The 72,089-nt window shown below is 39.2% G+C and overlaps 1 protein-coding gene across 1 annotated transcript; it reads right to left on the bottom strand.

The window, feature by feature from the left end:
* Window positions 1–13,466: 13,466 nt before the first annotated feature.
* LOC133568780 (ephrin type-A receptor 3-like) lies at window positions 13,467–50,534 on the bottom strand. The gene is made up of 6 exons (XM_061920914.1): window positions 50,443–50,534; window positions 39,622–39,831; window positions 22,370–22,519; window positions 22,114–22,307; window positions 19,245–19,382; window positions 13,467–15,697 (listed from the first exon to the last, which is right to left on the bottom strand). The coding sequence occupies exons 1-6, from the start codon at window positions 50,491–50,493 to the stop codon at window positions 15,598–15,600; spliced, it is 843 nt and encodes a 280-aa protein (XP_061776898.1). The 5' UTR covers window positions 50,494–50,534; the 3' UTR covers window positions 13,467–15,597.
* Window positions 50,535–72,089: the final 21,555 nt, after the last annotated feature.

The raw sequence follows: 72,089 nt of genomic DNA, 5'->3' as shown, positions 1-72,089 counted from the left end.
ATTCATATTCCATGCCCACTCCTCTCACATTCCAGCACCGGCAGAGGGAATGTGCGCCCGTAAAAGGTTTGGTCCACAAGAGAAGTGTGAAGATTTGTACTGAAGGTGATGTTTTATTTAGGATCAGACACTTTCTGTTTGGTCATGTATCAGACACTCTCACTCTCACAACAACATGACAGCCCTGGGAAATGGATATTGATTAGAGAGCTTGATGCAATACCCCAACACACACACACACACACACACACACACACACACACACACACACCCCTGTGTGATCAGCTCGCTATAAAGCATGATTGATGCCAGGGGCTGATTTGAAGACCCCCAGCTCTTAGGGCCCCCCTGGTAATGTCCCCGGCCGGCATGTACAAAATGTGTTAGTGTGGATCTACTGTACATCCAGCATGCATCAAGCGTGTCCGCGGAAGCAGAGAAAAGAGGGGAATTTTCCACGGAAAGAGCATGAAGATGAAAGGCTTGTCAAGTGAGACTAAGGCCCCGCCTCGCAATGATTTCTTGTATCATCCTGCTATTGTTCCGCTGGAAATGTGCTAAAAGCCTGAATCAAATCAATGACCAGCCTGTTGGAAATACTTCATCTTGCTGTCTGTTTGCATTCAAACACAGTAAGCAGCTTTGTTCAATACGTAGCCATGCATGACTAGCATCACAAAACAGTTCTGCGGTAACACGACATTTCTGTACACTGACATACCGTGGAATTACCGTATTTCCTTGAATTGCCGCCAGGTATATAGTATGCACCTGTCTAGAATTACTGCCGGGTCAAACTCCTTTCGCAAAATATTATTTTAATTAGCGCATGTCTAGAATTCCCACCGGATCAAACTCGTTTCGCCAAATAATTAGCATATGCCTGGAATTTCCACCGGGTCAAACTCGTCACGTCACGAGTGACACTTCACCTGTCATCATTTTCAAAATGGAGGAGGCTGATTTTAATCATCTGAAATCGCATAAAGGGAAGAAGATTAAGAGCTATTCAGTAGGATTTAAGGTCCAAGCTATTGAATATGCTAAAAAGAACAGTAAGCAGCTATGTTTTATTAATATACCGTAGCTGCGTGTGTCAAATATGAGTCATTATATGACTCCCGCCTCCTGGTGGTAGAGGGCGCTAGTGATCCTTCTTGCGACTACTCGGCTGCAGAAGAAGTGACAACAAGCAGCAAGAGTGTTTATTTTTTCCTCCCGCTTGCACTTTTAACATGGAGGATTACATATCTAAAATAAAACAGTTTTCTAAACTCGACTTTCAATCGAAGCAGGAGGTAATAAAGGAAGATCTCCAGAGAGACTTTTAAAACTGAAGAAAGATAAGGAAGACTTCTATAAACAATATCGATGCTTTTGATCAGAAGGAGCTGCGCATGGACTTCATTTATAAGTAAAGGTAAGACCATAATAACGTATTTTTGTTTATTGAATGTGATTTTCATGATGGTATCCTTACATCACACTCAAATGTATAAGCGCAGACCTAAATTTACCACATGCATTTATAAGCGCCGGAGTGAGAAGAGGTAATTCAAGGAAATACGATAAATGGTATAGCACTTTTCTACCTTCAAGGTACTCAAAGTGCTTTGACACTATTTCCACATTCACCCAATCACACACACATTCACACACTGATGGAGGGAGCTGCCATGCAAGGCGCTAACCAGCACCCATCGGGAGCAAGGGTGAAGTGTCTTTGTCAGGTTCAAACACCGACGACATCTATTAGACAAGACGAGAAGCAAAGGAAATCAAACAATTTAGTGTCACCACACCACTCTGACAAGAGAGTTCCATACATAGCATTACATTACATTACGGAGCTGCTCCTAAGGGAAGGTGGTCATAAACAGCTATTGCACTCCGTCATAATCAGTTTAAATAAAAGGAGCCTGGAGCTGCGTCAGATCTGCTCCCTCCCAACTTTGTAGATCTCAGGTCAGGACAAGGTCTCCCTGTGGCTGTCAATAGATCAAAGAAACCGACACTTCCATGTCGCATCCCATCGCACTAAGTGCAGTTTTACCAGCCGTTTGCTTGATAAGATGAAAGACAGCTTTTGTCTTCTCGCATGGGAACACAAAGTTGTGTGATAACTTAGATACAATTATTCTGACAGTCTTGCTCAAGGACACCACAGATGCAAAAATGTTTAGGAAACTTTTGTTTTGAAGGGGTTTTTGCCAACTTCCTGTTGATTTTCGCTGAAGGAGCTCAATGTATGAAATCTAGGTCTAAGTCAGACCTACATAGGAGTTTTTGTTTCATTTCTCTACGACATTCCTAACGGAAGTTACACACAGCTTTGTCTGTGTTTTTTCCTAGGGGGCGCTAGAACGCAATTTTGAGTTTTGTTTTTTTGATTAGATCACAATTTTTTTCGCCACCCCTGATGTGTGTGTCAAATTAGGTGAGTTTTGAAGCATGTTAAAGGGGTCAAATTACAGCTCGGTAGAACAATAATAACAATAAAGAATAATAAAACCTTAGAAATACAATAGGGTCCTCTGTCCCAGAGGGACATTCGGTCCCTAAATATGACTACTTGTTTATCATACAGACGGCTTATGTGCAGTTCCTCCTGAATACTTTTAATTGAAGGTACAATGCGATGATTGACAGGCGGAACCTTTCAATTGGCGACGGTCTACGGCCTGCACGCAAAGTCACAACACCGGATGTTACTTCAGATAAATTAATACAACTAAAACTGTCTTGTCAGCCAATTAGAATTCATGTCCAGCTTGAATTCCAAAGCTTACGATTGTGTGTAAACATAGGATTGTAAGCTTTTGACTGTTCATCACATCCATGTTGGGTCAGGCTAGGGCATCACATTATTTTTAAGTGGCAATAAAAAAATGGCATTAAAAAGCATTAAATTAGATTTGCTGAAAGCCGTAAAGGTCATGCATGTTAAATGTTTTATTCTGCACCACAAAACTTAGAAAAAAGCCTGCTTGTGGGACACTTAAAACCTCGCCTGGAGTTTATTACGTGACAAAAGTCACATTTATTTATTTTTTGCACAGGGTAAAATAATTGTGAAAAAAGGACAAGTTGGAATTCGACCATTGTTAAGGATGTATTTTGATACTTTTCTAAATAAAGGGGACCACAAAACATGTCATTATTGTCTTTATTTGAATAAAAAAATCTAAATGAAACATATGTTTATTATTGTCATTTAGTCCTTCAATAAAATGTTGAACATACTAGACAACTTGTCTTTTAGTAGTAAGTAAACAAACAAAGACTCCTAATTAGTCTGCACTAACATATTGTCTCATTTAGACACATTATACACCCCTGCTAACACCAAACCCCGCCCCCGCCCCTCCCTCCATGCGTCAGTTGAGGTGGGTGGGGTTGAGGGCGCAGGGGTGTATAATATAGTCTGGAAGGGTCATGGATGCACAGGATTGTGGGTAATTGCTATGTTGTGTTTATAATGTGTTCTCCCGAAATGTCTTTGTCATTTTGTTTGGTGTGGGTTCACAGTGCGGCGCATATTAGTAAGATTGTTAAAGTTGTTTACATCACAACCGTCAGTGTAACCTGTATCACCCAGTACGCCTTGCAATCTCGTACGTGTGACGATACAAGTAGCGAAATGCATGCTTCCGGCCGGCACGTTGATAGCATAGCATAGCATAGCATAGCATGGTGTAAAGGCGGGCGCGATGGCATGTTGTAGAGGACGTTACAAATATATCCATTATAAGTAAATCCATCATGAGACACCCTTAATATTGTAGTTCGAGTGAAAATCGGAGAATGTTGACCCCGGGTGATGTCCGGTAGAGGCAGGGAAATCGGGAATCCCCCCGTAACAATCGGGGGGTCGGCGATTATGCGGCTGAGCCACATCAGAGTGGCCAAAGGTTGCCGACCTCTGATATATAAATTGGAGGTCTCAAGGTTGGCAAGGATGCATCATGACAACTGGAATGTGATGGGAAATGAGTGTTTTCATGGTCATACACTCAACCACCTGTTTTAAATATGCACCACTTTTGCACTTGTTATCAATTCTTGGTAGATCACACACGCACACTTTTATAGTAGGCACACTCTGATTAGTGCCGGTTATTTGGATGTGCATAGCGATCAATATCATTGATTAGGTGTGGAAGAGGAAAGGTCAAACGTTCTGATGATATCTTAATATCACGCACGATCATGTCCTCTTATTACCGTGGAGGCGTCTTCAAGAAACCACCAACACACCTCACACACCACATGAGAGCACGTTGGCTGTCAAAATAAGAGTTTACCAACAGGAAGACTGTGGAGAGGCGCAGCCGACGGGCCGACGGCGGGGCAGGACACGCTGCAGCCCTGCCCAAGATGGCGGCAAGGAGGCGGAGAATGCGGCGCAGGAAATCTTTGCATGATTAAAAAGCACAGTTGAAGCTCTCTTCTAGTGGCTCCTCCAGACCAGCAAGCATTGTCATGCGAGTCCTTTTCAGGGGTACAATTGACTTTTTTTTTTTCAATATTGTTTTTCAGATTGCTTTTCAGCAGTAGTCTGTTGGTCTCTTGCTCTCGCTCGCCCTCTTGCTCCAGCTCCAACCACTCTCTCTCCTCCCGGCTGCTGCCTTTTAACAGAGCGACAGGTGATTAGATAACAAGGCCCAGCTGGGCCATCTACACACCTGTCGCTGATTTCGAAGCCAGTCCTGACACACTCTGCTTTGCTTTCCACGCCCGCAGGCCACTCCCCCCTCCACAAGCACCAATAATTACTATTTTGTTGTTTAGCATCGTAACACAGAAGTAGCCACCCTCTGTCAACTAATCAATACCCAGCATGCATTTGTGCAAATAAACTATAAGGCGCACTTCCTTTTTTTATTTTATTCCCCCCCCCCCCCAGTGTGATGGATGGTGGTGGGCCGAAATTAAAAAAACGGGGGGGAGAAGATAGGAGGCAAGTCAAGGTCAGAAAAAAAGTGTGTGTGTGTGTGTGTGTGTGTGTGTGTGTGTGTGTGTGTGCACAGGATGGATGGGAATGAGTTGGATGGAAATGCAGAAGGCCAGGGGACAGATTAAGGGAGGGAGTAGCAGGGCAGAGATATATGGAGGAAATAGAAAACAGTCCACGGAATTTGTGTGTGTGTGTGTGTGTGTGTGTGTGTGTGTGTGTGTGTGTGTGTGTGTGTGATAGGGGAATATGTAGCCTAAATGAGGTGTAATGGCAGGAAGATGGAGCCCCAGCCACTGAGAGTCTGCATGAAGGGTCAGAGAAGACCAGGAGTCAGTGACCTTCTCAGTCCCAGGAGACTGACCTTTCCTGGACCAGGTCAGCACGTGTTGGAATGGAGGTTTGTTACTCACTGAATATTAATTCATATTTAAATATTACAATGGAGGTTTGGTTTTCACTATATATTAGTTATCTCATATTCAAATATTATATTGGAGTTTTGGTACTCACTAAATATTAATTAATTCATATTTAAATATTACAATGGAGGTTTGCTACTCATTGAATTTTAATTAATTCATATTTGATAATTATATTGGAGATTTGGTGCTCACTAAATATGAAAAAATCCATATTTAAATATTAAAATGTAGGTTTGGTTTTCACAAAATATGAATTATTTCATATTTAAATATTAGAATTGAGGCTTGATACTCACTAAATATAAATTAATTCATATTTAAATATTAGAATGGAGGTTTGGTACTCACTAAATATAAAATATTTCTTATTTCAATATTATATTAAAGGTTTGGTACTCATTAAATATTAATTCATTCATATTTAAATATTAAAATGGAGGTTTGTTACTCACTGAATATGAAATATTTCATATTTAAGTATTAGAATGGAGGTTTGGTACTCACTAAATATTAATTAATTCATATTTAAATATTAGAATGGAGGTTTAGTACTCACTGAATATGAACTGATTAATATTTAAATATTATATTAGAGGCTTGGTACTCACTAAATGTTAATGAATTCATATTTAAATATTAGAATGGAGGTTTGGTACTCACTGTAATGTAATTAATTCATATTTAAATATCAGAATGGAAGTTTAGTACTCACTAAATAAATAGGGACGGCGTGGCGCAGTGGTGGAGTGGCCGTGTGCAACCCGAGGGTCCCTGGTTCAATCCCCACCTAGTACCAACCTCGTCACGTCCGTTGTGTCCTGAGCAAGACACTTCACCCTTGCTCCTGATGGGTGCTGGTTGGCGCCTTGCATGGCAGCTCCCTCCATCAGTGTGTGAATGTGTGTGTGAATGTGGAAGTAGTGTCAAAGCGCTTTGAGTACCTTGAAGGTAGAAAAGCGCTATACAAGTACAACCCATTTATCATTTATTTATTTATATATGAATTAATTCATACATAAATATTATATTCGAATATGAGTACTCACCAAATAAAAATTAATTCATATTCAAATATTAGAATGGAAGTTTAGTACTCACTGAATATGAACTGATTAATATTTAAATATTATATTAGAGGTTTGGTACTCACTAAATGTTATTTAATTTATATTCAAATATTAGAATGGAGGTTTGGTACTCACTGAAATTTAATTAATTCATATTTAAATATACAAATGGAAGTTTAGTACTCACTAAATATTTTTAATTCATATTTAAGTATAAGAATGGAAGTTTTGGTACTCACTAAATTTTAATTAATTCATATTTAATTATTATATTGAAGGTTTGGTACTCACTCAATATCAAATAATTCATATTTAAATAATAAAATGAAGGTTTTGTTTTCACTAAATATGAAATATTTCATATTTAAATATTAGAATTGAGGCTTGATACTCACTAAATATACATTTATTCATTTTTAAGTATTAGAATGGAGGTTTGTTACTCACTGAATATGAAATATTTTATATTTAAATATTAGAATATTAGAAAATATTAGAACGAATTAATTAATATTTAAATATTACAATGGAGGTTTAGTACTCACTGAATATGAACTAATTAATATTTAAATATTATATTAGAGGTTTGGTATTCACTAAATGTTATTTAATTCATACCTAATATTAAAATGGAGGTTTGGTACTCACGGAAATTTAATTAATTCATATTTAAATATCCGAATGGAAGTTTAGTACTCACTAAATATGAATTAATTCATACATAAATATTATATTCGAATTTTAATACTCACCAAATAAGAATTAATTCATATTTAAATATTAGAATGAAGGTTTGGTGCTCACTAAATATTGGATACTTCTTAGCAGCACAAATAAACCCAGCATTCATATTCAAGTCTTTTTTTTTGTTTTTGGGGAGGGGTTGGGGGGGCATGGGCACATTTCCAACGAGGAAATGGCCGAGAGGGCACACTTTTGCCTTCACTGCACCATAAAAAATAAGACAGAACTGGTACCGTTATTCATGTACAGTAATACACGTTGCATTCATTGAATAAATGATTGAACAGTTTCTTATTCCAAATGTACTGTTTTAGTGACAAACGCATATTTAGTGAAACCATTTATCAATAAAACATCAATTAAATATGCGTCAATAATCCATTTTTTTCCCAATCATGAGCGGCTCAAACATCCCCACCTGTGGTCTCTTCTCAAGCTTTCTTCACTTTGTAGTTTTTCTTTGGCTTGAGTGGGCTTAAGATCATTAGTGAAACCCTTTGAGGCTTTTATGATGAAGGACTATGTTGGAATAATTGTTTTTAAATGAGCACAAAAAACTTTGTATTACATTGTGTTCCAGACAAGAAGACAAAAGGCTGGAACCTTCCAAGGAGAATGCTGGTAAAACTCCACTCGGACTACAAAGCAGACAGATGGCAGGATCTGCACAACTTCCAGAAGAACTCTTTTTGAAGTATTTTATGGGACTCTCTTTGAAGTATGTGGAGAGACGGAGCCGACAGCGGGATAGGACAGACGGCGGTCCTACCCGAGATGGCGGCCAGGAGGCGGGGCATGCGGCGGGAAGGAGAGGCGGGGCGCACTCGGAGCGACGCTGCAGCCAGCCGAGTCAGGTGCGGAAGCGACACACCTGCTCTCAATCTTTACATCTTCTGCTGCAGTATAAAAGGGGAGAAGGAGGAACAATCGGGGCAGAAGTAGGCGAGGAAACCACGGCGAATGAAGACAATGCACAAGACGAGAGAGACCCAGATCAAGATGAGCCCCCCGTTAGTTTATTGAAAGAATAAACCAGAGTCAAACCTGTTACGATGCGTCCTGTATCGAGTGTCACTGCAACCCACACGAGGACGGCTGGAGACCTGTCACAAAGTATTTTATGGAACTCTTTTTGAACTATGTGACGAACTCTCTTCGAACTGTTCGGTAACCGAAGGCAACTCTGTTTACGACCCACTTCCCTGAAGAAGCGGTTGTGGGAAGGAGGGGGGTAAGTCAAATAAAGAAGGAGGAGTACGATCTTGGGGCAGAGCGTGGTGCAGGACTGTACAGACAGTACAGGGGCGGAATAGCTCGGTTGGTAGAGTGTCCGTGCCAGCAACTTGAGAGTTGCAGGTTCGATTCCCGCTTGTGCCATCCTAGTTACTGCCGTTGTGTCCTTGGGCAAGACACTTTACCCACCTGCTCCCAGTGCCACCCACACTGCTTAAAATGTAACTTAGATATTGGGTGTCACTATGTAAAGCGCTTTGAGTCACTTGAGAAAAGCGCTATATAAATATAATTCACTTCACTTCATGTCTCTCCTCAGATCTAAGTCCGAAATAAATTCTGTTTTTGTTTGATTCGTTGCCTTTTGTCTTGTTTAATAGACGTCATCAGTGTTTGAACCTGACAGACTATGTCAATAAAATGCCACTGATTTATTCTGTCAAAGGTAAAAAAATTAAAACATTCTTTTGTGTCGGGATCCCCCCCAGGAGGAGCTGGACTAAGTCAGGAAGACTGGACTTCTCTGCTTGGGCTGCTGCCCCCGCGACCTGATCCCGGATGGATGTTTTTAAAGATTTAATGCACAAAAAGAAGGTCAAAGGTGGAAGCACTCTGGTGTTGTTGGAACTCTGCTGCAGAAATGTGAATTCCTCCCCAGTTTTTGGACCTGGACCTGGACCTGGACCTGGACCAGCCCGGGGACAAGACCTGCTGAGCAGCCTGGAAACGATCAATCAATTTGGAATCAAGGGGGGAATAAAAGAGACCATGCAGGCTGCGGCTGAGAAATTAGAAATATTAGCATATTTATTTCAGCAAGATGAAAGACGTCTTTTTTTTTTTGTACAAGAAACAAAACAACTGGCGAGGCGTCAACTTTTTTTAGTGGTCACAAGAAAGAAAAAGTGGGAGCAAAGTCCCAGGAGTGGACGACGGAGGACCATGGAACACTTGAACTTTGTCACCTCACACTTCCAGCTGGTGAGGACATTTTTTTTTTTTGAGGCTTTCAGCAATATTTAACATTTTTGGAATTAGAAAAAGGTTTGATGTTTCATCTCATGACGTCTTTCTCATCTTCTCTTTGTCAAAGTCAGCTTCCCCTCGGAGGAGGAAACACCAGCTCCAGTTGCTGCTCTAAATACGAACTTCCTGGTCGGTCGCAGCTATCGATTATTTAGGGAATTGGGTCGATTAATCGGATAAAAGTCACTCCATATGATCAATGTGTGTTTTAGAGAAAAAAAATAGTTGACATTTTTCTGCTTCATTTGTCTTTTTTCATAATAAATACTCAGCATCAACATTATTATTGCATTTTTGTGCAATAAAACAAAGAACAAATCCACAACACCCACTTTTTTCTCTGTCCGCGCATTTAAAGTTAAATGTTTTAGCAATTTTTATTAATTGCACTGATTCAACGATTAATTGAAGCAACAGAATATAAATCATTGCTTTAAAAAATATATATATTGAATTAATCAATTTAGCAAATAAATCAATGCATTTTGCAACAAACTGTCATTTGTTTGGTAATAATTGGCCACATTTTGTATTAATATTCCTTAAATGCATTTTGTAAAAACTTGCTACATATTGAAATAAGTTATCGCAGCTATCGATTATTTTGGTAATTGGGTCGATTAATCGGATAAAAGTCACTCCATAGGATCAATGTGTGTTTTAGAGAAAATAGTTGACATCATTTTTCGGCTTCATTCGTTTTTTCCCACAATAAATACTCATCATCAACATTATTATTGTACTCTTGTGCAATAAAACAAAGAACAAATTCACAACACCCACTTTTTCTTTGTCCAGGCATTTAAAGTTAAATGTTTTATCAATTTTTATTAATTGCACTGATTAAACGATTATTTGAAGCAACAGAGTATAAATCATTGCTTTAAAAAATATAAAAAATTAATAAATAATCGAATTAATCAATTTAGCGAATAAATCAATGCATTATGTACCAAATATTCATTTCTTTGGTAATAAATGACCACATTTTGTATTAATATTCTTCAAATGTATTTTGTAGTAACTTGCTACATATTGAACTAAGTTATCGCAGCTATCGATTATTCTGTTAATTGGGTCGATTAATCGGATAAAAGTCACTCCATAGGATCAATGTGTGTTTTAGAGAAAATAATTGATATTATTTTTCTGCTTCATTCGTTTTTTTCCCACAATAAATACTCATCATCAACATTGAAATTGTACTTTTGTGCAATAAAAAAAGAACAAATTCACAACACCCACTTTTTTCTTTGTCCACGCATTTAAAGTTAAATGTTTTATCATTTTTTATGAATTGAACTGATTAAACGATTAATCGAAGCAACAGAATATAAATCAATGCTTTTTTATTTTTAAATAATCAATTCAGCAATTAAATCAATGCATTATGTGACATATTGTCATTTGTTTGGTAATAATTGACCACTTTTTGTATTTTTTTTCCCTTAAATGCATTTTGTAATAACTTGCTACATATTGAAATAAGTTATTACAAAATGGTGCTGAACTTTTATTTTGATAAAAATGTACATTATGTAAAAAAAAAAAATAACTCAAATTGATGCCTTAATTATTTAGAAAAACAAAATGTCAATTTTAATCAAATCCATCTCCATGACAACATGCAATAGAAATATTTGATATTTATGACCTGACAGGAAGCCATTTTTGGAAACAAACAGGAAGTCGGCCATGTTAGCTAGTGTCACAGGTGGTGCTTTAACTCCTCCTCCTCCTCGGGAGTGTGACCAGGTGCGCCGTCATGAAAAAGGACGGACACGAGACGGATGAGCGAAGGTAAATTGGTGAACGAACTCTACCTGTGCCATAGGGCCGTGGCCACAGTGCCAAAGTTAGAAGGAAAAAAACCTCAATATTGTACAACTGGGCTCCACAAACTCCTGATCTCAAACACAATTGGCTGGCAAGAAACCACGACCTGCAGTAGGACCTGTTGTCTTTGTTTTTTTGAAGCTGCCACGCCGCATGTGGTGTCCTCTGAGGGGAGGCCCGCCCCACACTCCAAAAAAGACGGCGCTTCCGGTTCAAATGTGAGTGAACATCCGAACAAAACCATCGTCACAAACAAGCAAACTTTCTGTTGCAAAATGTTCGCAAAGTGAGTTTGCGTTGATAAATACTTCCTGTAAATACACGTAACACCAAGAGTGGCCACTTGAGGGCGACAGACCAGCAGCATAAGGCATCCACAAGGCCAGCTACCGACGTAATTCTGCCTTGAAATCATAAAGTTTGTATGAGTAGAATGTGCTCACAAATTAGTCGGAGAGTATTGTACGTCTGTTTCCAAAGCTGGGAACTTCTGATATCCGGCTTCAGTCAAATTGCTTACCATTGCTTTTTTTGGGGAGAAAAAGAACACGATTCTTACTTTTCTGGCGACAGTTCACTGAGCTGCACGACCTTGCTGATCGTGTCATTTTGAAAAAAATACAAATGTCAATAAAAATTTAGTTTCGGTGGCAATTTTGTTGACTTTTGGTGGGAGTTGAAAGGTGTAATAGTCAACGGGTAGGAAAGTAGATATTTCTTAAAATGACACCCACAAATTGCTCAAGTAAGAGCAAAGGGTGGCTGGAAAAAAAAAAAAAAAAAAAAAAAAAAAAAAAAAAAAAATCCATCTATCTACGTATATACGTATATATATATGTATATATATATATATATATATATATATATATATATTTATATGTATGTGTATGTATGTACATACAATTATGTATTAAATTCAAATTAAATTAATGACACATTTATGTGTTGAATTAAAATTTTAATTAGTTACACATTTATGTACTGAATTCAAATTAAATTATTGACAAATTTATGTATTAAATTCACATAAACTTAATGACATATTTATGTATTAAATTCAAATTAAATTAATGACACATTTATGTATTAAATTCAAATTAAATTAAAGACACATTTATGTAATAAATTATAATTAGAATTAATGACACATTTATGTATTAAATTCAAATAAAATTAATGAGACATTTATGTATTAATTTAAAATTTGAAAAGTTACACACTAATTTACTGAATTCAAATTAAATTATTGACAAATTTATGTATTAAATTCACATAAACTTAATGACATATTTATGTATTAAATTCAAATTAAATTAATGACACATTTATGTATTCAATTCAAACTAAATTAAAGACACATTTATGTAATAAATTATAATTAGAATTAATGACACATTTATGTATTCAATTCAAATTAAATCAATGAGACATTTATGTATTAATTTAAAATTAGAAAGTTACACATTTATTTACTGAATTCAAATTAAATTATTGACAAACGTATGTATTAAATTGACATGAACTTAATGACATATTTATGTATTAAATTAAAATTAAACTAATGGCACATTTATGTATTAAATTCGAATCAAAATTAATGACACAGTTATGTATTAAATTCAAATTAAATTAACGAGACATTTATGTATTAAATTCAGATTAAATTAATGAGGCATTTATGTATTAAATACAAATTAAATTAATGAGGCATTTATGTATTAAATTCAGATTAAATTAATGACAAATGTATGCATTAAATTTAAATTAGAATTAATGACACACTCATATATTAAATTCAAATTAGAATTAATGACACATTTATATAATACATTCAAATAAGAATTAATGACACAATTATGTATTAAATAAAACTTTGAATTAATGACACCTAAATGAATTGAATTCAAATTAAATTAATGACACATTCATGTAAATTCAAAATTGAATTAATGACTCATTTATGTATTGAATAAAATTAAATTAATGACATCTTTGTGTATTAAATTAAAATAAAATCAATGAAACATTTATGTATTACATTCAAATTAGAATTAATGACATATTTATATATTAAATTCAAATTATATATATATATATATATATATATATATATATATATATATATATATATATATATATATATATATATATATATATATATATATATATAATATAATCCAATTTACTAGTAGTTTATGGAGGGTCGAATGGGAAAAATAAATCAATACATTACCATATAATAATTACTTAAATGTGCGACTACTTTATTTAGTTATTTATATCAATATTTTGCCGTTTAAATATTGATTGAATTAATTTCACAAATTATTCCATTACTTCGGGGTTGATTTCATTGTTGCATGAACCTGCAGAGTACGGCGAGCCAAATGGGACAACATTAATTGAATAAATAAATGACTTAAATGCGTCGTCATTTTATTTGAGGCAAAACTAATGCCAATTGTTTAACGATGCGTGGAGGAGCTGGCGGAAGTAGCTGGAAAGCAGGAAGTCTGGGCGGCTCTGCTTGGGCTGCTGCCCCCGCAGCTCCACCTTAGATAAGCGGAAGAAGATGGAAGGACGGAAAGTTTTCATGATTGCATTATTTTACAATTTAATTAATAATTTGTGTATTACATTCAAATGAAGCACGTGGTGTAAGAACTGCTTTGTGGAGGCTAAACAGCCGACAGAAATCTTGTCAACCAGCTGAAGCCCGTTCTACTCCTTCTGAGTTCAAAACTGCCATCTCCTATTTTCTTCTTCACACTCAAACTCTTTTCCTCCTCGCTGACTTTCTCCCAAATCTCTTTCCCATGATAATAAAAGTATTGTTACAAATCAACACTGTACATATTTGACACTATGATACAATCATTGAGACTTTACTTCAAGACATTCCCGCTACTTTTCACTTCAAAACCAATCGGTGACTTGGGACTTCAGCCCCGTCGAACCGACCCTTTGTTTCAAATAATAGCTTTAAATAAAGATTGTTTGGACAAACGTTCCGCTGTCCACCTACTTAAATACTAATAGGGGTGCAAGGATTGGTTCTAACAACGGTTCCATTCAGAATCTGCGATTCCGGGATGACAATTTTCCGAAGGACGCGATCCGAAATGATTCAGTGAGTCGAAATCAATTCAGTCACTTTTTGTGACTGTGTAATAAATACTCGATACGTCACTTTCTTCAATTGAAGCATGTTTAGCTATTCCTCATCCTGCAGTGATAATGCTACTTGGACAAAAAGGTACTTTATTTGCTAGCGTGTGTTAAAGCAGATCTTCCTGAGGCTGTTTCAGTGTAAGAACTTCTCCTTTATCCACATCCAGAATTGTCTGGCGGTCGTAAGTGATCCCGGAGTGACCACGCTGTAAGTCAGCCATGAAATTTGCAGAATTGTCCGGTATTTTTGCCAAATGTTCCATCTTTACCAAGAGCCCCTCCACGCCGAAGAACATCCGGGCGACGCCATTTTTACTTTTTACACCAAAAATGCGTCCGATCTCCCTTTTCTGTCTACAAACTGTGTCTGCTTGCAAGTACTCTGTGTGTTTGCGCTGCCATACATGCTCCTCTGCTCGTAAAACGCGCCGTCAAGCCCGTTAAAAAATAAATGCAGGGGAATCGGTACTTTTCAAACAGAGGATAGAACCATTTTTGATTCCTACTAGTACGAGTGGACCGTACAACCCTGGTATCGATCAATCTTTACACCCCTACTAAATAATATTGCTATCTTTAAGGAGGAAAGGCTTCTGTTATGGAAGAAAAATGACTTTCCTAAGTCAGGAAGAAACCCGTGTCCTTCACAATAAAAGCCGCCTTTAGGTCCAGTTCTCTCACACCCCAACATTCTTTCCAACTCTGGGCTGGGTCATCTGCGTCTCACGGAGAAAGCGCTGATACTGAAGGTAGAAACCCGGCCCAGAAAGCACCCGAGCAATACAAACATTAGGTCCGTCTCTCCGGCTTGGGGACACCGCCCCTATGAACATATATCTACACAGGTACCTCCCCCAAGGTGGACTCGGGAAACGAGAAGACAACACGGCCGAGCTCAGACCTCACAGACAGTCATGGAATTAGGGTTTGCTTTTGTCAGTCCTCCGGTCGTCTTTTGGTGGTTTTGCTGGCGGGACTCCGGAGCCGGTGGTGTCCGTCAGGGTGGGGAAGAGCGGTGCGAGGACGAGAAGGATTCTGGTGTCCTTGTTGTCCCCCGGGGAGGGTCCGAGCTCAGAGCATCCATCGGTCCATTTGTCGACACCACCGCCTTGGCCGGACTGTTGTACTCGGACCTGGACTGTTATACTTGGACCTGGGTGCCCTGGGTCTGCAGGCTCTGCACGCCCGACAAGATCTTCTTCTGGTGGCCCGCCAGTGTCACCCCCATTTTGGACAATTCACTGCAAGGAAGACAACAAGTCCACGTAAAAATAAAGACCTCTAAACTAGGGCGACTTCACCTTTTTGACCCCAGGGCCCAGTTTTTTCCACTACCGAGAGGCCCGGGGCCCCAATAATGACAACTAATCTGCTTACATTTCAACAGGATAAACCTTGTCAAGTGACATTAGCCACCAAGATTGTTATTAAGGCTTAGCTCAGGCTGATTACAAAAATAAATATTCATCATATATATTGCAACAGAAGGGACTCGTAAAAAATGATGAATTACTCTGAGCTAAAACAAATACATTCAATATTATTATATATAAATGTGTGTTAGTGTGTCTTAATTAAAAAATCCATACGATTAAATGCAAATAAACATAAAGTTAGTCTTAATTTTAATTTTTGCGCTTAAGATACATCTCTATGATTTTACCTCCAGACTCCTTCTGTTGGGTTTCATATTGTCATTACTGCCACTAGTGGTGGAAAAGTGCATTACAACTGCATATGTTGACCACAACTCAAAAAGAGATTTTTTTTGGGTGGCCCTCTAGGGCAGAGGTGGGTAAACCACGTCCCGATGGTCCCTTTAACTTGGCCCGCTCAAATATTAACACTGAATTAGCAATCATACACTTGATTTTAATCGTATTCAACAGTAACAACTAAACTGCTTACATTTCAACAGGATAAACCTTGTCAAGTGACATGAAACCACGTGTTTTTTATTTATTTTGGGGTTTGTTTTTTTCATTAGATTGCAATTTTTGCCAGTCCAGATGTGTTTGCCAAGTTTGGTGAGTTTTGAAGCATTTTAAAGGGGTCAAATTACAGCGCAAAGAGGCAAAAATTGCATTTTTTGCGAAAATTTTATTTTGAAGGGGTTTTTGCCAACTTCCTGTAGATTTTTGCTGAAAGAAGTGAGTGTATGAAAATTGGGTCTAAGTCAGACCTACATAGGAGTTTTTGTTTCATGTCGCTATGACATTCCTAACAGAAGTTACATGCAGTTTTGTCTGCAATTTTTTCCTAGGGGGCACTAGAGCGCAATTTTCATTTTGGGGAATTGGTTGCTTAATATGTTGGGAAGGTTTGCTATACCGACATGTGTGTCAAATTTGGTGAGTTTTGAAGCATGTTAAGGGGGTCAAATTACAGCGCGTAGCAAAAATCTACAGGAAGTTGGCAAAAACCCCTTCAAAATAAAATTTTCGCAAAAAATGCAATTTTTGCCTCTTTGCGCTGTAATTTGACCCCTTTAAAATGCTTCAAAAGTCACCAAACTTGGCGCACACATAAGGACTGGGGAATATTGCGATTTAATGAAAAAACCAAACCCCAAATCTCAAAATTGCACTATAGCGCTATTTTTGAATAAAACACTGAAAAAACTGCTCCTAGGAAGAAAACACGGACAAAATAGCTTGTAACTTCCGGTAAGAATGTCGGAGAGACATGAAACAAAAACCTCTATGTAGGTCTCGCTTAGACCTACATTTCATAGATTGACAACCCCCAACAAAAATCAACAGGAAGTTTGCAATCCCCCCTTCAAAACAAAAGTTTTGTAAAAAACGGTCACCTTTCTTCAAACATTATCTCCTCTGAGTGCGTTTGTTGTTTTGGCTTCAAACTCGCACAGGAGAGAGATTGAACCCGTCTGATTAAAAGTATAGAACAGAGTTTTGATAAGTTCTCAGGTTTTGATTTTACACGCCTTCAAAGAACCCCTGTGCAAAGTCTCCTAAAAAATGTCATTTTTGCCTCTTTGAGCTGTTATTTGACCCCCTTAAAATGCTTCTAAACTCACCAAACTTGACACACACATCAGGACTGGCAAAAATTGCGATCTGATGAAAAAACCTAACCTCAAAACTCAAAATTGTGCTCTAACGCCCCCTAGGAATACAACACGGACAAACTGCTCCTAGGAAGAAAACACAGACAAAACTGCTTGTAACTTCCGGTAAGAATGTCAGAGAGACATGAAACAAAAAACACTATGTAGGTCTCACTTAGACCTACATTTTAATAATTAACATACTTTAGCAAAAATTAACAGGAAGTTTGATATTTTCACTTCAATACAACAACTGCATTACTTTCACAATGCATTAGATTGTCAAAATAGTGGCTCCAAGGCGTCTTCTAACGCTTATCCGGCCGTGGGTCTCGGGGGCAGCAGCCAAAGGCGGATCCGACCAACGCTGCTTGCAGCTTCAATGTTTAATTTGATATTGCCTCAAGGGCCAAATGAAATTACACGGCGGGCCAAATTGGCCCGCGGGCCAGAGTTTGACACCCATGGTATATATAGATATAGATATAGATATAGATATGTACGTGTGTGTGTGTTAATCAAAGAGTCCATAAAATTAAAGTACAAATGAACATTTAGATTCACCACATCAGTCATGATTTTAATTTTTGCGCTTAAGAAACATCTCTATGACTTTACCTCCCGACTTCTTCTGTTTGTTGCATATTGTCATTACTACCTCTAGTGGTGGAACAGTGTATTACAACTGAGGACCGCAGTGACCCATACGGACCACCGCTGAAGATCTTTTTTTGGTGGCCCTCTCAGGCGGGGGTGGGCCAACTACGGCCCGCGGGCCACACGGATGGTATCTTGGTCCCTTTAACTCGGCCCGCTCAAATATTAAAACTGAATTGAAAATTAGTTTTGAGAATTGCCACAACAAAACTGATACCAGACTTCGAGGCGGTGGTAAAAAAAGGTGATTAACAATCCAGTCCACTAACAAGACTACTGCCACTAAACCACAATGTAAGCGTTGACACTTTAAATCAGGGGTCGGGAACCTTTTTTGGATGAGAGAGCCGAAAAGCCAAATATTTTAAAATGTATTTCCGTAAAAGCCTTAAAATATTTTTTTTAACACTGAAAACAACAAAACGCGTGCATTTTTAGGTAATAACAACATTTCTAGAGTATAATAGGTCTCTTATTCTTTGTAATAACATTGTTATTCTGAAGCTAACTGTGGAGGGGGCGTGGCCTGCGGGCCTGCAGCGACAGCTGCGTAGACGGCCCAGCTGGGCCTTGTTATCTATTCACCTGAGAGACTTATTGAAAAATAAAACAATAGTGCAGCCCTAAAAAGCCTCTCATGTCGGTGCTTGGGGGTCTGAAGAACCCCCAGGAGGACAAGCCCCACACTAACCAATAATAACTAAATAACTTCTTACCATTAACGCAACTTCTTGAATGGATGGATGGATTAAAAATGCATGAGAATGTCTTATATTTTGAACATTATTTTTAACACTGTGATTACAGTGAAATTATTCATTACTTATCGTTTTAAGCAACATCAGCTCAGATTTATCCGGATGCAGTCATCAAAAGAGCCACATCTGGCTCCCGAGCCATAGGTTCCCTACCCCTGCTTTAAATGTTTCTTCGACATGATATTGTTGAAAATAGGTGTATTGTGATTAAAGTAGCCCATGTTTGAGAAGTCTAGTCCTAGTCCCAACAGTTTTCGCACCCCTGCCCTATGGTTAAGCCACTCTGCTGAACATCACGTGTACCTGACACTGATGTAGAGGATGGAGTCCAAGCTGACGTATCCAGAAGTGGAAAAGTTCTCCTTATATTGTCCCATCTTGATGGCTTCCAACCACTCGTCCACTGTAGTCACGCTGAAGTCTGGAGAGGTGGGCTCCTCTCTGGGGGACACAAGACTCTGTGAGGGATGTGGACTATATGATCTGTCCAGCCCGGTCTTGTCCCGGTACCAAAATGTCTTTTGATACTTTTCTAAATAAAGGGCATTACACAAAAGTCATTATTGTAACAAAACATGTTAGTGTCTATGAAACATATGTTTATTATTGTCATTTAGTCCTTCAATAAAATGTTGAACATACTAGACAACTTGTCTTTTAGTAGTAAGTAAACAAACAAAGACTCTGAATTAGTCTGCACTAACATATTGTTTCATTTATACACCTATTATTTCATACACATTATGAGGAACAAACTGTAAAAATCGACTTGTTCATTTACTGTTAATATCTGCTTTTGTTCTGTTTTAACATGTTATATCTACACTTCTGTTCAAATGTAATAATCACTTATTCTTCTCTTCTTTGATACCACACATTAGTTTTGGATGATACCACACATTTAGGTATCAATGTGATACCAACAAGTAGTTGCAGGATCATACAATAAAAAATAATACGTAATAAAGCAATAAAAATAAGGTTAAAAATACCGATGTAAAGGGTAGGTGTCATCCTATTTTCTGTTTTAACATGTTCCATCTACACTTCTGTTCAAATGTAATAATCACTTATTCTTCTCTTCTTTGATACCACACATTAGTTTTGGATGATACCACACATTTAGGTATCATTCCGATACCAAGTAGTTACAGGATCATACATTGGTCATATTTAAAGTCCTCATTCGTCCAGAGAGATATTTACTGAATTTATATAGATTTTGTGATAGTAAAAAATATCGATGTAATCATGGTAAATGGTTTATACTTCTGTAGTGCTTTTCTACCTTTTTTTGAAGGAACTCAAAGCGCTTTGACACTATTACCACATTCACACATTCACACACTGATGGCAGGAGCTGTCATGCATGGCACTCACCATTACCCATCAGGAGCAAGGGTGAAGTGCCTTGCTCAAGGGCACAACGGCACATAGTAGTATCGACTACATACGCTATTATGGTTGGTATCATTACATTATTTCGGTACTTTTCTAAATAAAGGGGACCACAAAAAAAATGTCATTATTGTCATTATTGTAACAAAACATGTTAGTGTAGATGAAACATATGTTTATTATTGTCATTTAGTCCTTCAATAAAATGTTGAACATACAAGACAACTTGTCTTTTAGTAGTAAGTAAACAAACAATCGCTTTTAAAAGTGCTCCCCCTCTGGTCAAGATATGAAATAACAAGTGTGTGTGTAAGAAATTGGGTCAATGAAACATATGTGTATTATTGTCATTTAGTCCTTCAATAAAATGTTGAACATACTAGACAACTTGTCTTATAGTAGTAAGTAAACAAACAAAGACTCCTAATTAGTCTGCACTAACATATTGTCTCATTTATTTACTAGATTCTATTTTTTTTTTAGGTGGTCTGTCATAGCGTTTTTTTGCATTCTATGAAATATCATTGTGATTTTTTGTTCCTGGAAAAAAATGGAGCCAAACACACATACTGTATAGTCGTTTTTATAGATAAATATATCATTTATACCTCCAAGAAAAATAGTTTTCTCTCCATGAGTCAAAATGATGGCCCAGGTCTGTTCTATATGCTTGCTAGCGTCATTTTTTGAACAGGCGTCAACCTGCAGTCCGCACGTATCTCTTATGTGTGACTGCCCTCTAATGGTCACACCTGAAATCGCACCATGTACCACATAACATGGGTAAGCAAAACCCACATTAATACATGCATTAGGCCAGTGTTTTTCAACCTTTTTTTTGGCGTTGAAAAAATGCGGAGGTACACCACTAGCAGAAATCATTAAAAAATGAAACTCAGCTGACAATAAAAAGTCATTTTCGTAATTGTTGGATATGACTTTAAAGCATGAGCACGCATGCATGACTATAGCTGATTTATTTGCACTTTTTTGCTGTGTGTCGTGTTTTACTTTTTGTCTTGCGCTCCTATTTTGGTGGCTTTTTCTCTTTTTTATGTGTTTTTACGTCTTCCTTTGGGCATTATTTCCTGTATGTACTTAGTTTTAGCAATCGAGACTGTTTAATTATCCGTCTTTGTGGGGACATTGTTGATTGTCATGTCATGTTTCGGATGTACATTGTGGACGCCGTCTCTGCACCGCAGTAAGTCTTTGCTGTCGTCCAGCATTCTATTTTTGTTTACTTTGCAACCGGTTCAGTTTTAGTTTGGTTCTGCATAGCCTCCCCTAAGCTTCAACGCCCTTTCTTAGGGGCACTCACCTTTTGGTTTAAGCATTTGACACCTTTTTACCTGCACGCTGCCTCCCGCTGTTTCTGACATCTTTAACGCAAGTAGCTGGTGGCTGCCACCTACTGGTATGGCAGAGTATTACAGGCTTAATCTGCCGAGCTCTAGACAGCAGCGGCACTCAACAACAACACATCTTTTGCAGACTATGATTACTTGTTTGCAAATAATATTTTTAACCCCAATAGGTGAAACTAGATAATCTGGTGCATCGATTTTTGAGAAAATAAAAGGATTTTAAGTTTGCCTTATAGTACAAAAAATAGGGTAGTTTAGGGAGAGGTAGTGGAAAGTATAATGCATATTATTTTCTTGCTTAGAAAGTGTGATTGTGTCCTCAAAGCATGTTTCCTCGCCCTAAAGAGGCTCCAAGTGTCACGTGAATAAGTTAAGTTAAGTTAAGTTAAGTTAAGTGTGGCACTGACCCCGCCGGGCTGTTGGCCAGCTCTCGGAGGCTGGCAGGGTTCCTGATGAGCTTGTCCAGGATGGTGACGATCTGGCCGAACTTGGGCCTCTCGCTGCGTCCCTTCTCCCAGCAGTCCAGCATGAGCTGGTGCAGCACCACGGGACAGTCCATGGGCGCCGGCAGGCGGTAGCCCTCGTCTATGGCTTTGATCACCTGGCGGGGACAACATCAGGTTTTGGTTGCAGCTGATGCCCTGCGGCTCGCTTGCAACTCACATCCTGGTTGGACATCTCCCAGTAGGGCCTCTCGCCGTAGGAGATGACTTCCCACATGACGATGCCGTAGCTCCACACGTCGCTGGCGGAGGTGAACTTCCTGTAGGCGATGGCCTCCGGAGCCGTCCACCTGATTGGAATCTTTCCTCCCTGCAAACAGAGTCACTTGTTTTTAATCACTTGATGCTGTAAACTCTCTCCGTGTGAGACACGTCCCTTCTTTGGATACTTTGAACAACCTTCTTAAAGCCATTTTTACTTTCTGGCTTTTAACCCAACATTAGACTTTCAGCTGTTTAAACCAGGGGGGTGGGGGCCACACTTTGTCAGCAGGTGAGCTACTTTTTAAATATACCTCATATATGTGTGTGTGTGTGTGTGAGTGAGTGTGTGTCCTTGGCATGGAGGCCCCTCTAGGGGGTCTTGGGGCACTAAGAGGTTAACCCCTTTACAAGGCTTCGTACCTGACTGCCCCCTTACCTTAATAAGAAACATATTTAATGTATCGTACTATGTTCTGTTCAAATAGTACCATGTTTTGGGGTCACCTTTATGTAAAAAACTGTCAAAAAGTATACGAAATACATTTTGGTACCAGTACTAAAATATCGGTATCCCAATTGGTTTAATATGTAACTGAGGTTCAATATTTTGTTTACCTCAATCATAGTTTACTGTGACAGGTGTCACGATGACATTAGTGAATGAGCCAGACTACACTTACAAGAAGACTGCTGGTAGCTTAATGGTTAAGAATGCTGCCTCTCAGTAAATAAAAGTCGGTTCAAATCCATAACTTGGAACAACTACAATTTTGTTTTACCTCCATCCATCCATTTTCTACTGCTTATTCCCTTTCGGGGTCGCGGGGGGCGCTGGCGCCTATCTCAGCTACAATCGGGCGGAAGGCGGGGTACACCCTGGACAAGTCGCCACCTCATCGCAGGGCCAACACAGATAGACAGACAACATTCACACTCACATTCACACACTAGGGCCAATTTAGTGTTGCCAATCAAACTATCCCCAGGTGCGTGTCTTTGGAAGTGGGAGGAAGCCGGAGTACCCGGAGGGAACCCACGCATTCACGGGGAGAACATGCAAACTCCACACAGAAAGATCCCGAGCCTGGATTTGAACCCAGGACTGCAGGACCTTCGTATTGTGAGGCAGACGCACTAACCCCTCTGCCACCGTGAAGCCCTTTTGTTTTACCTATCATAGTTAAATGATTGCATTTCTATAAAAAGAAAAGTCTAGTCACAACAAGAGCCAGGATAGCTCAATGGTTAAGACTGCTGCCTCTCAAGCAGTACTACTACTAAGTGTGTTCAAATCCATAGAATTGTAAAATTACATTTTTGTGTCACCTAACATAGTTTAATGATTGCATTTGTATATGAAGAAAATCATGTCTTAATGGGATCTAGGATAGCTCAATGGTTAACACTGTGGGCTTCCAATACAGAGATACTGGGTTTGAATCCCAACTTGTCTGATATGTAACCTAGGTTCAAAGCGTTATTCCACTTCAATCGTAGTTTACTGTGACAGGTGTAATGATTACATTAGTGAATGAGCCAGACTACACTTTAGTCAAGACTGCCGGTAGATTAACGGTTAAGACGACTGCCTCTCAGTCAGTCAAACTGGTTTCAAATCCATGAATTGGAATAACCACATTTTTGTTTTAACTATCACAGTTACATTATTATTTTTGTATATCAAAAAAACCACTCTGAATCAGGACCTAGGATAGCTCAATGGTTAAGACTGCTACCTCACATTCTGGATTACTGGGTTCAAATCCTTACTTGGAAGGTCTTTTTTGTTTTGTTTTACCTCTTTGATTGTTAAATGATTGCATTTGTGTATGAGCGAACATCATGTCTTGATGGAACCCAGGATACCTCAATGGTGGGCTTCAAACACAGGGGTACTGGGTTTGAATCTCAATTGGTTTGATATGTAACTTAGGTTCAAAATTTAGCTCCACTTCAATCTTAGTTTACTGGGACAGATGTCACGATTCCATTATTGAATAAGCTAGAACACACTAACAAGTAGAACCAGGATAGCTCAATGGTTAAGACTGCTGCCTGTCACGCAGTACTACTGGGTTCCAATCCACAACTTGAAAGATCTTGTTCTTTGTTTTGCCTGATCATAGTTTACTGATAACACTTGTATATGAGCGAAAAACAAATCTTCACGGGACCCAGGATAGCTCAATGGTCAACACTGGGGGCTCCTAATAAAGGGGTAGTGAGTTCAAATCCCATACATGGAATCAGTAATTTGACTGTATGGCGTCAAGACGACATACATTGTGGGCTGTTTCTTCTCCCCCACACAGAGTAATGTTATGTGCTACTTGTTTGACTAACATATAGTTGAAAAATTAAGTCAACACTAAAGATAATAATAATCCAAAATAAATTGTCAAATAGTCAATGATGACACCTCAGGGGTTACCTGTGGGTGTGTTTGTGTGTGTGTGAGAATGTGTGTGTGCGAGTGAGTGTAACTCCTGAGGTGGGTGGGAATAGGAATATAAAGTTAATAAAAAAGAGCGTTGACCAATGAGCTCTCCTGGGTACGAATAAAATAAAAAAAGGTTAATTGTAATTGGATAAAAAAAAAGTTAATTATATAATTATTTTAACAATACATTGGAGAAGTGACACGTTCACAATATATGTCACCTTGAAGCCTCCAGCCAGTCTTGTAAATTACACATCAACCCAACCAGGATTCGAACCCAGCACCCTTCAGTATGAGTCAACAGTCTTAACCACTGGGCTATCCTGGGTGTTGAGAAGCAGGTATTTTTTTTTCATACAAAACTGTAATCGAGCACTCCTGGCTCAGTAAAGTATGATGAGGCACAACAAAATACCATCAAACAGAGTGGGATTTGAACCCAGTACTTTTTATTCCGAGTCAGCAGTCTTAACCCCTGATCTATCCTGGGTCTTGTGCAGAAGTAATTGTGTTCCATACATACATGTAATCGGGGACTCCTGGTTCAGTAAAGTATAATGAAGTAAAACAATATGCAGACAACTAGAGTGGGATTTGAACCCAGGACCGCTGATCCCAAACCAGCAGTCTTAACCACTGAGCTATCCTTGGTCTTGTGAAGAGAGGATTTATTGCCATACACAAATGTTATCTACGACCCCGGCTCACTGAAGTATGATGATGTGGAAAAAATACTATCAACCAGAGCTGGATTTGAACCCTGTACATTTCTTTGTCATGCAGCAGTCTTAAACACTGGGCTCCCTTTAGTCTTGTGATGACATGATTTTGGTCCATACACAAATGTAATCCAGGACTCCTGGCTCAGTGAAGTATGATTAGGTAGAACAAAATACCATCTACCAGAGCCGGGTTTGAACACAGTACTTTTAATTCCGAGTCAGCAGTCTTAACCGCTGGTCTATCCTGGTTCTTGTGCAGAAGTTATTGTGTTCCATACATGAATGTAATCGGGGACTCCTGGTTCAGTAAAGTATAATGAAGTAAAACAATATGCAGACAACTAAAGTGGGTTTTGAACCCAGGACCGCTGATCCCAAACCAGCAGTTTTAACCACTGAGCTATCCTTGGTCTTGTCAAGAGAGGATTTATTGCCATACACAAATGTTATCTACGACTCCGGCTCACTGAAGTATGATGATGTGGAAACAATTCTATCAACCAGAGCTGGGTTTGTGCCCTGTACATTTCTTTGTCATGCAGCAGTCTTAAACACTGGGCTACCTTTAGTGATGCGAGGTTATGATTTTGGTCCATACACAAATGTAATCCAGGACTCCTGGCTCAGTGAAGTATGATGAGGTAGAGCAAAATATCATCTACCAGAGCGGGGTTTGAACACAGTACTTTTCATTCCGAGTCAGCAGTCTTAACCGCTGGTCTATCCTGGGTCTCGTGAAGTCATAATTGTGTTCCATACATAAATGTAATCGAGGACTCCTGGTTCAGTAAAATATAATGAGGTCGAACAAAATACCACAATCTAGAGAGGGGTTTGAACCCAGCATCGTTTATTTCAAGTCAGCAGTCTTAACCACTGAGCTATCCTTGGTCTTGTGAAACAATCATTTATTTCCATACACAAATGTTATCTACAACCCCGGCTTACTAAGAAAATAGGTTAATTGTAATTGGATTAAAATGTTTATTAAATAAGTCATTTACCGTTACATGGGAGAGGTGACAGTCACAATATATGTCACCTTGAAGCCTCCAGGTGTCAGGTGCATGTCTTTGGAAGTGGGAGGAAGCCGGAGTGAACCCATGAATACACGGGGAGGACATGAAAACTCCACACAGAAAGATCCCGAGCCCGGGATTGAACCCAGGTCTACTCAGGTCCTTTGTGTCGTAAGGTAGACGCACTAACCCCTCTACCACCGTGCTGCCCCATATGCTCAAATCATCATGCTTAATTTATTACAGCATTTGGGAAGCCTGTAGTCAATTTTTATTATGTAAATGTTATATTTTTATCAACATGTGGTAGCAGGGACCCTGCCATTCAAAACTAGGCTGCTACATTACTAATGATTCATGTAACATTAAGGGTTGGAATTGGGGGTTAAATCACCAAAAATGAATCCCGGGTGTGGCCAACGTTGCTGCTCACTGCTCCGCTCACCTCCCAGGGGGTGATGAAGGGTGATGGGTCAAAGGGCTTTGCTTTCCGTAACAAACACACACACCGCAAGATGAGCTAGCGTTACGCTAAAAGCTAATTAGCTTTCACCTAAAAGACTGCGAGCGAGCTGAGCTGCCGCTTATGTTTGTAGAAGGTCAACGGGCCTCACTGCTGATTGGCTGTTACATGCGCTCTGAATACTCACTGCTGATTGGGTGTTACATGCGCTCTGAATACTCACTGCTGATTGGCTGTCACATGCGCTGTGAATACTCACTGCTGATTGCCTGTTACATGCGCTCTGAATACTTATTGCTGATTGGCTGTTACCGCTGTGCGTGCAACCAATCAGATGGTTGTGTGGGTGGGACAATGCTGGGTGCTGCAGAGACGTAGCGACAGAGGCAGAGGCAGAAGGAAGCTTAAAAGCTTGTTAGGACTTTAGATTATCACCAAATGATAAGACTTTAGTTTAGTTTGCCTTTGCACCTGTCAATGTTTACTTTTGTATGAACATAAAATCAACAAAAATATTCCTGACTTTGGAGCAATGTTCAAGTACTGTAGTATTTGCAGTGTAGTATACGATAGTCTTGTTTTATCATATATTGCTGCCTTTGCACCTGTCAATGTTTACTTTTGTATGAACATAAAATCAACCCAAAATCCTGACTTTGAAACAATAATCACGGACTCTAGTATTTGCAGTATAGTATTGTATATTCTTGTTTTATCATATATATATATATATATATATATATATATATATATATATATATATATATATATATATATATATATATATATATGTATATATATATATATATATATATATATATATATATATATATATATATATATATATATATATATATATATATATATATATGTGTGTGTGTGTTTGGCATGGAGGTCCCTCTATGGGGTCTTGGGGCACTAAGAGGTTAACCCCTTTACAAGGCCTCGTACCTGACTGTCTTCTAACCCTAGTAAGAAACATATTTAATGTATCGTACTATGTTCTGTTCAAATAGTACCATGTTTTGGGGTCCCCTTTATGTAAAAAACTGTCAAAAAGTATACGAAATATATTTTGGTACCAGTACCAATTGGTTTAATATGTAACTGAGGTTCAATATTTTGTTTACCTCAATCATAGTTTACTGTGACAGGTGTCACGATGACATTAGTGAATGAGCCAGAATACAGTCACAACAGGTCTGAGGGTAGCTTTATGGTTAAGACTGCTGCCTCTCAGTCAGTAAAAGTAGGTTCTAATCCATAACTTGGAACAAGTAGTTTTTTTGTTTTACCTATCATAGTTTAATGATTGCATTTGTATATTAAGAAAAATCTGGCTACAACAAGAGCAAGGATAGCTCAATGGTTAAGACTGCTGCATCGCAAGCAATACTACTATTAAGTGTGTTCAAATCCATAGAATTGTATAATTAGTTTTTTGTTTCATCTAACATAGTTTAATGATTGCATTTGTATATGAAGAAAATCACATTTAATGGGACCTAGGATAGCTCAATGGTCAACACTGGAGGCTTCCAATACAGGGGTACTGGGTTTGAATCCCAATTGGTCTGATATGTAACTTAGGTTCAAAGTTGTGTTCCACCTTAAGAGTAGTTTACTGTGACAGGTGTCATGATTACATTAGTGAATGAGCCAGACTACACTTCCATCAAGACTGCCACTAGATTAATGTTTATGACGAATGCCTCTCAGTCAGTCAAACTGGTTTTAAATCCATGAATTGGAATAACTAAGTTTCTGTTTTACCTATCACAGGTAAATTATTCATTTTGTATATCAAAAAAATCAAGTTTGATCTGAACTCAGGATAGCTCAATGGTTAAGACTGCTACCTCACACTCTGGATTACTGGGTTCAAATCCTTACTTGGAAGGTCTTATTTTTGTTTTACCTCTTTGATTGTTAAATGATTGCATTTGTATATGAGCGAACATCATGTCTTGATGGAACCCAGGATACCTCAATGGTGGGCTTCAAACACAGGGGTACTGGGTTTGATTCTCAATTGGTTTGATATGTAACTTAGGTTCAAAATTTAGGTCCACTTCAATTCTAGTTTACTGGAACAGATGTCACGATTCCATTATTGAATAAGCTAGAACACACTTACAAGAAGAACCAGGATAGCTCAATGGTTAAGACTGCTACCTGTCACGCAGTACTACTGGGTTCAAATCCACATCAGGGAAGTTCTTGTTTTGTGTTTTGCCTGATCATAGTTCACTGATTACATTTGTATATGAGCGAAAACCAAACCTCGATGGTACCCAGTATAGCTCAATGGTTAAGACTGCTGCCTGTCACGCAGTACTACTGGGTTCAAATCCACAATCTGGAACTTCATGTTCATTGTTTTGCCTGATCATAGTTCACTGATTACATTTGTATATGAGCGAAAACCAGGTCTTAACGGGACCCAGGATAGCTCAATGGTCAACACTGTGGGCTCCTAATACAGGAGTAGTGAGTTCAAATCCCATACCTGGAATCAGTAATTTGGCAGTATGGCGTCAAGACGACATACATTGTGGGCTGTTTCTTCTCCCCCACACAGAGTAACGTTATGTGCTACTTCTTTGACTAACATATAGTTGAAAAATTAAGTCAACACTAAAGATAATAATAATCCAAAATAAATCGTCAAATAGTCAATGATGACACCTCAGGGGTTACCTGTGGGTGTGTTTGTGTGTGTGTGTGAGTGTGTGCGTGTGTGTGTGAGAATGAGTGTGTGCGAGTGAGTGTAACTCCTGAGGTGGGTGGGAATAGGAGTATAAAGTTAATAAAAAAAGAGTGTTGACCAATGAGCTCTCCTGGGTACAAATAAAAGAAAATAGGTTAATTGTAATTGGATAAAAAAAAAGTTAATTAAATTATTATTTTAATATTATATGAGAGAGGTGAAACAGTCACAATATATGTCACCTTGAAGGCTCCAGCCGGTTTCGTAAATTACATATCAACCCAAGCAGGATTTGAACCCCACATCCTTGAACCTGAGTCAACAGTCTTAACCACTGGGCTATCCTGGGTCTTGTAAAGACATGATTTGTTTTAATATACAAATGTAATCGAGGACTCCTGGTTCAGTAAAGTATAATGAGTGGGATAAAACACCATCAACCAGGGCGGGATGTGAACCCAGAACCTTTCATTCCAAGTCAGCAGTCATAACCGCTGGTCTATCCTGGTTCCTGTGAACACCAGATTGTTTTCCATACACCAATGTAATCAAGGACTCCTGGTTCAGTAAAGTATGATGAGGTGGAACAAAAGGATATCAACAAGAGTGGGATTCGATCCATTACCTCTCACACCAAGTCAGTAGTCTTAACCACTGAGCCATCCTTGGTCTTATGACCAGTAGATTTCTTTCCATACACAAATGTTATCTATGACCCCTGACTCACTAAAGTATCATAAGGTGGAGAAAATACTGCTAACCAGAGTGGGATTCAAACCCTGTACCTTTTGTTTTCATTCAACAGTCTTAACCACTGGGCTAGCTTTAGTCTTGTGAAGAGTACATTTTGGTCCATGCACGAATGTAATCAAGGACACCTGGCTCAGTAAAGTATGACTCAGTAAAACTAAATACTTTCAACCAGACATGGGATTGAACCAAGTATGACCTCTCCTGGGTACAATTAAAATAAAAGTTTATCAAATAATTATTTTAATATTAAATGGGAGAAGTGACACTGTCACAATATGTCACCTTGAAGTTTTGTAAATTACATGTCAACCCAAATGGAATTCCAAACCAGCGCCCTTCAACCTGATACAACAGACTTAACTACTGGTGATGAAGGGTGATGGATCAAAGGGCTTTGCTTTCCGTAACACACACACACACACACACACACACACCGCAAAATGAGCTAACGCTACGCTAAAAGCTAATTAGCTTTCACCTAAAGGACTGCGAGCGAGCTGAGCTGCCGCTTATGTTTGTAGAAGGTCAACGGGCTCATAGTGATGTTACTAGTAGTTGACTGGGAGGTGTTTATTATCATTTGGGGAGAGTCCACTGCATTATGCTCACCTGCTGAACACCTTTCTGCTAACCCGCACCGTTCGTCCTCTGACTGACTCTCCCGTTAGCACTGACTCCATTCGCTCTGAATACACAATGCTGATTGGCAGTTACAAGTGCTCTGAATACTCACTGTTGATTGGCTGTTACCGCTCTGCGTGCAACCAATCAGATGGTTGTGTGGGTGGGACAATGCTGGGTGCTGCAGAGACGTAGCGACACAGTCAGAGGCAGTACGAAGCGTAGCAGCTTGTTAAGACTTTAGGTTAACACCAAATGATAAGACTTTAGTTTGGGCAGTGGCTCTTAGTTGTTAAGGCGGCCAACTTATCAACAAAGCGCTGCGGGAAACCCTGCTATGGGTTGTTTTACGTCAGCACCGGAAGTCATAAAATCAGCCGTTCACCTGGCTGTTTTCTTTGAGGGATGAATAGGCTAGTCCTTCTTTAGCTGCCGTCTTGTTTTATCCTATTGTGCTGCCTTTGCACCTGTTAATGTTTACTTTTGTATGAACATAAAATCAACAAAAAAAACATTCCTGACTTTGGAGCAATGTTCACGGACTGTAGTATTTGTAGTATAGTATAAGATAGTCTTGTTTTATCATATATTGCTGCCTTTGCACCTGTCAATGTTTACCTTTCTACGCACATTAAATCAACAAAAAATCCTGACTTTGGAGCAATGTTCACGGACTCTAGTATTTGCAGTTTAGTATAGTATAGTATCTAATAGAGATTAGATGCAAAGGTTTTCCGTATTGGGACCATGATTTATGTCCAAACATGTTCACACCTCCTCATATATCTCGAGAAGGGTGCAAACACACACACGCATGCACACACACACACACACACACACACACACACACACACACACACACACACACACACACACAGTATGTATAATACTGGCAGCAAGGATCCAGTCCACTTCTCAAACGGGAGGTTTGATTCAGTTCTGTTCTAATAAGGACACGGTCCCTCGTCTTATCAGCAGGTGCATCCCTCTCTGAAGGGGGTAGGGTAGGGTAGGGGGGGGGGGGCTGCCTTCTCATTGGCCTGTGCAGCTGCCAACATGGCCGTGTGTGTGTGCCGGGTGAAAGTCGAACAGAAGACAAAAGTACTGTACTTTTGTTTCCATCGCCCCCGTCCCCAAACCCCCTCTCTTATCTCCTAACTGCTCTCGCTGGATCCCCGCCCGTGTTCCCTCTCAGCCTTATTTGATTCCCGCTTCTCTCTCTCTCTCTCTCTCTCTCCACCTCGGTCGCCCGCCCTCCCTCCCAGCGCCTCCAGGGCGGCGTTGACGTCTCCTGACATCAGTGGGTGTGTGCCTCTGATTGCAACAGAGCGGTTCTGCGGCTCCCAGGGCAATGCTAATGCCGTATTAAAAATAACATCCTCGACAGTTCTTCCTATGCGTATGAATAATGCCGTCTCCTCCTGGCCATTTTAGATGAGCTTCTTCAACTCGCGGACGGGTGTTGCCAGGATGGTCATGTGACCAAGAACCAACCTTGTTTGCGTGCTGCCATGGTATATTTGCATTTGTATTTATTAAACCAGGCAAGCAATAACGTATAACTTCCTTCTCAGCAGACGGCTAGAGACTGTGGAGGATGCTTATATCTTTGATATACTTTAATACTTTAGTATAACTTTGTATTGTGTGAACATCTCCGCTCTGGAGATGTTTGTCCTTATTGTCTGTTGTTGATTTCCATATTTGCTGTCTTGCACAAACATGATGAATCACTCCTCAAAAGGGAAGTTTGATTCAGTTCCGTTCCATGAAGGACACGGTCCCTCTTCTTCTCAGCAGGTGCATCCCTCTCTGTAAGGTGAGGCTGCCTTCTCACTATAAGAGTTAACTTCTTTGGTCTCACTTTTTAGACCTTGCTTGCTGATGCTATTGTTGCATTGTAGGGGCTGATCTCCTATAGCTTTAGTAAAACGTGGCCAAGTACCATTCTGTCTAGGTCAGGGGTAGGGAACCTATGGCTCTAGAGCCAGATGTGGCTCTTTTGATGACTACATATGGCTCTCAGATAATTATATTTATATAGCGCTTTTCTCTAGTGACCCAAAGCGCTTTACAAAGTGACACCCAATATCTAAGTAACATTTAAACCAGTGTGGGTGTCACTGGGGGCAGGTGTGTAAAGTGTCTTTCCCAAGGACACAACGGCAGTGACTAGGATCGCGGAAGTGGGAATCGAACCTGGAACCCTCAGGTTGCTAGCACGGCCACTCTAACCGAGCTATGCCGAGTATAATACTCTTTCATATCAGTAGGTGGCAGTCGGTAGCTAATTGCTGTGTAGATGTGAGAAACAGTGGGAGGCAGTGTGGAGGTAAAAAGTTGTCTAATGCTTAAACCAGGGGTAGGGAACCTATGCCTCTAGAGCCAGATGACTGCACCTGGCTCTCAGATAAATCTTAGCTGACATTGCTTAACACGATAAGTAAGGAATAATTCTGCTGGTAATCACAGTTTCAAAAATAACGTTCAAATTATAAAACATTCTCATGCATTTTAATCCAACCATCCGTTTTCTACCGCACCTGTTCATGATGTCGCATTAATGGTAAGAAGTATTATATTTATTATTGGTTAACTTTTAGAATAACAATGTTGTTAAAAAGAATAAGAGACTTATTATACTCTACAAATGTTGGTCATACTTAAAAATACACAAATTTAGTTGTATTCAGTGTTGAAAAATATTATATGAGTCCTACGGAAATACATTTTGAAATATTTCGCTTTCATGGCTCTCTCAGCCAAAAACGTTCCCGACCCCTGGTCTAGGTGTTCCTATTTATTCAAGATTTATGTCATCCAGAAGAACTTGGGAGTGAGCAGGGTGTTTTGTTCTCTGAGAGGATTGGAAGTTTCTTACACTCTTCTGGACAGAATCACCGAAAAACATAAATCAAGGTAAACATATGTTTATTTTTATTTGGCCTTGGGCTCTCTTGTCAGATCCTACTTGGATATATGAGTACCGTAAGTCCCAGACTATAAGCTGCTCCTTTTTTCCCCTACACTTTGAACACAGCGGTTTATAAAACGGAGCGGCTAATTTATGGATTTTTCTTTGGCAAATCATTTTCATTAAACACATCCAAAGACACTTGAATGGTGTGTTATTGTTTGTGCTACAGCGCCATCTTTTGGACAGGTTTTCTCACTGCAGGTGCTGCTGGGTGAATGCTGTTTAAAGCTCCGAACCGGAAGTAGAAGTACTGTTCTACCTTCTATTTGTTCACATACTTTTTACTCCTCTTCATTCGTCACTCGAAGAAACAATTGTAAGTTTAACAATATAACTAAAACATTTTGCACTTGCTAAATTGTCCCACGCATGGAGTGTTTTCATGCATATGTGTACATGCTATTGTAATGTAATCGTTAGCATGAGCTAATATGCTAACACATTTACGAATGTCTGTGTTAGTATTATTAACTTACAACCACATTCTTTTTGTATTGTTTCAGTCGCACAAATCCTCAGTAAATTCACCAAAATGTCACCGGGGAGTTAATGAGTTTGTTTAGCTGATTGGAGAGCTAGCTTGCGCAGCAAATGGGTTCATGAAGATGACTTCTGTTTTGACTGATCAAACGTTTTACTGCCGCGTTACAGACACCGTTTGGAAACATCTAAGGGAGTGTGCACACACAAAAATAATAAAAAGATAGTCCAGCTATGGCGTGCACAAAAAACTAACAGCTCGAGTGCAAAAGTCAAACAACGAATATAAGGTGCGCTGATTGCCGATCAGGGACAGGTGAGTGGAATAGTGACTAGAGGAACACAAGAGGCAAAGAGGAAATGGAAACTAAAATAAATAAAACAAAATACAGGAAAATAATTGTTTAAAAAATGTCAAAACCTGTCAAGATAGTCATGAAAATTATATTTCTACGTATTATTTGTATATTTTTTCTGTATTGTTAAAATGCTCGCGTGCTACACAGTGTTTTAGTTGAATATAAATGTAATATAGTGATGTCACTGGCAAAGCATCGGCTAATGGTACTACCTTAGGGGAGGTTTACAATGAAAACACAACAAAAGTCCATCCATCCATCCATCCATTTTCTACCGCTTATTCCCTTTCGGGGTCGTGGGACAACAAAAGTCAGTCAATATTTTCCGAATAATTCCTCCAAACTTCCTTATTATTATTCTGACGGTCAACTCGTTTTACAACGGCTAGCTAGCAGTGTGTGTTTGCTGGATTAAAAAAAAGAAAAAAAACAAAAACAATGCATAATAACGAGCGAGTCTTTCGAGCGGATCATCAGGACCCGGCTGCCTTCAAAGAGCAGTAAATCCCATCAGAAAAGAGCCAGCCATGAATTATGAACTAAAGTCTGAAGCGTAGAATTATCCTAAAGGTTTCATTAATTAAGATTCAGGGGGAATTAAAGAGTCTACCACGAGCCCTGATTGATTAGTGAATTGATTAAAGAAGTGGTCGTAATTAATGATGAACACGCAGGATTGTAAATGACATTTGTAGGAATAAACATCTCATATAATACTCACAGTTCTTACACCTAAAAAAATATATAAATAATAATAATTTAATGGAATCTGCTACATATAGATATATATATATATATATATATATATATATATATATATATATATATATATATATATATATTTATATATATATATATATATATATATATATATATATATATGAATGTTGGCCCTGCGATGAGGTGGCAACTTGTTCAGGGTGTACAGCACCTTCCCCCTGATTGTAGCTGAGATATGCTCCAGCGCCGCCCGTGACCCCAAAGGGAATAAGCGGTAGAAAATGGATGGATTTATATGAAAAAAAACAAAACACAGAGACTATTTTATCCCTATACAAGACTGTTTCGCAGGTTTCCCTGCTTTTCAGGGGAGTTTATTAATAAACTCCCCTGAACAGAGGGTGTTCTTCCTGGAGACCTGCTGCGGATATGGTTAGGGCCTGGTGCGAGATTTACACCTTTCCCGGCTCTTCAGTGAGTTTGTTAATAAACTCCCCTGAACAGCAGGGAAACCTGTGAAACAGGCTTGTAGCGACGAAACAGCCTCTTGTGTTTTTTCCTGACCTAACATATATTCCGCTCCACCCCAATATTGAGCGCTGTATATATATATATATATATATATATATATATATATATATATATATATATATATACACAGTGCTCAATACCTACTGAAATGAGATGTTCTTATTTAAACGGGGATAGCAGCTCCATTCTATGTGTCATACTTGATCATTTCGCCATATTGCCATATTTTTGCTGAAAGGATTTAGTAGAGAACATCCACGATAAAGTTCGCAACGTTTGGTCGCTAATAAAAAAAGCCTTGCCTGTACCGGAAGTAGCAGACGATGTGCGCGTGATGTCACGGGTTGTGGAGCTCCTCACATCTGAACATTGTTTACAATCATAGCCTCCAGCAGGAAGAGCTATTTGGACCGAGAAAGCGACCATTTCCCCATTAATTTGAACGAGGATGAAAGATTTGTGGATGAGGAAATTTAGAGTGAAGGACTAGAAATAGAAAAAAAAGAAGGCGACGGCTCCAGGCGACGGCAGTGTGAGCGTTTCAGATGTAATTAAACAGCGTGGCGCAGTTGGGAGAGTGGCCGTGCCAGTAACCTGAGGGTTCCCGGTTCAAGCCCCACCTTCTACCAACCTCGTCACGTCCGTTGTGTCCTTGAGCAAGACACTTCACCCTTGCTCCTGATGGTTTGTGGTTAGGGCCATGCATGGCAGCTCCCGCCATCAGTGTGTGAATGTGGAAATAGTGTCAAAGCGCTTTGAGTACCTTGATATATATATATATATATATATGTGCACATACATACATATATAAACATATACATACAGATATATATATATATATATATATATATATATACAAATCAAATACTGTATGTATATTTGTACATACGCACGCACGCACCCACGCACACACACACACACACACACACACACACACACACACACACACACACACACACACACACACACACACACACACACACACACACACACACACACACACAATGGCCTCCTGACAAAGTGTGGACCTGAACTCCATTAAATTCCAGTACATTTTTCACTCCACAAAAAAATCTTGACGGTCGCTAACAATTTGCATTTCATAACGACAAATCGATGGTGTTGTAATTAATAAAACTTGAGATATATTGTGATGACTTTTCAAGAAAACCTCCATACAAATATAATCCCTCATAACTTTTCCAGGCTCTGCAAATTGCATTTTAACATTTCATGACTTTTCCAGCTTGTTCAGGGCGGTAAGAAGCCTGCGTTCCACAGGTATCAAACTCAAGGTCTGGGGGCCACATCTGGGGGGCCACATCCTTTCATACGGGGACGCAAAAACATTTGCCAATTAAGTACTTAATCTTTTCTACCTAAATGCAATTATTCTGTCCCTTTGGACATATCAAATATATGTACTGCATGCCTTTGCTTCTTTTAATTTTTCTTATTAATAAACATTTTATCATACATGATTTCTTGTGAAACTGCTTGCCTTATAGTTTCTAAGCAAGTTAAGAACACTTTGTCATATTTCCAGCTTTTTTGTGCTGACTTCCAGCAAATAGAGGGACTTTTTTCCTGTTTCTTAACCGGGTGGTGATCCAAGGCGGGTGGGCCTTCTGGAAGGGACACCCTCCTGAACACTCCACTTTTTTTGTGCTGACTTCCAGTTATCCATCCAAATGTACGCTGTGGAAATGTCAACAGATTTTACGGTAAGAAACTGGCAGCTCAGTCGCCAGAATGTTCCCATCAAACAAAACAAAAAAATCCTTGGTATCTTTTTTCCATTTGCAGAAATAAAATGTACATACATCCTTCCCGGGAAGTTCTATTCAGGTGTACTGGAGAGGAGTCTACGCCGGACAGTCCAACCTCGGATTCAGGAGGAACAGTGTGGTTTTGGTCCTTGTCCGTGGAACTGTGGACCAGCTTTATACTCTGGGCAGGGTTCTGGAGGGTGCATGGGAGTTTGCCCAACCAGTCTACATGTGCTTTGTGGACTTGGAGAAGGCATTGGACCATGTCCCCTGGGAAGTTCTGTGGGGAGTGCTCAGAGAGTATGGGGTATCGGACTGTCTTATTGTGGTGGTCCACTCCCTGTATGATCAGGGTCAGAGCTTGGTCCGCATAAGTCGAACACATTTCCAGTGAGGGTTGGACTCCGCCAAGGTCGTCCTTTGTCACCCACTCCGTTCATAACTTTTATGGACAGAATTTCTAGGCGCAGTCAAGGCGTTGAGGGGATCCGGTTTGGTGGCTGCAGGATTAGGTCTCTGCTTTTTGCAGATGATGTGGTCCTGATGGCTTCATCTGGCAAGGATCTTCAGCTCTCACTGGATCGGTTCGCAGCCGAGTGTGAAGCGACTGGGATGAGAATGAGCAACTCCAAGTCCGAGTCCATGGTTCTCGCCTGGAAAAGGGTGGAGCGCCATCTCCGGGTTGGGGAGGAGACCCTACCCCAAGTGGAGGAGTTCAAGTACCTAGGAGTCTTGTTCACGAGTGAGGGAAGAGTGGATGGTGAGATCGACAGGCGGATCGGTGCGGCGTCTTCAGTAATGCCGACGCTGTATCAATCCGTTGTGGTGAAGAAGGAGCTGAGCCAGACGGCAAGCTCTCAATTTACCGTTCGATCTACGTTCCCATCCTCACCTATGGTCATGAGCTTTGGGTTATGACCGAAAGGATAAGATCACGGGTACAAGCGGCCCAAATTAGTTGCCTCCACCAGGTGGACGAGTCTCTCCCTTAGAGATAGGGTGAGAAGCTTTGCCATCCGGGAGGAACTCAAAGTAAAGCTGCTGCTCCTCCACATGGAGAGGAGTCAGATGAAGTGGCTCGGGCATCTGGTCAGGATGCCACGGCACGTCCGACCGGTAGGAGGCCACAGGGAAAACCCAGGACACGTTGGGAAGACTATGTCTCCCGGCTGGCCTGGGAACGCCTCGGGATCTCTTGGGAAGAGCTGTATGAAGTGGCTTGGGAGAGGGAAGTCTGGGCTTTTCTGCTTAGGCTGCTGCCACCTCAACGGGACCTCGGATAAGCGGAAGCAGATGGATGGACAATGTACAAACAACGGTAGACTATATGGTAAAATTCGGGCAACGGAGCTGCCAGTTTTTTACTTACTCATCTCAAAAAACTAAATAATAATCAAACCCTTTACTGTATGATTCCCTTCTAAGGGTGGCCATTACTGCCTGGTCTTCAATGACCCCAGCTTTAGTCAGTTATGTTGCTCTGAGAACAATTCTGCCTGAAAACATCTTTCAGAGCTCTGAAATATGGTGTAAATGCAGAGGTATTGTCTCCTATTACATCATTCTCTTTGTGTCCAGCTTGACTGCACAATCTATAAACCCCTCGCTGCGGAGTCGGTGCGAGACCCCGGGAGTGTGCCTCACCCTGGTTGTGTACGCAGCCTCGGGGTCGTCCTCCAGAACCCGGCTGAGGCCAAAGTCCGACACCTTGCACACCAGGTTGCTGTTGACCAGGATGTTGCGTGCGGCGAGGTCTCTGTGAACGTAGCTCATGTCCGACAGGTACTTCATGCCCGAGGCGATGCCACGCAGCATGCCCACCAGCTGGATGACGGTGAACTGCCCGTCGTGTTTCTGCAGGGAGGACAAAGAGAAGGGTGAATTAATGTCCTGCGTGCCCAGCAACAGCAGGATGGTGCAATGCTCACACCTTGACTGGACATTTCAACCACCGTTTAACCTTCTAAAGCAGGCCTGGGCTATTATTTGGACTTGGGGGGCCCACATTTGGAGACAAAAACGTGTTTGGGGGCCGGTGCACTAATACAAAACCTCACAGTAATGTCTGATTGAATGCTAAAAATGTTATAACAGACCACCTTAGAATTGCACATGTTTATACTGAATGAGACACCCAGAATGTACATTAAAATAAAGAATGTTACAATATTAACTATGAAGGATGAAACACTGAATATTGACAGCATGTGAATGTCACACCCCCCCTCTCCATCCAAACATTTTACAATCAACAAAAATGCGACAAAAAACAGCGAAATATGAACCTAAAGGGTAAATAAGCCCACTTACAATCCAAACTTTTAGAACTTTGTTGTAAAAATCTCCTTCCGCATCTGTCCCTGACACCCACATTTCAGGCTGTGGAAACGCTCCCCACCCACCCTGCTTGGTGCCTTGTCTGAGCTGCTGTAACAGCAGCTTTACTTTGAGCTTCTCCCGGATGACAGAGCTTCTCACCCTATCTCTAAGGGAGAGACTCGTCCACCTGGTGGAGGCAACTCATTTGGGCCGCTTGTACCTGTGATCTTATCCTTTCGGTCATAACCCAAAGCTCATGACCATAGGTGAGGATGGGAACGTAGATCGACCGATAAATTGAGAGCTTTGCCTTCCGGCTCAGCTCCTTCTTCACCACAACAGATCGGTACAACGTCCGCATTACTGAAGACACCGCACCGATCCGCCTGTCGATCTCACGATCCACTCTTCCCTCACTCGTGAACAAGACTCCTAGGTACTTGAACTCCTCCACTTGGGGCAGGGTCTCCTCCCCAACTCGGAGATGGCATTCCACCCTTTTCCGGGCGTGAACCATGGACTCGGACTTGGAGGTGCTGATTCTCATTCCGGTCGCTTCACACTCGGCTGCAAACCTTAACGGGCCCCCGGTCCTTAATTTGCCCAGGTCTGTTCTAAAGTGTCCCTAAGCCCAAACTAAATAAATAAGGGCTAACCATGGTCCTTCACCTCCATCTGCAGGGTGTCAATGACAGATGGATTCCTATGGAAGGTTCTGGATGTGTTCACTGGATTCCAGTTGTTGGGAGCTCAGCTTGTTGATGGACGACAGTCCAGCTCACCTTCCTCTGGAAATGATTTCTGCCAGGGGCCAACGGTCGCCGTTAAAACGCCCTCCATGTTATCGGTCACCCACTCTCCTTCACTTAATCTATCCTTCCCTTTTGTTTCCGTGTCTTTCCATCCATCTTTCCTGCGCTCCTTGTCTCCCAGACAGAAGTCTATTACCTGGACGGGGCGTCCGTATATGCATCTATCATCTTCCTGGATCTGCACTCCCCCTTTTACCAACTATACTTCTTTGCCTCCCCCCACCCCCCCGCCAGCTGCGGAGTAAGTTAATTAGCCGGTGGTTTTGCAAGATGCTGATTGATTGGAGTGTCTAACAAACCTACAGACTTCCTCTATCAATCCGCCCAGCACATTGTACTGCCAGGCGGCTGTGGAGAAAGGCTAGGAAGGTCTGGGAAGGAGACTAGTGAGGAATGATGGAAACGTGCGGAAAGATTTGCACCATTTTGTTGCCATTGTGGGGTGGGGGAGGCAACATATTCGGGAGAAGGGGGTGAAGACCTTCCCTGTCCGATCAGTAGTTTTGTATTTTCTTTGGGACGGCTGTTTAATAAATGCTGAGCATAATTAAAGACACATATGGCTGCCTGGAGCACAGATCAGCTGTAAAAAACATAAAACATGTTCCATTATTATATTGAGGCTCTGCGGACGCTCTTTACGACCCTCGTTAAACTGCTTCACACAACATTCCTTATGTTTTACTCCTTTTACTTTGTCGCTTCCCTTTCCAATGACGTGATCAGGTTTTATTCCGCTTTTGGACCGCCGACCGTGGTCTGTGGTCTGGGGCACGCAGGTGACTTCCTGTAGCGTGACGGCAGTCAGCAACGTTGATATAACGTTGATTTTACGTACGTGTCCTTTAAAACTGACTTTGAAACAATCCTTGGAATATAGTGGTATTTGTAAATTGAGGCAACGTTGATGTCCGACGTTGGATCAACGTTGTTGGTTGGGAAAAAGGCCTAATTTCAATGATCAAATCGACGTCACAACCTGACATTGAATAGACATCGTCAAAAGGCATGTTGTTTCAATGTCCTACTTGTGTTGTAGAATAATGGTTGGGAAATGACCAAAATTCAACGGTCAAATCAACGTCACAACCTGACATTGAATAAACGTGATAGAAAAGCATGTTGTTTCAACATTCTACTTGTGTCGTAGAATATTGGTTGGGAAATGACCAGAGTTCAACGGTCTAAACAACGTCACAAAAAAAGTATGTTGTACTTGTGTTGTGGAATATTGGTTGAAATATGACCAAAATTCAATGGTCAAATCAACGTCAGAACCTGACATTAATTAAACATTGTCAAAAAGTATTGTGTTCAACGTTGTGTTTGTGTTGCAGAACAATGGTTGGGAAATGACCAAAATTCAATGGTTCAAACAACGTCACAAAAAAGGTATGTTGTTTCAACATTCTACTTGTGTTGTAGAATATTGGTTGGGAAATGACCAAATTTCAATGGTATAATCAACGTCACAACATGACATTGAATAAACGTCGTCAAAAAGCATGTTGTTTCAACATTCTACCTGTGTCGTAGAATAATGGTTGGGAAATGACCAAAATTCAACGGTCAAATCAACGTCACAACCTGACATTGAATAAACGTAATAGAAAAGCATGTTGTTTCAACATTCTACTTGTGTCGTAGAATATTGGTTGGGAAATGACCAGAGTTCAACGGTCTAAACAACGTCACAAAAAAAGTATGTTGTACTTGTGTTGTGGAATATTGGTTGAAATATGACCAAAATTCAATGGTCAAATCAACGTCAGAACCTGACATTAATTAAACATTGTCAAAAAGTATTGTGTTCAACGTTGTGTTTGTGTTGCAGAACAATGGTTGGGAAATGACCAAAATTCAATGGTTCAAACAACGTCACAAAAAAGGTATGTTGTTTCAACATTCTACTTGTGTTGTAGAATATTGGTTGGGAAATGGCCAAATTTCAATGGTATAATCAACGTCACAACATGACATTGAATAAACGTCGTCAAAAAGCATGTTGTTTCAACATTCTACCTGTGTCGTAGAATAATGGTTGGGAAATGACCAAAGTTCAACGGTCTAAACAACGTCACAAAAAAAGTATGTTGTATTTGTGTTGTGGAATATTGGGTGAAATATGACCAAAATTCAATGGTCAAATCAACGTCAGAACCTTTCATTAATTAAACATTATTAAATAGTATTGTGTTCAACGTTGTGTTTGTGTTGAAGAATAATGGTCGGGAAATGACCAAAATTCAATGGTCCAGACAACGTAACAAAAAAAGTATGTTGTTTCAATGTTGTATTTGTGTTGTAGAATATTGGTTGGGAAATGACCAAAATTCAACGGTCAAATCAACGTCACAACATGACATTGAATAAACGTCGTCAAAAAGCATGTTGTTTCAACATTCTACTTGTGTCGTAGAATAATGGTTGGGAAATGACCAACATTCAACGGTCTAAACAACGTCACAAAAAAAGTATGTTGTACTTGTGTTGTGGAATATTGGTTGAAATATGACCAAAATTCAATGGTCAAATCAACGTCAGAACCTGACATTAATTAAACATTGTCAAAAAGTATTGTGTTCAACGTTGTGTTTGTGTTGCAGAACAATGGTTGGGAAATGACCAAAATTCAATGGTTCAAACAACGTCACAAAAAAGGTATGTTGTTTCAACATTCTACTTGTGTTGTAGAATATTGGTTGGGAAATGGCCAAATTTCAATGGTATAATCAACGTCACAACATGACATTGAATAAACGTCGTCAAAAAGCATGTTGTTTCAACATTCTACTTGTGTCGTAGAATAATGGTTGGGAAGTGACCAAAATTCAATGGTCCAAACATCATCACAAAAAAAGTATGTTGTTTCAACATTGTATTTGTGTTGTGGAATATTGGTTGAAATATGACCAAAATTCAATGGTCGAATCAATATTGAATAAACATCATCAGAAAGCATGCTGTTTCAACGTTGTGTCTGTGTTGTCAATTATTGGTTGGGAAATAACCAAAATTCAATGGTCCAAACAAAATCACAAAAAAGTTATGTTGTTTCAACGTTGTATTTGTGTTGTAGAATAATGGTTGGGAAATGACCAAAATTCAATGGTCCAAACATCGTCACAAAAAAGTATGTTGTTTTAACGTTGTATTTGTGTTGTGGAATATTGGTTGAAATATGACCAAAATTCAATGGTCAAATCAACGTCAAAACTTGACATTATTTAAACATTGTCAAAAAGCATGTTGTTTCAACGTTGTGTTTGTGTTGTAGAATAATGGTTGGGAAATTACCAAAATTCAATGGTCCAAACAACATCACAAAAAAAGTATGTTGTTTCAACGTTGTATTTGTGTTGTAGAATAATGGTTGGGAAATTACCAAAATTCAATGGTCCAAACATCGTCACAAAAAAGTATGTTGTTTCAACGTTGTATTTGTGTTGTGGAATATTGGTTGAAATATGACCAAAATTCAATGGTCAAATCAACGTCAAAACTTGACATTAATTAAACATTGTCAAAAAGCATGTTGTTTCAACGTTGTGTTTGTGTTGTAGAATAATGGTTGGGAAATTACCAAAATCCAATGGTCCAAACAACATCACAAAAAAAGTATGTTGTTTCAACGTTCTACTTGTGTTATAAAATATTGGTTGGGAAATGACCAAAATTCAATGGTCAAATCAACATTGAATAAACGTCGTCAAAAAGCATGTTGTTTCAACATTCTACCTGTGTCGTAGAATAATGGTTGGGAAATGACCAAAATTCAATGGTCCAACAAAAAACCTAAAAAAAAGTATGTTGTTTCAACGTTCTACTTGTGTTGTAGAATATTGGTTGGGAAATGACCAAAATTCAATGGTCAAATCAACATTGAATAAACATCATCAGAAAGCATGTTGTTTCAACGTTGGATCTGAGTTGTCAACTATTGGTTGGGAAATGACCACATTTCAATGGTCCAAACAACGTCACAAAAAAAGTACGTTGTTTCTATGTTGTATTTGTGTTGTGGAATATTGGTTGAAATGTGACCACAATTCAATGGTATAATCAACGTCACAACATGACATTGAATAAACGTCGTCAAAAAGCATGTTGTTTCAACATTCTACCTGTGTCGTAGAATAATGGTTGGGAAATGACCAACGTTCAACGGTCCAAACAACATCACAAAAAAAGTATGTTGTTTCAATGTTGTATTTGTGTTGTAGAATATTGGTTGGGAAATGACCAAATTTCAATGGTTTAATCAACGTCACAAATGACATTGAATAAACGTCGCCAAAAAGCATGTTGTTTCAACATCCTACCTGTGTCGTAGAATAATGGTTGGGAAATGACCAAAATTCAATGGTCCAAACAACATCACACAAAAAGTATGTTGTTTCAACGTTCTACTTGTATTGTAGAATATTGGTTGGGAAATGACCAAAATTCAATGGTCACATCAACATTAAATAAACATCATCAAAAAGCATGTTGTTTCAACGTTGGATCTGTGTTGTCAACTATTGGTTGGGAAATGACCACATTTCAATGGTCCAAACAACGTCACAAAAAAAAGTACGTTGTTTCTATGTTGTATTTGTGTTGTGGAATATTGGTTGTAATATGACCACAATTCAATGGTATAATCAACGTCACAACATGACATTGAATAAATGTCGTCAAAAAGCATGTTGTTTCAACATTCTACCTGTGTCGTAGAATAATGGTTGGGAAATGACCAAAATTCAATGGTCCAAACATCATCACAAAAAAAGTATGTTGTTTCAACGTTCTACTTGTGTTATAGAATATTGGTTGGGAAATGACCAAAATTCAATGGTCTAAACAACGTCACAAAAAAAGTACGTTGTTTCTATGTTGTATTTGTGTTGTGGAATATTGGTTGAAATATGACCACAATTCAATGGTCAAATCAACGTCACAACATGACATTGAATAAACGTTGTCAAAAAGCATGTTGTTTCAACATTCTACCTGTGTTGTAGAATATTGGTTGGGAAATGACCAACATTCAATGGTCCAAAGAACATCACAAAAAAAGTATGTTGTTTCTGTGTTGTATTTGTGTTGTGGAATATTGGTTGGGAAATGACCACATTTCAAAGGTCAAACCAAGGTCACAACCCAGTTGGCCAGAAGGCAGCCCCAGAAATCCAATCAATGAGCTTGTGGGCGGTCTACAGGGACAAACTTCCGCCCAGCACTAATGTTTGACTTGTCTCCCTTCATTCAATATTTTATTATTTGTTTGTTTCGTTACAAAGTGCGGGGGACATGTCCTTGTCCACGTCCATGTATGTCAACTATTATTCAACACACAGCGTTGATTGACTTCCTGTCCCGTTCCATCCCATCTGTGCAAAAGTGGTGTGGCTTTGCTGCGACACCTCTTCAAAATAAAAGCCTTGAGTTTGCTTTGGAGATCTCTGGGGGTCCAGAGATGGGACACAGTGCAGATGGTGGACGTTGACAGCGAGGAACCACTTTTTAAAAGTATTTTTCCTAACGAGACAATGGTGTAGTTTGTACCTCAAAGCAGCGGTCAACTTTATGTGCTAAATGGTGTTTCATTGTATCCACTAAAACATATCTAATTGTATTCACAAGGCACAAAGTGTGTGAAAACACAGTCTAAACATCACAAAATGCCACAAATTCAGCCTGAAATATTGGTTATTCCGCTTCAAAAATATTCTGCAATTTTCGTGGATTCGGGGTCGGATGACGTCACTGGAGGCCAACTTCTGCACTCTGACCACATTATTAGATCAGTCATACTGGAAATATGCAACAGTTATAAAGAGACGGGCTGTTTATCGTTCACAATCCTTATGTAAGACAAGAAGACTTATGCTTGGCTTTTTTTCCCGCATGAAATAAATAGCTAACAAGTGTGTCAACAGAAGGAGGCGGTCCTCTACGGCGCCCATAAAACCCTTTAAAACGTTCAGAACCCGCTAACAATACTCCATTTCCATCTTGTGGCCTGAAAATGAACCAAATATGAGTGATATTACTTTAGTGGTGCATTGATAGCAATAAACTAACGCTAGCTTACACTAATATTGTTGACACACTGCTTCTGCTTGGTCTCAAACTTGCTAAAAGTCAATTCTAGATTATAATTCATGCATCATTCACCTGCTGGTAGACAAAAGTGGCCACGGACCCACAGGCTGGTCCACTTTCACATCCCCCGAGATGGCGAAAAAAACACACAAATACGCGACTCTTTAACCCTTTGTGAGGATTGCGATTGAATCTTCATCTAAACGGATTTATGTTGACGTCCTGTCGGTCGGCATCCCAGCGAGAGAGGAAATATTACAGTAAGCGTTTGTTTCAATCTGGTTTGTTATGGTTAGTTTATATGTTTAGAACCTGGCAATACAGTGTCTCAATAAAGCTGCATCCCTTCAGCACTCGGCTTCTAAAACTTATTGCTCGTACTCATTGTGTTCGGGCTCCAAAATATATCAGGCTGGTCCACTTTCACATCCCCCCGAGATGGCGAAAAAAACACACAAATACGCGACTCTTTAACCCTTTGTGAGGATTGCAAGTGAATCTTCATCTAAACGGAATTATGTGGACGTCCTGTCGGTCGGCATCCAAGCGAGAGAGGAAATATTACAGTAAGCGTTTGTTTCATTCTGGTTTGTTATGGGTAGTTTGTATGTTTAGCACCTGGCAATACAGTGTCTCAATAAAGCTGCATCCCTTCAGCACTCGGCTTCTAAAACTTATTGCTCGTACTCATTGTGTTCGGGCTCCAAAATATATCAGGCTGGTCCACTTTCACATCCCCCCGAGATGGCAAAAAAAACACACAAATACGCAACTCTTTAACCCTTTGTGAGGATTGCAAGTGAATCTTCATCTAAACGGAATTATGTGGACGTCCTGTCGGTCGGCATCCCAGCGAGAGAGGAAATATTACAGTAAGCGTTTGTTTCATTCTGGTTTGTTATGGTTAGTTTGTATGTTTAGCACCTAGCAATACAGTGTCTCAATAAAGCTGCATCCCTTCAGCACTCGGCTTCTAAAACTTATTGCTCATCCTCTTTGTGTTCGGGCTCAAAAATATATCATCCTGGATCATTATTTTTCCCAAAGTAATCCTTGTTGGCTCTCACACAGTCTGCTTGACTAGCACTGTTGTATAATAGAATAGAATAGAATAGAATACAATATAATAAAATAGAATTGAATAGAATAGAAAGTACTTATTATTCATATGTGAATAATATAAATACAGTCTATTATACAGCATTATTCACATGTGAATAATGCTGTGATAGGCTACAGCGACCCTGCGACTCTGAAAGGAATAAGGTATAGAAAATGGATGGATGGATGGATGATATAAATACAGTCTATTATACAGCATTATTCTCATGTGAATAATATAAATACAGTTCACATGTGAATAATGCTGTATAATAGACTGTATTTATATTATTCACATGTGAATAATAAGTACTTTCTATTCTATTCTATTCTATTCACGTGAATAATATAAATACAGTCTATTATACAGCATTATTCACACGTGAATAATATAAATACAGTCTATTATACAGCATTATTCACATGTGAATAACATAAATACAGTCTATTATACAGCATTATTCACATGTAAATAATATAAATACAGTCTATTATACAGCATTATTCACATGTGAATAACATAAATACAATCTATTATACAGCATTATTCACATGTGAATAATATAAATACAGTCTATTATACAGCATTATTCACATGTGAATAACATAAATACAGTCTATTATACAGCATTATTCACATGTAAATAATATAAATACAGTCTATTATACAGCATTATTCACATGTGAATAACATAAATACAATCTATTATACAGCATTATTCACATGTGAATAATATAAATACAGTCTATTATACAGCATTATTCACTTGTGAATAATATAAATACAGTCTATTATACAGCATTATTCACATGTGAATAACATAAATACAATCTATTATACAGCATTATTCACATGTGAATAACATAAATACAATCTATTATACAGCATTATTCGCATGTGAATAATATAAATACAGTCTATTATACAGAATTATTCACATGTGAATAATATAAATACAGTCTATTATACAGCATTATTCACATGTGAATAACATAAATACAGTCTATTATACAGCATTATTCACATGTAAATAATATAAATACAGTCTATTATACAGCATTATTCACATGTGAATAACATAAATACAGTCTATTATACAGCATTATTCACATGTGAATAACATAAATACAATCTATTATACAGCATTATTCACATGTGAATAATATAAATACAGTCTATTATACAGCATTATTCACTTGTGAATAATATAAATACAGTCTATTATACAGCATTATTCACATGTGAATAACATAAATACAATCTATTATACAGCATTATTCACATGTGAATAACATAAATACAATCTATTATACAGCATTATTCGCATGTGAATAATATAAATACAGTCTATTATACAGCATTATTCACACGTGAATAACATAAATACAGTCTATTATACAGCATTATTCACATGTGAATAATATAAATACAATCTATTATACAGCATTATTCACATGTGAATAACATAAATACAGTCTATTATACAGCATTATTCACATGTGAGTAATATAAATACAGTCTATTATACAGCATTATTCACATGTGAGTAATATAAATACAGTCTATTATACAGCATTATTCACATGTGAATAATATAAATACAGTCTATTATACAGCATTATTCACATGTGAATAACATAAATACAGTCTATTATACAGCATTATTCACACGTGAATAACATAAATAAAGTATACATTTACAATACATGTACAGCCACAGATCACATGACTGGCTTGCTAATTATCTCTCAGAATGGCTCGGGACTCTCCATGATATTGACACTATTTTGATCATATCTACTTATTGGCAAACTTGGGAAGTCTTGGTGTCATAAATCAGACATATAGGATAATATCTTCAATAGAGAGTACTTTAAAATGCAACTTTAAAGTGTGTTTCATTTTGTTGTGATGCTTCGAACTGGTTCCAAAGTGACTAACTGTGCCAGAAAAAAGCCAGTTTGGACTTGCAACAAAAGTGTCGGCAACACGCTTCAGTTCAGCCCATTTTCCAGCAGGAGTGGGGGTGAGGGTGAGAGTGAGGGGACACACACACACACACACATCACTTTATGATAGTAGTCACGGGCCTGACCTTGCCGCGCTGGCTTCCTGCTGAGTGGAGCCACTGCTGGGACTCACCTTGAGGAAAGTGTCCAGTGATCCGTTCTCCATGAACTCCGTTATGATCATCACCGGCTTACCTAGAAGGAGACACAACACGGGCAGCTGTAATGAGGTGGAACAAAGACGTGGACTATAAAGAGGACACAGCTGGGACCGGCCTTACCGCACAGCCGTGTCTCTCTCTGGGGGGGGCAAGGTGGCGGGCGCTCATCAGTCACACTGACAGCTTCTAATCAAGACCCTCCATAAAACGCCGGGAGATAATTGGAATGGAGAGATCCGCCCCGGTATCTATGTGTGTGTGTGTGTGTGAGAGAGGGTCTTAGGGGTCCTCCTGAGAGCTTATGAATACTAATCAGCCTCAAGGGAAGATTGGTGTGGCCTTTGGGTGTGTTGCACCTGTACTTGAACACTGACTGACAGCCTGCAGGCCCTCTGAGCATCTGCCATCTGCTGGGGCTTACAGCTGATAAACACAGTAGGCACAATCAGATGTGATCACACACACACACACACACACACACACACACACACACACACACACACACACACACACACACACACACACACACACACACACACACACACACACACACACACACACACACACACTATAAAGGCGAAGCTGTCCCTGCTGACGAAGCCCCATAGCTCTTGCTGTGCCAATCACAAACTATTCATGGAAAGAAGTTGTCTTTTATATTCAACTGGCAACAAGTTGTGATGAGAATATCTTGTTCAACAACAGGGGAAAATATATATATATATATATATATATATATATATATATATATATATATATATATATATATATATATATATATATAAAAGAACATGAGAAGGAGAGGGAACTGGAAGTGATGGGATGGAGGAGGAGAGAGGGATGAGAAGATGAGAAGAGGACAGGGTGATGAGAAGGAAGAGAGGTGAGAAGGTGGTTATGATGATTTGTGATAATTAAAGAGAATGGACATGAGGGAGAAGATGAGTACAGTATGAGACAGTCAGCACATGCAAAATCCAGTGAGGAGAACAGGAGATGGAGAGATGAGAAGCAGAAAAGAAGATGGGGAGATGAGAAAGAGATGGAGAGCATGAGAAGGATATGAGAAGGGGATGAGAAGGAGATGGAGAGCTTGACAAGGAGATGAGGAGATGGGAAGGAGATGGAGAGCATGAGAAGGATGTAAGGAGATGAGCAGGGGATGAAGAGCATGAGAAAAAGATGAGGAGATGAGAAGGAGATGATGAGATGAGAAGGAGATGAGAAGGAGATGAAGAGCATGAGAAAGAGATGGAGAACTTGAGAAGGAGATGGAGAGCTTGAGAAGGAGATGGAGAGCTTGAGAAGGAGATGAGTAGATGAGAAGGAGATAAGGAGATGAGAAGGCGATGAGGAGATGAGAAGGAGATAAGGAGATGAGAAGTCGATGAGGAGATGAGAAGAAGATAAGGAGAGGAGAAGGAGATAAGGAGAGGAGAAGGAGACAAGGAGATGAGAAGGAGAGGAGAAGGAGAGGAGAAGGAGATGAGAAGGAGAGGAAAAGGAGATGATGAGATGAGAAGGAGATGAGGAGAGGAGAAGGAGATGAAGAGAGGAGAAGGAGATGAGGAGATGAGAAGGAGATGGAAAGCATGAGAAAAAGATGAGGGGATGAGAAGGAGATGATGAGATGAGAAAGAAATGGAAAGCATGAGAAGGAGATGAGGAGATGAGAAGGAGATGATGAGATGAGAAGGAGATGAGGAGAGGAGAAGGAGATGAGGAGATGAGAAGGAGATGGAAAGCATGAGAAAAAGATGAGGAGATGAGAAGGAGATGGAAAGCATGAGAAAAAGATGAGGGGATGAGAAGGAGATGATGAGAGCATGTTGTCACACAACAAGAGAACAACACCACACAGGCCTTGACTTAGATTGCAGGTAAAGAAGGCAATGCATCACCTGGACACACACACACACACACACACACACACACACACACACACACACACACACACACACACACACACACACACACACACACACACACACACACACACACACACACACACACACAGAGACACACACACACACACGCACACACACAGAGAGTGTCCTGTCTGACAGTAACATTAGTCTCAGGGATAAAAGTGAAAGAGAATTGGATTTTCTTCTGCTGGAGGTTACAACTGCCGCTCGCATTTATCTCCACCTGGGCCCTGGCTTGTGTGTCCTTCTGTGTGTGTGTGTGTGTGTGTGTGTGTGTGTGTGCGTGTGTGTGTCCGTGCTGGTGCACATGTGAAGGAGAACTGCTTTCCGTGAAAAATGACACAACAAAAGTGTTAAAACAACACTTGGTGTCGGATTTACCCTGATGGAAAAAGGGAGGGCTCTTTACGCTCCATGAGATCTGTGTGTGTGTGTGTGTGTGTGTGTGTGTGTGTGTGTGTGTGTGTGTGTGTGTGTGTGTGTGTGTGTGTGTGTGTGTGTGTTCAGTGGTGTAAATACGCTCAAACATGGTCATGGTTATAGTTACATTATTTCCTGGAGTATTTATTTCCTTACATTTCTGCACAAGAAATAATCCACAATAACAACAGAAAGCAGGAGAAAATATGGAATGAACATATTTTGCTTTATTTATTATTGAAGTATTTGATATTTGAGATTGTCCACGGCTTCTCTGTCGATGTGTGCTCGTGTTTGTCATCTTTTCTGTTGAGATTGTGTCTTTAATTGACTCTTTTCTTCTGTTTTGTTTTCTTTTATCTTCTGTGGGGTTTCTCCTGAACCAGATGGGGTCTTATAGTCTGCAATCAGGACTAACTTTAAGGTTTATGTCTGTACAAATGTTGTTTGTATGAAGATAGAACAATCTTGGTCCCAGCATGGCTCCCTGGGGTGCACCACAATATATCTTTACAGCTAATAACCTCCTGGAACAGTTTGCTTGGTTTGGAAAATGCTTAAAGGGGAACTGCACTTATTTTTTTTAAGAATGTTGCCTATCCTTCACAATCATTATGAGAGACAAGAACAAAAACTTTTTTTTTAGGACTTTAAAGATGATTAAAAAAAAAAAAAACACTAGCAAGATGTGGCTGAAGAGAGTCACCATTGTAGTCTTCAAAGTCTCTAAAAAAACTTCAAAACCCTCCATCAATGTTTTATATACACACTGCAAGTATATATATATATATATATATATATATATATATATATATATATTTATATATATATATATATATATATAAAAGGTAGTAATAGACACCTTCATAACAATATGTAATATATACTGCAAGAATATATATATATATATATATATAGGGCAGCTGTTCATCCTCATCCTCAGTATACTCATATTCAAAAAGATAAGGTCATGAATCCCCTTTTGTCCAAAAAGAGTTGACTTTGTTGTTTTTTACCAAGTCTGCCATGATTAGAAAACACATTTGTGTGTTTGATTCCAGGACATTTTTGTTGCAGGAAGTTGGAAGTGTGCTGCAATGGAAACGGAAATAAATGCACTGAAGAATTAGTTCAGACTACTACATTATATATATATATATATATATATATATATATATATATATATATATATATATATATATATAATGTAGTAGCCTGAACTAATTTATTTCCGTTATTTTAACTAGCATTTATTTCCATTTCAACTCTTTTTGGGGAAAAGGGGATTCATGACCTTATTTTTTTGAAGATGAGCATACTGAGGATGAGGATGAACTGCTGCTTATAGAAGCGAGCACAAAGTAGAGGCTGAAACGTTGGAGCAGACGGAAGCCGAGACAATGAGACATGGTCACGCTGCAAATGTGGAATTTGGAGACAAGCTAAGTTGAATTAATAGAGTGCTTACCCAAAATCAACTGGAAAATGCCCCAATTCCGCATTTTGGGCAACCAAACTGTAGAAGCTAACTGTTAATGGCCACTATAGTCTTAGTACTGTAATGTATGTGTTCATCCTATGATCACATATAGGTTGTCTTACGTCAGCACCGGAAGTGGTAAAATGAGCTGTTCAACTGGCGGGGATGAAAAGGAAATCCTTCTTTAGCTGCCGTCTTGTTTTATCATATATTGCTGCCTTTGCACCTGTCAAAGTTTACCTTTCTATGCACATTAAATCAACCAAAAAATCCTGACTTTGGAACAATGTTCACGGACTCTAGTATTTGGCTCTCTATTAGATGCAATGGGACCATGGTTTCGGTCCTTACTTGTTCACCGGTCCTCATATGGACGGTACTTTTCCTTGTTGACGTCTCAAAAAGGGTAGAAATACCAGCACACACACACAAACACACACACACATTACTTGCAGGCCCCGCAGTATTAGCCAAAGTACAATGAAACACATTTATCCCGTTGTCTCCGCCTGGGCCATCAAAACACGAGCGCTGACACACAACATCGGCGGCCGTCATGCGGACACCTGTCTTACTCAATTATCCTTGTCACTGACAGACAACAGAGCTGAGCAATAAAGTCCGCCACACACACACACACACACACACACACACACACACACACACACACACACACACACACACACACACACACACACACACACACACACACACACACACACACACACACACACACACACACACCGGGTGGATGTTGTCACCAAGTCCTCGTCGATTTCCCTCCTGAAAGTGCATAATTAACTAATCACGTCGCTATTCACTCCCATTTATTGCCTTTGATGGCGTGCTTGGAAAGAAGTCGGCGCACTAAGTAGCCGCGCGCGCAGGTGTAGATTGGTTATTGACGGGCTGCCACTGAATGGACGGCAGACAAGTTTGCCGGTCTTTACGGCGGCGTCATGAAGTGTTTGTAAGTCTTCTCCCGGCCACCGAGCCACAGTCATCACAACCTCGCGCGAGTGTTTGTGCCCCAGACCAATATTTTTGTACCGGTACCAAAATGTATTTTGAACAAAAATCTGAGGGTGCATTAAAGTAAACATATGTTTGTTATTGTACAAACCCCGTTTCCATATGAGTTGGGAAATGGTGTTAGATGTAAATATAAACAGAATACAATGATTTGCAAATCCTTTTCAAGCCATATTCAGTTGAATATGCTACAAAGACAACATATTTGATGTTCAAACCTATATGTTACGCCGGTTTGGCATCGTGGTGCCGGGTTCGATTCCTTCGGGGATGCGTCAGACGATAACACAGCAAAGGTAAGATACAACAGATTTATTTAAATAAAAAAAGAGAAGAAAAACGCTGGTGTAAAGGGAAAAGATAAACAAAACACGCTAGCATGAGAGCTAGGAAATATAAAGAACTAAGACTGGGCACGAAGGCACAAAAAGTAAAAAACAAACAATTAGCATGAGACCTAGAAGGCAAGTGAAGTGAATTATATTTATAAAGCGCTTTTCTCTAGTGACTCAAAGCGCTTTACATAGTGAAAACCCAATATCTAAGTTACATTTAAACCAGTGTGGGTGGCACTGGGAGCAGGTGGGTAAAGTGTCTTGCCCAAGGACACAACGGCAGTGACTAGGATGGCGGAAGCGGGAATCAAACCTGCAACCCTCAAGTTGCTGGCACGGCCACTCTACCAACCGAGCTATACCGCCCCACAGTGGCTAAGTTTATGAGCTAGCAAGAAAAACATACCAGTCGTTACGTTGCGTGAAAGCAAACTCGAGTCCCAGAAAGAATAAACAGAAGAGGCTGGCTTATAAAGGGAAGGTAATTAACGGAGACAGGTGTGCAGGGACCGGGAGTAGCAGCTGAAACTAAGAGGTAACCATGGTGATGGACTAAACGGGAAATAAAAGGGTCAGACGGAGAATGAAAACACAGATGGAAAAATAAACACTAACTTGTGAAGATCCGAGTAACGGATCGCAACACTATAGACTTTATTTTTTTTTGTGCAAATAATCATTAACTTTAGAATTTGATGCCAGCAACACGTGACAAAGAAGTTGGGAAAGGTGGCAATAAATACTGATAAAGTTGAAGAGTGCTCATCAAACACTTATTTGGAACATCCCACAGGTGTGCAGGCTAATTGGGAACAGGTGGGTGCCATGATTGGCTATAAAAGCAGCTTCCCAGTCTTTGACAAGAAAGGATGGGGCGAGGTACACCCCTTTGTCCACAACTGCGTGAGCAAATAGTCAAACAGTTTAAGAACAACCTTTCTCAAAGTGACATTGCAAGAAATTTAGGGATTTCAACATCTACACTCCATAATATCATCAAAAGGTTCAGAGAATCTGGAGAAATCACTCCACGAAAGCGGCATGGCCGGAAACCAACATTGAATGACCGTGACCTTCCATCCCTCAGACGGCACTGTATCAAAAACCAACATCAATCTCTAAAGGATATCACCACATGGGCTCAGGAACACTTCAGAGAACCACTGTCACTAAATACAGTTTGTCGCTACATCTGTAAGTGCAAGTTAAAGCTCTACTATGCAAAGCGAAAGCCATTTATCAACAACATCCAGAAACACCGCCGGCTTCTCTAGGCCCGAGATCATCAAAGATGGACTGATGCAAAGTGGAAAAGTGTTCTGTGATCTGACGAGTCCACATTTAAAATTATTTTTGGAAATGTTCGACATCGTGTCATTCGGACCAAAGGGGAAGCGAACCATACAGACTGTTATCGACGCAAAGTGTAAAAGCCAGCATGTGTGATGGTATGGGGGTGCATTAGTGCCCAAGGCATGGGTAACTTACACATCTGTGAAGGCACCATTAATGCTGAAAGGTACATACAGCTTTTGGAACAACAAATGCTGCCATCTAAGCACCGTCTTTTTCATGGACGCCCCTGCTTATTTCAGCAAGATAATGCCAAGCCACATTCAGAACGTTACAACAGCGTGGCTTCGTAGTAAAAGAGTGTGGGTACTTTCCTGGCCCGCCTGCAGTCCAGACCTGTCTCCCATGGAAAATGTGTGGCGCATTATGAAGCGTAAAATACGACTGAAGCTCTGCATAAAACAAAAATGGGAAAGAATTCCACTTTCAAAGCTTCAACAATTAGTTTCCTCAGTTCCCAAACGTTTATTGAGTGTTGTTAAAAGAAAAGGTGATGTAACACAGTGGTGAACATGCCCTTTCCCAACTACTTTGGCACGTGTTGCAGCCATGAAATTCTAAGTCAATTAATATTTGCAGAAAAAAATGAAGTTTATGAGTTTGAACATCAAATATGTTGTCTTTGTAGCATATTCAACTGAATATGGCTTGAAAAGGATTTGCAAATCATTGTATTCTGTTTATATTTACATCTAACACAATTTCCCAACTCATATGGAAACGGGGTTTGTACTTTAGTCCTTAACTAAAATAGTGAACTTTCTCACTTCTCTTTTAGTAAACAAACTAAGCTCCTTATTTGACATGTGCAGTAACATATCGTGTCATTTTATCATTCTTTTATTGGTCAAAATTATGAGGGACAGGCAGTAAAAAATGGATTATCAATCTACTTGCTCACTTACTGTTAAAGGGGGAAATGCACTTGGGGGGGGTTTGCGTTCATAATCATTATGAAAAACATGAAGACGGATGGATTTGTAAATATCAAATAAACATAAATAAAAGCCAACATGAGCTCCACTGTTCCGCCCATAAAAAACAATACACAACCATTAAAAAAGTGCCAACAATGTTACAAGTGCATAAGTGTTAATAATAATATAATTGAACAATTTCCCTTGTGGATCATTAAAGTTTGTCTAAGTCTAAGTCTAAGTCAGTGTTAGAACTTCACCGTTATCTTTACTTTTTACACTGAAATGGGTCCATTCTCCCTTTTCTGTCTACACACTGTGTCTGCTTGTAGGTACTCTGTGTGCGCGCGCTGCCGAACATGCTCCTCTGCTCGTAAAACCCCCAAAAAAGAAAATACTAGTGTTTTTCAGAGACGGTATAGTCCTGTTTTTAATTCATTCATTTATTACTTTATTAGTACCGGTACATCATACTGAAAACAACCTGATTTGAAATTTTTGAATAATGATTTGGAATGAATGAAATAGCATATTTGCATAATATGCATATATCATTATTGTTGTAAATACAAATCTTAATGTATCTCTAAAAGGTGGTCCTAAAGAGGTAGGCATTTTCTTCTCAAGGTCTCAAGAAGGTTGGAACTACAATAATGTGTTTTTGTGTGTGTGTGTGTTTCTTGTAAATCCCAACTCATTTTTCACAACAAACGTTCTTATATTTGCATAGTATGTATATAATATTATTATAATTGTAAATACACATCTTAATATATCTCTAAAGGGTGGTCCTAACCAGATAGGCATTTTTTTCAGAGGTCTCAAGAAAGTCGGAAATACAAAAATGTGTGTGTGTGTTTGTGTGTGTTTTTTTCTTGTGAAATTCCAAGTTATTTTTCACAACAAGCGTTCTAATATTTGCATAGTATGTATATATTATTAATGTTGTAAATACACATCTTTATATATCTCGAAAGGGTGGTCCCTAGAAAGTTGGAAATACAAAAATGTGTGTGTGCGTGTTAAGTGTGTTTTTGTGTTGTGAAATTCCAATTAATTTTTCGCAACAAGCATTCTTATATTTGCATAGTATGTATATATTATTATTGTTGCAAATACAAATGTTAAATTATCTCTAAAGGGTGGTCCTACAGAGGGAGGCATTTTTTTCTCGAGGTCTCAAGAAGGTCGGAAATACAATAATGTGTGTGTGTGTGTATTGTGTGTGTGTGTTTTTTTTTCCGTGTAATTCAAACTAATTTTTCACAACAAGCGTTCTTATATTTGCATAGTATGTATATATGATTCATGTTGTAAATACACATCTTTATATATCTCGAAAGGGTGGTCCCTAGAAGGTCGGAAATACAAAAATGTGTGTGTGTGTGTTAAGTGTGTTTTTGTGTTGTGAAATTCCAACTCATTTTTTGCAACAAGCGTTCTTATATTTGCATAGTACGTGTATATTATTATTGTTGCAAATACAAATTTTAAATTATCTCTAAAGGGTGGTCCTAGAGAGGGAGGCATTTTTTTCTCGAGGTCTCAAGAAAGTCGGAAATACAATAATGTGTGTGTGTGTTTTTCCGTGTAATTCCAACTCATTTTTCACAACAAGCGTTCTTATATTTGCATAGTACGTATATATGATTATTGTTGTAAATACAAATATTATTATATCTCGAAAGGGTGGTCCTAACCAGATAGGCATTTTTTTCAGAGGTCTCAAGAAAGTCGGAAATACAAAAATGTGTGTGTGTGTTTGTGTGTGTTTTTTTCTTGTGAAATTCCAAGTTATTTTTCACAACAAGCGTTCTAATATTTGCATAGTATGTATATATTATTAATGTTGTAAATACACATCTTTATATATCTCGAAAGGGTGGTCCCTAGAAAGTTGGAAATACAAAAATGTGTGTGTGTGTGTTTTTGTGTTGTGAAATTCCAATTAATTTTTCGCAACAAGCATTCTTATATTTGCATAGTATGTATATATTATTATTGTTGCAAATACAAATGTTAAATTATCTCTAAAGGGTGGTCATACAGAGGGAGGCATTTTTTTCTCGAGGTCTCAAGAAGGTCGGAAATACAATAATGTGTGTGTGTGTGTATTGTGTGTGTGTGTGTTTTTTTCCGTGTAATTCAAACTAATTTTTCACAACAAGCGTTCTTATATTTGCATAGTATGTATATATGATTCATGTTGTAAATACACATCTTTATATATCTCTAAAGGGTGGTCCTACAGAGGGAGGCATTTTTTTCTCGAGGTCTCAAGAAGGTCGGAAATACAATAATGTGTGTGTGTGTGTATTGTGTGTGTGTGTGTTTTTTTCCGTGTAATTCAAACTAATTTTTCACAACAAGCGTTCTTATATTTGCATAGTATGTATATATGATTCATGTTGTAAATACACATCTTTATATATCTCGAAAGGGTGGTCCCTAGAAGGTCGGAAATACAAAAATGTGTGTGTGTGTGTTAAGTGTGTTTTTGTGTTGTGAAATTCCAACTCATTTTTTGCAACAAGCGTTCTTATATTTGCATAGTACGTGTATATTATTATTGTTGCAAATACAAATTTTAAATTATCTCTAAAGGGTGGTCCTAGAGAGGGAGGCATTTTTTTCTCGAGGTCTCAAGAAAGTCGGAAATACAATAATGTGTGTGTGTGTTTTTCCGTGTAATTCCAACTCGTTTTTCACAACAAGCGTTCTTATATTTGCATAGTACGTATATATGATTATTGTGTAAATACAAATATTATTATATCTCGAAAGGGTGGTCCTAACCAGATAGGCATTTTTTTCAGAGGTCTCAAGAAAGTCGGAAATACAAAAATGTGTGTGTGTGTTTGTGTGTGTTTTTTTCTTGTGAAATTCCAAGTTATTTTTCACAACAAGCGTTCTAATATTTGCATAGTATGTATATATTATTAATGTTGTAAATACACATCTTTATATATCTCGAAAGGGTGGTCCCTAGAAAGTTGGAAATACAAAAATGTGTGTGTGTGTGTTAAGTGTGTTTTTGTGTTGTGAAATTCCAATTAATTTTTCGCAACAAGCATTCTTATATTTGCATAGTATGTATATATTATTATTGTTGCAAATACAAATGTTAAATTATCTCTAAAGGGTGGTCATACAGAGGGAGGCATTTTTTTCTCGAGGTCTCAAGAAGGTCGGAAATACAATAATGTGTGTGTGTGTGTATTGTGTGTGTGTGTGTTTTTTTCCGTGTAATTCAAACTAATTTTTCACAACAAGCGTTCTTATATTTGCATAGTATGTATATATGATTCATGTTGTAAATACACATCTTTATATATCTCTAAAGGGTGGTCCTACAGAGGGAGGCATTTTTTTCTCGAGGTCTCAAGAAGGTCGGAAATACAATAATGTGTGTGTGTGTGTATTGTGTGTGTGTGTGTTTTTTTCCGTGTAATTCAAACTAATTTTTCACAGCAAGCGTTCTTATATTTGCATAGTATGTATATATGATTCATGTTGTAATTACACATCTTTATATATCTCTAAAGGGTGGTCCTACAGAGGGAGGCATTTTTTTCTCGAGGTCTCAAGAAGGTCGGAAATACAATAATGTGTGTGTGTGTGTATTGTGTGTGTGTGTGTTTTTTTCCGTGTAATTCAAACTAATTTTTCACAACAAGCGTTCTTATATTTGCATAGTATGTATATATGATTCATGTTGTAAATACACATCTTTATATATCTCTAAAGGGTGGTCCTACAGAGGGAGGCATTTTTTTCTCGAGGTCTCAAGACGGTCGGAAATACAATAATGTGTGTGTGTGTGTATTGTGTGTGTGTGTGTTTTTTTCCGTGTAATTCAAACTATTTTTTCACAACAAGCGTTCTTATATTTGCATAGTATGTATATATGATTCATGTTGTAAATACACATCTTTATATATCTCGAAAGGGTGGTCCCTAGAAGGTCGGAAATACAAAAATGTGTGTGTGTGTGTTAAGTGTGTTTTTGTGTTGTGAAATTCCAACTTATTTTTTGCAACAAGCGTTCTTATATTTGCATAGTACGTATATATTATTATTGTTGCAAATTCAAATTTTAAATTATCTCTAAAGGGTGGTCCTACAGAGGGAGGCATTTTTTTCTCGAGGTCTCAAGAAGGTCGGAAATACAATAATGTGTGTGTGTGTGTGTTTTTCCGTGTAATTCCAACTCATTTTTCACAACAAGCGTTCTTATATTTACATACTATGTATATATATGATTATTGTTGTAAATACAAATATTATTATATCTGGAAAGGGTGGTCCTAAAGAGGTAGGGGTTTTTTCCTCGAGGTCTCAAGAAGGTTGAAATACAATAATGTGTGTGTGTGTGTTTTAGTTTTTGTGAGATTCCAACTAATTTTTCACAACAAGTGTTCTTATATTTGCATAGTATGTATATATGATTCATGTTGTAAATACACATCTTTATATATCTCTAAAGGGTGGTCCTACAGAGGGAGGCATTTTTTTCTCGAGGTCTCAAGAAGGTCGGAAATACAATAATGTGTGTGTGTGTGTATTGTGTGTGTGTGTGTTTTTTTCCGTGTAATTCAAACTAATTTTTCACAACAAGCGTTCTTATATTTGCATAGTATGTATATATGATTCATGTTGTAAATACACATCTTTATATATCTCGAAAGGGTGGTCCCTAGAAGGTCGGAAATACAAAAATGTGTGTGTGTGTGTTAAGTGTGTTTTTGTGTTGTGAAATTCCAACTTATTTTTTGCAACAAGCGTTCTTATATTTGCATAGTACGTATATATTATTATTGTTGCAAATTCAAATTTTAAATTATCTCTAAAGGGTGGTCCTACAGAGGGAGGCATTTTTTTCTCGAGGTCTCAAGAAGGTCGGAAATACAATAATGTGTGTGTGTGTGTGTTTTTCCGTGTAATTCCAACTCATTTTTCACAACAAGCGTTCTTATATTTACATACTATGTATATATATGATTATTGTTGTAAATACAAATATTATTATATCTGGAAAGGGTGGTCCTAAAGAGGTAGGGGTTTTTTCCTCGAGGTCTCAAGAAGGTTGAAATACAATAATGTGTGTGTGTGTGTTTTAGTTTTTGTGAGATTCCAACTAATTTTTCACAACAAGTGTTCTTATATTTGCATAGTATGTATATATTATTATTATTGTTGTAAATACACATTTTTACATATCTCAAAAGGGTGGCCCCAAGAAAGTAGGAAAATACAAAAATGTGTGTGTGTGTGTGGGGGGGGCGGGGGGGGCTGCATGAGGGTGGTATTGACCGAGGCCCGCAGTAGAAAGGAGAAAATGAAATAAGTGGCCTATTGATTGATGTCGAGGCCTAAATGATACGATGCTTTAAAGGCGGGACAGATGCGTGTTCTGGGAAGCGCCATGTGAGGGCGGGGGGAGGGGGGGAGGGGGGAGGGGCTCGATGCGGGCGAAACAGGTGGACAGAAACTCAATAAGCTTATCTCCTCGCCACTCTCCACCTCCTCTCATTTCCTCACGCTCATCTCCTCGCCATCCGTCCTCCCGCCTCCAATCTCTTCTCACATCTTGGCCCTCATTTGTTCTCAAGTCCTATCGTGTCTCATTTCCTGCTCTCCTCCACCTGTATCGCCAACTCCCCCTATCTCAACTCCCCTCATTTGCCTCGGCACATCTGCATCCCCAACGCTTCCTTTGTCTTGTTGGACGCGTGCACGCTCGGAGCTAATTGGCGCTTTGCACTTCCTCTCTGCTGCGACGACACCTGATGAGTACCTGTTTGATGCCAGGCGGCCTAATTGAGGCTTTTCTCCCATCAGCTGATTGTCACCGCCTTTTTTTTTAAAAACCACGGGTGTGTGGAATCAGAGACGGGGGAAGATGAAGGGATGATAAGGAGTTGGCGTGCAGATTGCGGCGTTTTCCTGACGTCTACTTTTCCTGCTGCAATTAGCATGACAATGGCGGCAATCAGATGGCAGCTCGTTAGAGTGGCACGCCGCATGGGAGCTGACAGAATCAGAGGGGGGGGGGGGGCAAAACGCACTTGAGCCCACGCGCCACACAACACATGACGATACACACTTTCCCTAATAGGGCCATCAACAAAAATAACTCTTGGTGCTTTTTAAAGTTGAATAAAAGTGCATTCTTCACTCCCAGTGAGCTACTTTTCTTTGTATTTATAACCAGCGTACGTCTTTATTCCCGCAATAAAATATAAACCCCTCCCACAAATGTCATTATCAGGGAAAAGTCTCTTTCCCTCCACGATTCCGTTCAAAACATTAAACTTCCACAGACTATAGATTCAGGGCCCACAACTTAAACAATTTCAAGTGTTTAGTTGTTTCAGACTTTTGACCGGAACAAGAAAGTTTGATCATATTACGCCTATACTGTATATACCTTTATATACATATATACATACATATATACCTATACTGTATATACCTTTATATACATATATACATACATATATACCTATACTGTATATACCTTTATATACATATATACATATACATATATACCTATACTGTATATACCTTTATATACATATATACATACATATATACCTATACTGTATATACCTTTATATACATATATACATACATATATACCTATACTGTATATACCTTTATATACATATATACATACATATATACCTATACTGTATATACCTTTATATACATATATACATATACATATATACCTATACTGCATATACCTTTATATACATACATATATACTGTATTTACCTTTATATACATATATACATACATATATACCTATACTGTATATACCTTTATATACATATATACATACATATATACCTATACTGTATATACCTTTATATACATATACATATACATATACAAACCCCGTTTCCATAGGAGTTGGGGAATGGTGTTAGATGTAAATATAAACAGAATACAATGATTTTCAAATCCTTTTCAAGCCATATTCAGTTGAATATGCTACAAAGACAACATATTTGATGTTCAACCTCATAAACTTATTTTTTTTTTTGCAAATAATTATTAACTTAGAATTTCATAGCTGCAACACGTGCCAAAGTAGTTGGGAAAGGGCATGTTCACCACTGTGTTACATCACCTTTTCTTTTAACAACACTCAATAAACGTTTGGGAACTGAGGAGACACATTTTTGAAGCTTTCCAGGTGAAATTCTTTCCATTCTTGCTTAATGTTGTTCAACAGTCCGGGGTCTCGGTTGTCATATCTTAGGCTTCAAAATTTTCAGTGTGAGACAGGTCTGGACTACAGGCAGGCCAATGTAGTACTCGGACTATTTAACTATGACGCCACGCTGTTGTAACATGTGGTGTGGCATTGTCTTGCTGAAATAAGCAGGGGCGTCCATGATAACGTTGCTTGGATGACAACATATGTTGTTCCAAAACCTGTATGGACCTTTCAGCATTAATGGTCCCTTCACAGATGTGTAAGTTACCCATGCCTTGGGCACTAATGCACCCCCATACCATCACACATGTGTAAGTTACCCATGCCTTGGGCACTAATGCACCCCCATACCATATACCATCACAGATGCTGGCTTTTCAACTTTGCAACTATAACAATCCGGATGGTTTTTTTCCTCTTTGTCCCGGAGGACAATAATGTCCATAGTTTCCCCCAAAAATTTGAAATGTGGACTCGTCAGACCACAGAAAACTTGTTTACTTTGCATCAGTCCATCTTAGATGATCTCGGGCCCAGAAAAGCCGGCAGCGTTTCTGGATGTTGTTGATAAATGGCTTTCGCTTTGCATAGTAGAGCTTTAACTTGCACTCACAGATGTAGGGACAAACTTCATTTAGTGACAGTGGTTTTCTGAAGTGTTTCTGAGTCCATGTGGTGATATCCTTGAGAGATTGATATCGGTTTTTGATACAGTGCTGTCTGAGGGTTTCCCGCCATGCGGCTTACGTGGAGTGATTTCTCCAGATTCTCTGAACATTTTGATGATATTATGGCGCGTAGATGTTGAAATCCCTAAATTTCTTGCAATTGTACTTTGAGAAACGTTGTTCTTAAACTGTTTGACTATTTGCTCACACAGTTGTGGACAAATGGGTTCACATTTTTTGGGAAGCTGTTTTTATAGCCAATCATGGCACCCACCTGTTCCCAATTAACACCTGTGGGATGTTCCAAGTAAATGTTTAATGAGCATTCCTAAACTTTATCAGTATTTATTGTCACATTTCCCAACTTCTTTGTCACATGTTGCTGGCATCAGATTCTAAAGTTAATGATTATTTGCAAAAAAAGAAATGTTTATGAGTTTGGACATCAAATATGTTGTCTTTGAAGCATATTCAACTGAATATGGCTTGAAAAGGATTGTACATATACATATACATATACATATACATATATACCTATACTGGCTCACCTCCACTGGCTTCCTGTGCACTGGCTTCCTGTGCACTTAAGGTATTGTTTCTGTTTCTGTAATGTTTCAATATTTCCTTGTAAATTTATCACGCTTTAATGCAAAATGGTGACATTTGTCATATAAAATTCTGACTTGTATCGCAATATTGCCAATGTTTTTGTTGTTCTTGTAAAATAGTGACATTTTTTGAGTAAAATGATGACTCGTGTCATCTTTTTGCCAAGAAAATTCAGACTATTATCTTAATATTGTCAAAATTTCAAAGTTTTCTTATAAAATTGTGACTTTTGTCGAGTAAAATTATGACTCTTTGTTACGTATGAGGGGAGTAGACGGCACAGACAACAAGGGGGCGCGGTATAGCTCTATGACAAGCTAATATGCAACCCTCGTACCTGGTTATGCTTTTAAAGTTGTGATTCACGGCTATATAAATAAATATTGATTGATTGATCGATGATTGAAAGAAATGTTGAGAAAAGTGAAAAACACATGCAAAAAAGTTATAAAATGAATTTACTAGAAAAATAATTGGGCCCAATATTGTATTAATGAAGTGTCCATATTAAATATATATTTTGCTTTTGAATTGTTCAGATGACTAATCCTTGTATGTATCTTGTTTTGATTAGTCAGTGAATCTTCCGCTGTAATGTGCTGCTCCAACGCCCAAAAGACGAGGTAGATAATATCTTAAGGGAAGAGCAAGCCGGCTTTCGAAAGGGAAGGTCCTGCGCGGAACAGGTCTTCACTCTTCGCAACATCATAGAATAGTGTCAAGAACTCCAGACACCCCTCAATCTCAATTACATCGATTTCAAGAAAGCCTTCGAAAGCATCCAACGGGAATCCCTGTGGCAGATCCTCCAGCTATACGGTAGACCATCAAAGTATGTCAACATCTTCAGAGCCTTGTACCACAACTCCACCTGTCGAGTGAAAACCACCAACAGCACAACCGACGACTTTGACATTGCGACCGGGGTAAGACAGGGTTGCATCTTGTCCCCCTTACTGTTCATACTTGTCATAGACTTTGTCATGAAGAAGTCTGTCGTCGGAGCAAACCTCGGCTTTAAGTGGGGGGGATCTGGACTTTGCGGACGACTTGGCTATGCATAGCCATTCCTACGCTGCGCTCCAAAAATTGACCAACAATCTGCATGAGCAAGGGGAAAAAGTCGGCCCACGTATAAGCCAAGAGAAGACCAAGGCCATGACCGTCGCACAAGACCAAAACGTCCCACTGCTAGCCGTAGGCGAACAAGGTATAGAGTACGTTAAGAACTTCACATATCTGGGAACCAACATCTCAAACACTGGAGACGTAGAAAAGGACGTACAGACCAGAATCGGAAAAGCTGCAGGAGTTCTTCAACGCCTCTGGAATATCTGGTCATCAAAATCTATTAGTACATCCACAAAGCTGCGCCTCTATAGGTCAGTTGTCATCCCTACAGTGACCCCATTCCTGTGAGACCTGGATGAAGACATCAAGCATTACTAACAGGCTGGATGTCTTCCACCGACGATGCCTCAGACAGATCTTGAGGATCTCATGGAGAGACCACATCCCCAATGTAGAGGTGATGAGAAGGGCAGGGGGAGCACCATGGTCCCACATAGTCTCTGACAGGAGAAGGAGAACGGCTGGACACGTACTCCGACTGCCAAGAGAGAGACCTGCAAGTGGGGCAATGGACTGGGTGCCAGAAGGGGGGAAAAGGAAGCGAGGACGTCCAAAGAAGACGTGGAGACAAACAGCCAAGGAATACCTGAGAGAGATGGGAGTCAGCTGGAATGAAGCAAGAAGGGTCGCCAGTGACTGGAACAAATGGAGGGGACTCCTCGCCCAATGTTCCAACAGGAACGGGAAGGAACTAAGTATAAGTAGAAAAGCTGCAGGAGTCCTTCAACACCTCCGGATTATCTGGTCACCAAAATCTATTAGTACGTCCACAAAGCTGCGCCTCTTTAGTTCAGTGGTCATCCCTACAATGACCTATGCCTGTGAGACCTGGATGAAGACATCAAGCATTACTAACAAGCTGGATGTCTTCCACCGACGGTGCCTCAGATACATCTTGAGGATCTCATGGAGAGACCACATCACCAATGAGGAGGTGATGAGAAGGGCAGGGGGAGCACCATGGTCCCACATAGTCTCTGACAGGAGAAGGAGAATAGCCGGACACGTACTCCGACTGCCAAGAGAGAGACCGGCAAGTGTGGCGATGGACTGGGTGCCAGAAGGGGGGAAAGAGGAAGCGAGGACGGCCAAAGAAGACGTGGAGACAAAGCGAATTAGTGAAGTGAATTATATTTATATAGCGCTTTTTCTCCAGTGACTCAAAGCTCTTTACATAGTGAAACTCATTATTTAAGTTACATTCAAACCAGTCTGGGTGGCACTGGGAGCAGGTGGGTAAAGTGTCTTGCCCAAGGACACAACGGCAGTGACTAGGATGGCAGAAGCTGGGATCGAACCTCGAACCCTTAAGTTGCTGGCACGGCCTCTCTACCAACCGAGCTATACCCCCCCAAGATAAGCTTCTTCGTTTTCTCTATTTTCTCGTTTTGGGACATTCATCCTCCGCTGTTGCCATTTTTAATATAAAGTAGTGTAAAGTTCTTACTTATATCTGTCAGTAAACTCGCCATGAAAATGCTAAAACATACCGGTGTAGTGAGTTTACATTATTCACTCAAGGAACTTTACTTATTAGAGAGTTCCGGTTGGAGGGTTTTTCACGGGACATATTTTCAGCGTTGTTGTTTCCGGATGAGGATATGTTGCTCTGTTATTGATTTAAATAAAGTCCGAATGTCATTAAAACAGTTAGCGCCACCTTTTGACACTTCTTCCACTCCCGTCCTTGCACGCTACACCGCTACAACAAAGATGACGGGGAGAAGACGCTGCCGAAGGTGAGCCACGTAAATAAGACCGCCCACAATACGCCGCATGCGGAAGATGATCTGTAAAACATCACCTATGCAACATTTTGAGCAAAGAACCAACATTACAAAAAAATAAAAATGATATGACTCCTTTAATGCGCCCTATAATCAATCCGGTGCGCCTTATATATGAAAAAAGATCAAAAATAGACCATTCATCGGCAGTGCCCCTTATAATCCGGAAAATACACAAACAAAATACGCCAGAAGACTCTCTGTATGAGGTTACAAGCACACACTTATTGAGATTTACTTGAGCCTTCTGTTTACATTATTAGCCTGTTGTGTAGGCTACCTGTATAAGTGTATGAGGTTACAAGCACACACTTATTGAGATTTACTTGAGCCTTCTGTTTACATTATTAGCCTGTTGTGTAGGCTACCTGTATAAGTGTATGAGGTTACATGCACACACTTATTGAGATTTACTTGAGCCTTCTGTTTACATTATTAGCCTGTTGTGTAGGCTACCTGTATAAGTGTATGAGGTTACATGCACACACTTATTGAGATTTACTTGAGCCTTCTGTTTACATTATTAGCCTGTTGTGTAGGCTACCTGTATAAGTGTATGAGGTTACATGCACACACTTATTGAGATTTACTTGAGCCTTCTGTTTACATTATTAGCATATCTACTGTGGCTAAGCAGACTTTTGCCAAAAGGACAATAATTATTTTGTTGTGGGTTTATCCACTTTAATGCATTTTATTTTTTTGGGGAATGCATGTTTTGTTAAAGGCCTAATATAAATGAAAAACTTTGTGCTTTTTTTGAAAAGCAAAGGCTACTGGAATATTAAAAAAATGTCAATATTCAATAAAAAATGACTTTATTTGAAAAACATGTCTAAATATTTATTCTAGGCTATTTATGCAATATTAAAAAAATTGTGAAAAACTGCATTCATTATCCGGTATTCAGCCTTCGGCCAAGCGTTTAAGTTTTATTCGGCCTTTGGCCACAAATTTTCATTTCGGTGCATCCCTAGTTTTGATAGATAGCTTAAAACATATACCGTAATTTTCGGATTATAAGTCGCACCTGTCGAAAATGCATAATAAAGAAGGAAAAAAACATATATAAGTCGCACTGGAGTATAAGTCGCATTTTTTGCGGAAATGTATTTGATAAAAGCCAACAGCAAGAATAGACATTTGAAAGGCAATTTAAACTAAATAAAGAATAGTGAACAACAAACTGAATAAGTGTAGGTTATATGAGGCATAAATAAGCAACTGCTATGTTAAGCTAACATATTATGGTAAGAGTCATTCAAATAACTATAACATATAGAACATGCTATACCTTTACCAAACTATCTCTCACTCCTAATCCATAAATCCCATGAAATCTTAGACGTCTAGTCTCTTACGTGAATGAGCGAAATAATATTATTTGATATTTTACGGTAACGTGTTAAAAATTTCACACATAAGTCGCTCCTGAGTATAAATCGCAAAAAACTACAACTTATAGGGCGCTAACTTCTTTTTACACTTGCATTTAGCTTACAATTGCATTCCGTTTGCATTGTTTCAGTTTGACAAACTTTTCCGTAAATTCACCAAGACGTCAACGTCCGATTGGAAAGCTACGATGACTGCCGTTTTGTTCGATCAGCCGTTTTACTGCCTTGTTACAAACTCTGTTTGTAAACATTTAGGTATGTAAATAAACATGTACCTGTATCCAATATTTATGTGTAAATAACTCATTTCACGATGTATACACCTGTGGTGCAGCACAGCTGATATTTCAAAAATGTAGTGGGTGTGGCTTATATGGTGAAAAATAAATGAAAAACAATACAAGCAAACATCATAGTAGCCATTTTTCAGCAGAGGAAGAGCTGAGAGAGATGGGAGTCAGCTGGTGTGGAGCAAGAAGGAACAAATGGAGGAGACTTCTCACCCAATCTTCCAACAGGAACGGGAAGGGACTAAGTCTAAGTCTAAGAATCTTCCGCATGGTTGCATGTCTTGGAATAAAAGTGGCTGCAAGTTGTTGAAAAGAAATAACTTACATTTGATTTATACACCAAATTATTAATCAGGCAGTTGCTTATCTGCAGACATATTTTTTAGGCGCAATGGCAGGAGAAAACTCAAGTAAATATTGGTCAACATTTGCTAGGAGTGCATATTTGAATCATGCGTGGTTGTGCTAACATGATGTCAAAGTTGCTATTTCAATAATAAAGTGGTGTAGCACATAAATAAATGAAGAGGTTAAGTATGAAATAAACATTAGTTATTTCTGCAAGACTCTTACTTCAATTACTTGAAGTCTCGTTAGCAACTCTGGAGCCCACCTGAGCCCAAGTGCATGCTGGGTCAGCCTGCCTGATGACATACTGAGCGGGTGTGCGGGGACCAGCTGCTGGCGGAGAAAAGGGCCCCCGGAGGAATTATTGACCCGTCAGAACTGCACCCGCCCCCGGGGCTGGGACCTGGGACCTGGGACCTGGGACCTGGGACCTGGGAAATGACGCTGCGGCTCCTGAGAATTGTTTCTGAGGAGCTCCATCACCCTCGCAATGTGCCGTGACCGCTGGCAGACCGGAAGAAGACTCACGTTGGGGCTGCATGTTTTTAAAAAGGATTGCTAGGCCCTTTCAAAATTGTATTTAAGACATTTTATGCGATTCGAAAATAATTTTACACATTTTAAGGCCCTAAATTCAAATGGTTGGATTTAAATCTTTTTATGACCCCACAAATATTTTGGACAAGTTTATTCAAT

Source organism: Nerophis ophidion, linkage group LG14, assembly GCF_033978795.1.
Source record: "Nerophis ophidion isolate RoL-2023_Sa linkage group LG14, RoL_Noph_v1.0, whole genome shotgun sequence".
Taxonomy (NCBI): Eukaryota; Metazoa; Chordata; class Actinopteri; order Syngnathiformes; family Syngnathidae; genus Nerophis; species Nerophis ophidion.
Note: the sequence above shows the minus strand (reverse complement) of the source record. Positions and strands in the feature narration are given on the sequence as shown.

Coding starts and splice junctions, on each gene's coding strand:
- LOC133568780 (XM_061920914.1), bottom strand. CDS start 50,493: ATGATCATAACGGAGTTCATGGAGAACGGATCACTGGACACTTTCCTC. Junction 22,520..39,621: donor AGGCTGCGTACACAACCAGG/GTGAGGCACACT, acceptor CTCTGTTTGCAG/GGAGGAAAGATTCCAATCAG. Junction 15,698..19,244: donor ATCCTCTACATCAGTGTCAG/GTACACGTGATG, acceptor TCTTCCTTGCAG/TGAATTGTCCAAAATGGGGG.